This window comes from Phoenix dactylifera, chromosome 2 (genome assembly GCF_051530095.1).
Source record: "Phoenix dactylifera cultivar Ajwa chromosome 2, Ajwa_hap1_PhDact_Kaust_v1.1, whole genome shotgun sequence".
NCBI classification, from domain to species: domain Eukaryota; kingdom Viridiplantae; phylum Streptophyta; class Magnoliopsida; order Arecales; family Arecaceae; genus Phoenix; species Phoenix dactylifera.
In genome coordinates this window covers 25,120,013-25,192,101 of record NC_143191.1, presented here as the reverse complement: position 1 = coordinate 25,192,101, position 72,089 = coordinate 25,120,013, and the positions used below count along the sequence as shown (strand labels likewise).

At 38.7% G+C, this 72,089-nt stretch overlaps 2 protein-coding genes and 1 pseudogene across 14 annotated transcripts; 1 reads left to right on the top strand and 2 right to left on the bottom strand.

The window, feature by feature from the left end:
• Positions 1–32,344: 32,344 nt before the first annotated feature.
• LOC103718934 (aspartyl protease family protein At5g10770-like) lies at positions 32,345–35,678 on the bottom strand. Its single transcript, XM_008807947.5, has 2 exons — positions 35,467–35,678; positions 32,345–34,042 (listed from the first exon to the last, which is right to left on the bottom strand). Exons 1-2 carry the CDS (start codon positions 35,624–35,626, stop codon positions 32,811–32,813), a joined length of 1,392 nt encoding a protein of 463 aa, XP_008806169.3. The 5' UTR covers positions 35,627–35,678; the 3' UTR covers positions 32,345–32,810.
• An 11,469-nt stretch (positions 35,679–47,147) lies between these two features.
• Positions 47,148–65,920, top strand: LOC103718935 (MLO-like protein 13). Of its 13 annotated transcripts, XM_088715695.1 has the most exons (16): positions 47,169–47,373; positions 47,454–47,654; positions 47,919–48,827; positions 49,698–49,755; positions 52,372–52,598; positions 54,592–54,708; positions 54,786–54,846; positions 54,948–55,033; positions 55,818–55,892; positions 56,029–56,117; positions 56,198–56,247; positions 64,376–64,416; positions 64,621–64,830; positions 64,902–64,969; positions 65,261–65,321; positions 65,417–65,920. In XM_088715695.1, exons 5-16 carry the CDS (start codon positions 52,377–52,379, stop codon positions 65,711–65,713), a joined length of 1,377 nt encoding a protein of 458 aa, XP_088571821.1. In that variant the 5' UTR covers positions 47,169–47,373; positions 47,454–47,654; positions 47,919–48,827; positions 49,698–49,755; positions 52,372–52,376; the 3' UTR covers positions 65,714–65,920. The 13 variants fall into 13 exon arrangements, with proteins under 13 accessions (XP_038973652.1, XP_088571821.1, XP_088571814.1 ...); XM_039117724.2 differs by lacking the exon at positions 47,919–48,827 and having other exon boundaries at positions 47,148–47,373; XM_039117723.2 differs by lacking the exon at positions 47,919–48,827 and having other exon boundaries at positions 47,178–47,369.
• Positions 65,921–68,493: 2,573 nt separating this feature from the next.
• Positions 68,494–71,474, bottom strand: LOC148714625 (pentatricopeptide repeat-containing protein At5g48910-like; annotated as a pseudogene).
• Between the last annotated feature and the right edge of the window lie 615 nt (positions 71,475–72,089).

Sequence of the window (72,089 nt, the reverse complement as noted above, 5' to 3'; positions counted from 1 at the left end):
GATGTGGGCCTTATCGGGCCATGCCCATTATGGGCCAACTATGGGCCATGTTGGGCCGTGTCCAATAGTATTATTTTTAATTTTGCTTAACTTTGAAATTAACAAAAAAAATTAATTAAATTTAAACAAGTGAACCTGATTCGCTTATCTGAAATAAGAGTTAAGCGAGAAGAGATAAGTAACTTAATACTTCAAGTGTGATTTTCAAATTATTTAATAAATTGATTAAATTTTGACATATATTTTGTATTCAGTAAAATGGGTCTGGCATGTTAAATTTTTATTTAAAAATTTTATCATATGCTCTGAAATCCGTAAACTATGACTGGGCAATTTATGAAATCTGTTTATATATATATGCATTCTCAGCATGGCTATGATCTGTTCTGTTCTGTTCTGGCCTCGCCAATGGAAATTATTCGTTGGACCTGTCGACTTGTATCTGTGAGGAACCAGTTTCGACACCGTGCCACCGGTGATTAGAATAGTAGTATTTGGATATCGTACCACCGATGCTGAATAATAGTAATGTTTGGCACTTTGTGCAACCCATACCACTAGGTTACGTGGCCATAGCCTATTATGTTGGGATTCTGGTATCCGAGTTTTTTTTGTAAAAATAAAAATAAGTTTTGAAGAGAGAAAATTGATGTTATTTGTGATTTATTCCCAGTCATTATTTTATATTTTGATCTGATATGCTTTGACCCCACTCTGGGGTATTTTGTTGCTTACTGGGCTAGTGTAGCTCATTATCTTATTTTCTTTATTTTTAGATCCAGAGGCTTGATCGCACAGGATTGGGGAGTGTGCTAGACTTTTCGATTATTCCTTCAGTTATTAGTATTTTAGCTAGATTAGCTTGGACATTTGAATTATGTTGGCATATGCTATTTTGAAATTTTGTAAGACTGCTTTTGAACAACTTAAATAATTATGTCATCTTTGAACATCTGTGATTGCTTTGATATGATTTGCTGCCTTGCATGCCTGTGCGGCCCGCCGTGCGGGCGTGCGGCGTCTGCCGCGCTACGGGCTCGGGGCGTGACACATACTATCTTCATCATGGTGACAGTCCTGGAGCTGTGCTGGTATCCCAGGTGCTTACTGGTGATAACTATGCATCTTGAAGCCGATCCATGGAGATGGCACTCAATGCCAAGAACAAGATATGCTTCATCGATGGATCCGTAACCATACCAAGCCTAGAAAATCTGCTCTACTCAGCCCAGAAGAGATGTAATGACATGGTAAGCTCATGTGTTGCCCAGATAGACAACCCAAGAGGGGGGGGTGAATTGGGTTTTAAAATAATTATTGCAATTTAAAAGCTTTGTGAGTAACTAATTAAAACTTTTGCAAGTGGATTAATTAGTTGCTATATGCAGTGAATGAAAGGAAAGTAAGAGACAATAAAGCAATCACAAACACAAGAAAATTTATAGTGGTTCGGAGCTAACCCTTGCTCCTACGTCCACTCCCCAAGCCTCACTTGGAAATTTACTATAATCTCTCGGATTACAGCCGGTTGTTTTACAAGCTCACAACCTAACTTGTTGTTTTACGAGATCACAACGAACTCGGTCGGTTTTCTCAGGCTCACCGACTAGAACCATCCGATTGTTTTCCCGGGATCACAATCAAACCCTTACACCGTTGGTTTCAACCTAGGCTTACCAACAAACCTTTACACCCTTGATTCAATCCTCTGATTGAATCAAGTAAGGAACAAATGGTTTGAAAAAACAAACAGAAAAATAAAGCTTCTTAACAAGCAGATATTCAGCGATATAAATAATAGAGAAGTTAAGAGCCCTCAAACAAATTTATGAAGATGTAGAGGAGGGCTTCTCGAACTCGGGGTCTCCTCTTGAACGTCTCGAAGACTTGATGACTGACGGAGACTTCTTGAATGCTGGAAAGAGTTGGTTGGATGGAGTTTAATGCCCCTCTTCCCTCTTTTCGGTGTATTGCCTTTGAAATCCTTTGGTAGGTAGAGATTTCTTGTTTTCTTTGAAAGAAATGTCACTTCTCTACCTTGCTACAGTTCTCTGTGGCTATTTAAGCCATTCTCCACGGAAACTAGCCGTTAGACATAATATTGTAGCCGTTCTGCACATTCTGCAACTCCTGACAATGTTTCCATTGGGAACGGAGTCGACTCGCGCGATCTGGAGTCGACTCGCCTGTTGCAGGAGTCGACTCGTACTTTTCTGGAGACGGCTCGACAACTGTTCCGAATTTGAATTAAAGTGCTGTCTCGACTAGGAGTCGACTCGACTCAACCTGGAGTCGACTCGGCTCTCAGTATTCGAAAAACAGTCTTCTATCTTTTGGGGTCGCGCTGTCTTGGAGTCGACTCGAACTGTCTTGGAGTCGACTCGCCTCTTAGAGACGAAAATACCGTCTTCTGTCTTTGGGGTTACGCTGTCTTGGAGTCGACTCGGACTTTGCGGGGTCGACTCGGCTCACAGTGTCCGAAATTTGCTCTCTGACTTTTGCCTTATTTTTCTCTGGGAGTCGACTCTCGCTTCCTTAGGAGTCGACCTGCCAGCCATCGGAGTCGATTCGAGTTCTTCAGGAGTCAACTCGGCTCTCAGGGTCCAAAATAGCTTCTCTGTCTTTCTGTCTGTTACTCCCTGGAGTCGACTCGTTCTACTCTGGAGTCGACTCGGCAAGCATCGGAGTCGACTCGCGCTCTTCAGGAGTCGACTCGTTGACAGGTTCTGAGATGATTCTTTCTGTCCGTCTGTCTGTTCTCAGTCGGAGTCGACTCGTAATGTACAGGAGTCGACTCGAGCTCGTGCCAGTGCTTCTGATACGCTTGGAGTCGACTTGTAATTTTCCGGAGTCGACTCGAGTCTCAGACTTTGGTTCAAATTGAGTTCTTTACTTATCCAAAATGTATTGAACCAAATCTAGAGACACTTAACCATAAATTTATAAGTATTTGACTGCAACACTAGATTGAATTCATTAGTACAACATAAGATATACTCAAATGCTTTAAGCTCATCAAAATCAAATAGGGTTATAATCAATCACTCCACATCATGGATTTTGAATTCTATTTCTAAGGAGATAGCAGCAAGCGTACTTTGCATTGACAATGCACATGGAATATGGCTCGATCTCAAAGAGAGATTTTCTCAAACCAATGGCCCCCGAATTTTCAGTTGAAGAAAGCAATTTCATCCTTGAATCAGAACAATACTTTGGTTAGTTCCTATTTCACTAAACTCAAATCATTATGGGATGAATTAGGAAGTTACAGATCACTTCCTATCTGTTCATGTGGAGCCACAAATAACCTTGCACATTATGAGCAAGAAGAATATGTGATTCAGTTTCTTATGGGACTGAATGAATCATTCTCTCATATTAGAGGACAAATACTCCTGATTGATCCACTTCCATCAATTAATAAAGTGTTTTCATTGATTTTACAAGAAGAAAAGCTGAGAGAAGTTTCTGCTACCATTGCACAGAATTCGGATTTTGTTGCTATGCTTGGGAGAAGTTTGAATGCTTCCATACATTCAAACAATGTTTCTACAAGAAACTTTAATAGATCTGGTAATTACAAAAGAAGAGAAAGAACTCTTTGCAGTCATTATGCATTGTGGGACACACAATTGATAGATGCTATAAAGTTCATGGATATCCACTCGGTTACCAAGCAAAGTCAAAGAACTCTGCTTCAAGTGCAGCTAATCAAGTGCAGCTTCAGCATAACTAGCAAATCCATGGTTCTGATGTTTCACAGTACCTATGGACAGCTTCAAAGCGAGTTTTTGATGTCTCATAACATCTACGGATGGTTTCCACCTCAGCTAAAGGGTCTTATGATGCATCATAGTCTTCAAAATTTCCTTTTACTCGAGAACAGTATCAACAATTGCTTGCTTTGGTTCAAGCACAAGATGATAAGGTGCAGTATTCTGTTTTTCAGCTAGGTGGCACCTCAAATTTTAAAGATCAATCTCTAGCGAATTTGGTAGGTAAAAACTCTATGATCTGCAATATTTCTTTCAACCATGATGCATCTGTTTAGGTGTTAGATACTGGAGCCATACATCATGTGGTCTGTTCCATCTCCCTTCTTAGCAAAATTACTGCCACTGTTTCCAGATTTGTGAAGCTTCCAAATGGAAGTTCAGTTGTTGTTACTCATATAGGGGATGTTGATTTGTTTGAACATATCACCCTACAGAATATTCTTTGCGTGCCATCCTTCTCCTTCAACCTCATTAGTTAGTTCTCTACTGAAACATATGAATTGCTGCCTAATTTTTTCCCTTGGACTATGTTTTATTCAGGATCTGTGCTCATGTAGAACAATTGGACTTGCTAAAGAAAGAGGTGGACTATTTTACTTGATGATTGATTCAAATGGTTCCTCTAAACATCTAGTGAATAATGTCTTCAATACAATCTCAAACATTTGGCAATATAGATTACGGCATCCTTCATCTACCAAATTGCATTTTTTCCAGAATAATATACTTGAAATAAATGTGCATTATATACATCAATGTGATGTTTGTCCTCTTGCAAAACAACATAGATTACCTTTCAATTTCAGTACAATAAAGTCTACATCTCCATTTGATTTGATACATTGTGACTTATGGGGACCATTTAATGTTTCAGCACTTGATGGTTCTAAATATTTTTTAACTATAGTTGATGACTATAGTAGACCTACATGGGTTTATTTGCTGAGGTCCAAAGCACAAATGCATTCCACTATTATGTCCTTTTTAACTCTAGTTGAAACTCAATTTAATCGCAAAATTAAGAGTGTTAGATTTGATAATGGTTCAGAGTTTAACCTTAAGGAATTCTTTCTTTTGAAAGGGGTAATTCATCAGGTTGAAACTCTACAACATAATGGAATTGTGGAGAGGAAACATCAACATTTGTTAAATGTTGCTCGAGCCCTTAGATTTCAAGCAGGGTTACCTCTCAAATTTTGGGAAGAATGCATTCTTACTGCTACCTATGTTATAAATAGACTCCCGAGTCAATTACTTAATGGTAAAACACCTTTTGAACTTCTGTTTGCACAAGAACCAGCCTACAACTATATTAGAACCTTTGGTTGTTTGTGCTTTGCCTCTTCATTAAATCGAGCTAGATCTAAATTTGATTCAAGAGCTCACAAGTGAATCTTTATTGGCTATCCTTGTGCAATTAAGGCATGTAAGGTTTTTGATCTTGAAAACCATTCTGTGTTCATTAGTCGTGACATCGTTTTTCATGAAGATGTGTTTCCTTTTAAATCTGTTCATTTTGATGATACTGATGCTTTTGTTTTCCCACATCTTATTCCTGAAATAGTTTCTTCTTCTATCAATCATTCTTCTATTGATTCCCATCCTAATGTTACCGATACAGAACAAGCCATAGAAAAATCCATTTTTTCTTCTCCTATTCCTCCTCCTAGAAGGTCAACCAGGATACGAAAGAAACCTTCTTATCTTCAAAATTATCATTGTCAATTAGCCACCTCATCTTACAAGCCAGTCAATTCCAGCAGCACAATTCCCTATAATTTAGGTAATTCTCATGATATTTCTCAATATCTTGGATATGACAAACTTTCCCCTTCTCATTTTGCCTACACACTCAATCTTTCCAATATTGAGGAACCTATTTCTTTTGAACAAGCCGCTAAGAAACCTGAATGGTGTGAGACTATGGCTAAAGAAATTCAAGCTTTAGAGGAGAACAACACATGGACTCTCACTTCTTTAACACTGGGGAAACATTTCATAGACTGCATATGGGTTTACAAAATAAAACTTAAATTAGATGGTACTGTGGAAAGATTGAAGGCTCGTTTGGTTGCTAAAGGTTACACTCAAAAGGAAAGCTTTGATTAATTTGAAACTTTCTCTCCAGTAGCTAAACCTACCTCTGTCAGAACTTTGTTGGCAGTAGCTACAGCCCAAAATTGGCATTTGCAACAACTTGATGTTAATAATGCATTTTCACATGGTGACTTAAATGAAGAGATTATATAAAAATGCCTCCTGGATTTGGCAGCAAGGGGGAGTCTTCATCATCATAAGTAGTTTGTAAGCTGAAAAAATCCTTGTATAGTTTGAAGCAAGCATCACGGCAATGGTATGCTAAGTTCTCTAATTTCTTAATTCAGTAAGGTTTCAAGTAGTCTAAAGCAGATTACACATTGTTTACCAAATCAAAGGCTAATTCATTTATTGCTCTTTTAGTATATGTTGATGATATTATACTTGCTGGAAAATGATTTAAAACAAATCAATGCTCTCAAACTTGCACTTGATCATCAATTCAAAATTAAAGATTTAGGGGTTTTGAAATATTTCTTGGGCTTAGAAGTAGCCAGGTCTACAAAAGGAATATTAGTGTGTCAAAGAAAATTTGCATTGCAAATACTTGAGGATGTCGTTTTCACTAGTGCAAGAGCAGCCAAAACCCTAATGGAGCAAAACATGAAGCTTGACAGATCTTCTGGAGAATTGTTACAAGATCCAACAATATATAGACGATTAGTTGGCAGGTTACTTTATCTCACTATCACTAGACTTGACTTATCATTTGTTGTTCAAGCATTAAGTTAGTTTTTGGATCAACCAAGGCAGCCTCACTTGGATGTAGCTCACATAACTCTTAGATATATTAAAAGCACACCAGCACAAGGGATTTTCTTTCCAGCCTCCAATGATCTTCATCTAAAAGTATTCTCAGATTCAAATTGGGCAAGTTATCCAGATAGAAGAATGTCAATAATAGGGTATTGTGCATTTTTAGGAAATGCATTGGTGTCCTAGAATTCTAAAAAACAAAACACAGTATCAATGTCATCAGCCAAAACAAAATATAGAGCAATGGCCTCAGCTACTTGTGAAATTCAATGGTTGTTATACTTACTTGCAGATTTGGACGTAAAACATAATAAGCCAGCAATTTTGTTTTGTGATAATCAAGTCGCTCTATATATTGCTGCCAACTCAGTTTTTCATAAAAGAACAAAGTATATAGAGTTGGACTGCCATCTTGTCAGAGACAAAACTCGAGGAGTTATACATACTTTACATGTATCTTCTCAAAATCAGCTAGCTGACATTTTTACTAAAGTAGTTAGTGGTCCTTTGTTTCATTCATTACTATCCAAGATGAGTGTGCATAATATACACACTCCATCTTAAGGGGGAGTATTAAAATAGATGAAGCTCTTTCTCTTTCTGGCACAAACATCAATAATCTTTTCTCTTACTGGCATGCACAGAAACTCTCATACAGACAGTGGCTGACAAACAAAATCAAAAAAATTATATTATTTCTGTTAATGTGGATAAAAGAATTAGTTAAAGATTAATAGTTGGATTAGTTGTTATAATAGTTTTCAGTTAGTTAAACTGTAATTAGTTATTATAGTTAATCAGTTAAAATAGTTACTCCCGCTCTATTTAAATAAAGCAATGTACACGGAAGAGAATTGAATTAAATATGACTTTGTTCCTTCCCAAGCTCTTCCCCTTTCTTCTCCTGAACTTTCTCCTCTTCTTAGTCTTCATTCCTTTCATCTTTAACACCCCTCAACCAAACTGAAATTCTGTTACCACATTGAAAGGCATCAACATGAGGGTCTCCTAAGTAGAGAAGCCTTTGGAGATGGAGTTGTCGCCGTACTGGACCTCATAGACACGATTGGATGAGTCGCAGTAATATTCATCGCTGGCTAACAAGCAGTCGCCCGAGTTTCATGAAATGTTGGAGTACATCGAGGAATGGGACGGGTCGAAGAGTGGCTCTCTTTGAGGGTAGCACTCAGCTATGCATGGCTTGCATTGGATCCGGGAGAGGTTGCTTTTGGTGTAGAAGGTCATGGAGAAGTCTAGCTTGGGAGTGCCAAAGCGACGCCGGCATGGGCAAGATCTTTGTACCGGCGAGTAACAACAGAAAGGAGCGTCGTTAAAAGATAAACTGTGCCAAATTTTGCCGACGCACTAGCAAGTTGGAATGAATTTTTCTAACGCTTTTTGTTAAGCGTCGTTACATTATGATGCTTAAAAGTATCATCGGAAGCCAATAACAAGACGACTCCAATAAGTATCATCTTGTTATTGGCTTCCGACGATGTTTGTAAGCATCGGTAAGTTAAAACTGGTTTTACCACTACCTTCTGTTAAGCGTCGTTATTTTATGATCCTTAAAAGCATCATCGGGAGCCAATAAGAACCCATATTTTCCAAATCCCTAGTCTGACCCAACCCAGCCCTTTCCTCTCACCCCTACCACAGATCAAGCTCCTCCTCCTGTTCGATTGCCTCTACAGGTTTTCTCTCCTCTTCCTCCTCTCCGCCAGCCTCCTCCTTCATCAGCATCCTCCTTCTCCAACTCCACTCCACCACATACCTCTGACTTCCTCCTCGAACCTCTCCAACGGCCTTCACCTACCTTGCAGCTAGTCGCCCAGTCCTAACCCATTGCTGCCTCTGAGAAGCCCCTCCCTCCTAGTGCCTGTCGCTGGAAGGTGAGACGCCCTTTCCTCTAATTAATTAGGGTTTCCTCTTATCCCATGAACTATGAGATTTATGCCACCCCTTTCTGTGCAAGTTTTAAAATTTGATACAACCTTTCCATGAAAACAAATGGGAGAGGGGAAGTCAAAATTATAGATACATGCTAGAAAACATAGAAATGTTGAGATTGGATTGAATGAGATGCGATCAACTTAGAGGCAATATATAATAAAGGATGAGTTACTAATATAATGAGACAAATAAACTATAATTTGTGTTACAGGAGTACAACATTAGAAAAAATTTGTAAAATTGCTAGTATTTAAATTTCTGATGATAGCTTAAGCTAGAACAGGTGCAGGAAACAAGAATGAACTTAGTCAAAGTAGGCAAATTCCAACTCAGAATATTCAGAATCTGTAATAGGGTAGGATATTGAAAACTAAAATACTAAGCAGCAAATGGCCAATTAAAGTCATTTCTATCGATGTACATACAAAAGAAACTTAATGCAACTGATGGACGAATACTTGCAGAGTAGAATAAAAGTTGAGAAGTGGAGAAAAAACATTAAAAAAAAACAAAAAAAAAAAAACCACATTACAAGAAAAGTTAAATAAAACAACTCGTGAATATGTTTCTTAAGATTCACTAATTCATGGAGTGTACCACGGAAGGGACCATGTTTGCTTCTTGCTGCTGAGCAACATAACCTTCATGGTATTGCATTTGTTGCCGGAATGCCAACCATGCCATAGAAAATATTGTTTGGTTTGGAAAGACCACCACAATCCATGTTCCATAGAGTAAAGGCAACTAGTTCTTAAAATTTTTGTATGAGGCAACAATGAATTTGCTTTTTGTCAAGATACTTTCTCATGGTTATGAGATAATTTAATTTAATGTCATATCATATATAACATTCTTAACCAAAGATTTAATGATTGTGCAGAAAATTTTTGGTTGCTCAACGACAAGTCAACCATAACATTCGTTCTAACCCAAAGATTGAGCAATGATGGTTGGTTAAGTTATTTTTTGAATAGCTTTTCAAATAGATTAGATGTATCACACATTTTTTTTTTTTAATTTTAGTGGACATTAACATCAAATAATTAATCATCAGTTGTATTATATTTTTTAGGTACCAACGATGATAGAGAGAAATAGTTCCCATGAATTAATAGTCATTGCTCGAAGTTCGAACAATATTATCAATAGATATAATAGGTTCATCATCAATTGTTTTAAATTTCATACTAAAGAGTGTGAGAAATTTAGAAAAATCCAAAATAGTAGAGTTATGGTGCAAGCGAACAGAAAAACTTATTATAGTGCCCTTATAGATATTTATGAGTAAAATTATTATGAAAAAATTAAGAAAGTATTATTTCGTTGTGATTAGATGATATAAACTCACCTAGAGATCTGAGGCAAGACACAAATGGGTTCACACTTGTAAATTTTTGAAGGATGACCCATTCATTCTTTCATCCTAAGCTCGATAAGTATTTTTGATGAAAGACTCAAAAAATAAAGTATGGATTGTTATCATTAAGAACAAACCTAGGGACTTGTATGATATGGAGAAAGGGTTGGAATAAGAGGATGATGAAACTTATACTTAGTGTATGGCTTATAAAATTGTACCAACTGATGAACTAAATGCTATTACGAGTTTGGTTAGGATAGATGTTAAAGGAGAGAATAATTAATAACGCTTGATTCTTGTTAGTAAGAAATATTTACAATGTAATCATTGTATGAAACATTATCTTCTTTTATCATGTTCAGCTAATAAATACATTTCTTATTAGCAATTCATTTAGTATTGACTTTTATTTAACTGATATTTAATTTTATTTATGCATACTAAGCAACATCATGCGTTGAGAAAAACAATTCAGATATATGGAGTTTCAACACTTTCATGCAGGATCATTTTCTGATTAGTCCCTACAGTCTAGTAGCCCCAACAACCCCATGAGCCCTAGTAGCCCGATGAAACCCAGCAGCACGAGCCCTAGTTCCAGCACAGCCTCTTGCTGATTACCCAGGTGAGGAGGTTATTATGGGTGACTTCCAGATCCAGAATAATTTAATTAAAATATTATATTTTAATTCTAATTACGATTTAAATATTTTATTACATTTGACTTTATTTCATTTAATGCATATTTAATAGTTTTGAATATGGTTTTTCTTTTTATATATTTTTTGTAGATGTACAGGGAAGACTGAGAACGAGATAGGAACCCACTTGAGCAAGGGATGTATGGCAACTTCATAAGGGTGAGAGGATTGTCATCCAATGCAACGAAATGGGGCAACCCTCAAGAGGGATGGAAGCATATTAAAAAAAATTTTAAGATCGGTTACATAAAAAAGTCAGTTGTATCGCTCAACTATGCTAAGTGGAATGATATACTTTCTTCATATAAGGTTGAGCTTCTACGAGTTGTATAGGTAAAGAATTGAATTTGATATTATATATTAGTTTACTAACTATCATAATTATATAATTTGATTTAACATTTATAACATTCTTTATATTGATGTAGAGTAAGTTTGGGCTCCCTTCAAAGAGCCATAACTGGGTTCTAAAGCTTCTCAACCGCAAATGAAAAGAATTTAAGAGGAAGTTAAAGGAATACAAGAAAGAGGGCATGATGGAGACGGAAGTTGCTTGTAATTGTCCTCTTGATATATACCCTTATTAGTGGAGAGAGCTTGTTCACTACTGATTTTTTGAGAGAAGTCAGGTTATGTATACTCACTCAATACCTTATATTTTATTTATTATTAATATAGATTGCAAATATATACATCAAATATATTACATTGTTTACTTTTTTTGGCAGTCATATTTCGATATTGGTAGAGTTGCTCCAGCATCTCAGACAATTCCTCACATATCAGGCTCCAAGAGTTATGCGAGGCATAGAGATAAATTCGTATATTTCTTTAAAACTCTTTGTCATATTTCAAACTGTTGCCCAAGGAGACAACCCAAGAGGGGGGGTGAATTGGGTTTTAATTAATTATGACCAATTAGAAACAATGATAAGTAATTAACTAAATCTATTGCAAGCAAATTAGTTAATTTACTAGATGAAGTGAGTGTAGAGAGAAAAGGAGACAGCAGCCAATACAAACACAAACAAGTTTATAGTGGTTCGGAGCCAACTCTTGCTCCTACGTCCACTCCCCAAGCCGTACTTGGGTTTTCACTATAATCCCTCGGATTACAGCCGATTGTTTTACAAACTCACAACCTAACTTGTTGTTTTTCCGAGATTACAACGAACTCGGTCGGTTTTCACAGGCTCACCGACTAGAACCACCCAATTGTTTTTCTGGGTTTACAATCAAATCCAGTTGGTTTTTTCGGGTTCACCAACCAAAACCTTACACCGTTGGTTTTATATTTGGCTCACCAACAAATCTTACAACCCTTGATTCAATCCCCTGATTGAATCAAGTGAGAAAAAAATAGAGTTTGGGATTTCACAGAGAAAGTTTATAAACAAGCAGATGTGAAAACAATAAATGCAAAGTAAAGTTAGAAGCCCTCAAACAGATTTTGGATTGGGAAGTAGGGGCTTCTCGATTTCTGGATCTCCTCTGAAAGAGTTGAAGATTTGGGGACAGCAGGAGAGCCTTGAATGCGAAGAAAGTACTGGTCGAATTACCTTGAATAAACTTCTTCCTTCTTTTGCTTGTATTCTCTCTTGAGAAGTTCTTGGTAGGTGGAAATGTCTTTTTACTTGAATGGAATAGCTCACTTCTTGTCTGCTACTGTTCACTGTGGCTATTTAAGGGGTTTCTTTCGAAAACTAGCCATTAGGAACAGATTTGGAGCCGTTCTGTCCAGTCTGCACATCCTGACAATGTGTCCGTTGGGATCGAAGTCGACTCGTACGATCTGGAGTCGACTCGGCTGTTACTGGAGTCAACTCGCCCTTTTATAGGAGACGACTCGCCCACTGTTCAGAATTTGAATTAAAGTGCTTGTCCCATTCTGGAGTCGACTCGGACCAAACTGGAGTCGACTCGCCAACATCTGGAGATGACTCGGGCACTTAGGAGTCGGCTCGTTCTCAGGATTCCAGAAACCCATTTATCTGCTTTTCTCTCTTGAGTCGACTCGGGTTCTCTTGGAGTCGACTCGGCTGACTTGGGAGTCGACTCTAGAGCACTTGGAGTCGACTTATTCACAGGGTCTCCGAAGTTGGTTCGCTGCCTTTCAGACTCGCTTTCCTCTGGGAGTCGACTCGGACATAACTGAGAGTCGACTCGCCAAACTTCAGAGTCGACTCGTAACCTTCTGCAGTTGACCCGGTAACATGATCTAAAAAATATCATTCTGTCTTTCTTCTGTTACCCTTTGGAGTCGACTCGGAACCGACGGGAGTCGACTCGGCAAGCATCGGAGTCGACTCAAAATCTTCGAAGTCGACTCGATGACAGGGTCTGAAATTCATCTTTCTGTCCTTCTATCTGTTCTCAGTCGGAGTCGACTCATAGTGTACCGGAGTCGACTCGAGCTTATGCCAGAACCTCTGAAACACTTAGAGTCAACTCGAGCTTCAGACTATGGTTCAATTGAGTTCAACACTTAGCCAAATTACTTTGAACCAAGGCTTGACGCACTTAAACATAAATTCACATATATTTGCCTGAAACACTAGATTGAATTCATTAGTACAATATGAAATATACTCAAATGTTTTGAGCTCATCAAAATCAAATAGGGGTATAATCAATCACTCCACAATCTCTCCCTTTTTGATGATGACAAAAAATTGAGTATTTGTAAAGTGAATTGCTCAACCAAGAGGTGATTCATAGTAAAGTTTTGAAATGAATTCAAATATCTAGTTATTTAATTTATCCAAAATTAAAAGGTATGAAGCAGTAAATTCTGAAATTAAAGCTCCTCCTTTCATTTGGAATTATATAAGCCTTCAAGTCATGCAATCAATTGTTTGGCTTATATGTATTTAATGAATTTGCTTTCTTAAGATTTCAGATTCTCCCCCTCAACATGTGCATTCAATTTTGTTAAAATCTAGTTCAAGTTTTCTGAATTTTCTTTTAATGTTTTGAAACTTTTGAGCTTAAATTCTTACTTTCAAAAGGAAAATCTGACAATTTGTTTTTGAGTATGATTCAACTAATCTCCGAATATCCCTTGAATGGATTCTGTATATTACTCCTTAAAGAGCCCCAACAGAGGGATAATGAACCTCGAGGTATCGAATCCACTAAGAACAAATTACATTTTGCTTTAAGGATTTTTTTTTGTTTAGTGATTCCCTTTACATTCAATACATCATTATATTTTCTTCCTTTTTATCATCATAGCAAAAAACATATAACACAGAAAGAGATAACAAGTCAAATTGCATAGTTTTTTGAAAGAAAATCTCAATTCATTTGTATTAAGTTCAAGATTGAATACATTTCAGAAAGTACACAAAGGACTGTACATCATAAAAATAGAAGTACAACTAGGGTCGTCTAGTAGAGGAGGATGAGGCTCGCAAATTTAGTCGGCTAGATCGGAGGACCAGGCTCATCCCCTCAGATACATTTTCTAGTTGTGTGATGATCTCTGAGATTGCCTTAGCCTGTGTCTCCGCTAGTTGGGTCACACTTTCCTGGATGGTGCCAAGTTTGAAGATTACGACATTTGCAAGCCTTTCCGCACCTTTACTCTGCCTTCCCATCTCTTCTCTGATGCTGTCTCGCATCTGCTTCGTGTCTTCCTTTATGGTTGTAAGGCTCAAGTATTGACCCTGGACTAGGCTCCTCATGTTTGACATCTCCTCCCTAAGTTCTGCTATCATCATGGATACCGCTGCTGTGGAGGGAATGACGTCAGTGGAGGGTGCACTGTATGAACCTCTCAGCTCCCTCACTATCTCATCTCTCAGCTCCTGAAGCTGCTCAGTGCTAATCCTGACTTCTAGGGGCTGCTGAGGTGGTGGTACGATAGAGGGTCCAGCTGAAGTAGATGGCTCAGCAGGGACTGAAGGACCAGATGTGGATGGAAAGGTGGAAGGATCTGTGGAGTGGTCCTGTTCATGATCAGAGCTAGGTGAATGATGAGTAGTGGGGTCTGATGGTGTGGATGTGGATGTCCTTCTAACCCAGACACCCTCCACCTTGTGGAAACCCATTCGGTGGAGAGTCCCCTCACCCATGTGGTCAGTGTGTCTGAGGGAGAGAGAGGGTTCTCCCTCAGGGATAGAGACTTCTAACTTCCTAAAGATTAGTGTGAAAAGCATGCCATACGGGAGACTCAACCTAGGTTTGTCTAGGGGTTCACAGATATATCTATAGATGAGTTTGGGGAAGTTCAGGGGGATGTCATGTAGAATGTGGAACATCAAGCCTAGATCTCTCTCAGAAATGAAGTCAAACCTCCCGGTCTTAGAAAAGAGAGTCCTAGAGATGATACTTAGGAGGAGTCGTATTTCAGCTGAAAGCTGATTTGCAAACACCTCCTTTATGGGGGATTGAGGTGGGCTCCCTAAGATGGCCGTAAAGGCCTCAGTCCTATCAGATGGATGTGTGGGAGCAATCCCCTCTCGGGAGAGATGGAGAACTCGAGCAATGAAGTCCTCCGAAATAAAAATAGGGACACCTGCTACAGTCCCTTGGATACCATTGCCACCCCGTGTGACGGTCCCGTAAAATTTTCTAACTAACCTTGGGTATGTAGGGAGGTCAAGTGAACAAAAATACTCTAAGCCCTGGGCCCTAAGACGATGCCCTAAGGTGAACCCTTTCCGGGAGAGGAAGTCAAAGTTGACTTTCTTTCCGGTAGAGACAACCCTCCCGGCGCACGGACGCGAGGGAACCGGCCTAGGCGGAGAAGGAACCGGAGGTGTTGGCCTCACGGGTTCGTTCCGTGCCTTGGACCGTCTCTCGGCGCCGCTCACGGTAAGAGGTCTCTTTCGGCTCGGGACAACGGCTTTTCTAGGCATTTGGTCCTAAAACCGAGGGAAGGATTAAAAAATGGGAGAAAACACAAGAGAAAGGGCCAAAAATGGGTCGGGGACGATGTAGGAGACGAATCTAGGGCTTTTGAACAGTGGCGGCTAAAAATAGAAGTGGAGAAAAAAATATTTCGCTTAGGGTTAAAATTCGGATTTTCGACCTCGAGTCGACTCTTAAACATGCGCGAGTCGACTTTACCTCGAGTCGACTCCTAAACATGCGCGAGTCGACTCGCCCACGAGCCGATTCTAAAATCTATTCGAGTCGACTCGAACTCTGGCACATAACCAAAAACTCAGTTAATTCCGTGCCAAAGGAGAGGATATGGAAATCTTTAGAACTTAAGGAATGATTTGATGACCATAGATGAGAAATTCTATATCCAACATAAGCTAATCATCAAAATCAATGAATTATAGGAGAGTATCACAAAAATGGATCAATCACTCCTAACCCTCTTCTAAGGATACAAATCGATCTTCACTCAAGAATTTTGTGAAGATATCGGCTAGTTGATAATCAGTACAAACAAATTCAAGCATCACATCACCATTTAACACATGATCTCTTATGAAGTGATGTCTTATCTCAATATATTTAGTTCTTGAGTGTTGAATTGGATTTTTAGTTAGATTTATGGCACTTGTATTATCACAATTTATAGGAATCTTATTTTGTTTAATGCCATAATCTTCAAGTTGTTGCTTGATCTATAAAATTTGAGCACAACAACTTCCGGCAGCAACATATTCGGCTTCCGCCGTGGATAGTGCAACCGAGCTTTGTTTCTTGCTAAACCATGAGATTAAGTTCTTTTCTAAGAACTGACATAACCCGCTGGTATTTTTTCTATCAAGTTTACAACCAGCGAAGTCAGAATCCGTATACCCTATTAAGTTTATGCTTGATTCTTTAGAGTACCATAGACCTATGTTTTTTGTTCCTATTAGATATTTAAAAATTCTCTTAACTGCGATTAGATGTGATTTCTTAGGATTAGATTGATATCTAGCACACATGCATACACTAAACATGATATCAGGTCTACTTGCTGTAAGATATAATAATGATCCTATCATACCTCTATACAGCTTTTGATCTACTGATTTACCTGATTCATCTTAGTCTAGTTTGCATGATGAGCTCATGGGAGTGCTAATTGACTTGTTTCCATCCATATCAAACTTCTTTAGCATTTCTTTGATGTATTTAGCTTGATTGATGAAAATTTCTTCCTTAGATTGTTTGATTTGAAGTCCGAGAAAGTAGTTCAATTCTCCCATCATACTCATCTAGAATTCACTCGACATTAAATCAGCAAACTTTTTACAAAGACGATTGTTAGTAGCACCAAAAATAATATCATCTACATAAATCTGCATTACTAACAAATCTTTATTTTTCTTTTTCAAAAATAGGGTTGTATCAACATTTTCTCTAGAGAATTCATGGTCTAATAGAAATTTGTTAAGTCTTTCATACCATGCTCTAGGGGCTTGTTTTAGACCATAAAGTGCTTTATTTAGTTTATAAACATGATTGGGATATTGATGATTTTCAAAACCAGGAGGTTGTTCTACATAAACCTCCTCATTAATATACCCATTCAGGAAGGCACTTTTTACATCAATTTGAAATAATTTAAAATCTTTGAAACATGCATATGCTAGTAATAGTCTAATTGCTTCAAGTCTAGACACAGGAGCAAAGGTCTCATCAAAATCTATATCTTCTTCTTGATTATAACCCTTTGCTACTAGTCTAGCTTTGTTCCTAACCACAACTCCATTTTTATCTAGTTTATTTTTGTATATCCATTTAGTTCCAATTATTGAATATTCAGTGGGTCTCTCTACTAAGTTTCATAGTTTGTTTCTTGTAAATTGGTTTAGTTCATCTTGCATAGTATTAATCCAATTTACATAATTTTCAGCTTCTTCAATGTTTTTAGGTTCTAAATGTGAAACAAATGCTAGATGATTATTTAAGTTTCTAAGAGAGACTCTAGTTCTAATAGGTTGAGATGGATCATCTAAGATTAACTCTTTAGGGTGACCGTGAGTATACCTTCAAGCCTTTGTAAGCCCATGTTCAGCAATTACCTCTTAGCTTGTTGAAGTCTATTCAATTTGCTTCGGTTCATCCTCTTGTAAGGTCATATCATCCATCTTTTCCTCAAATATCCCTGTTTCATCATCGAAAGCTACTCTCTTGCTAGAAGAAGCATCATTAGTTTCATCAAAAACAACATGAATAGATTCTTCAATTATAAGAGTTCTTTTGTTGAAGACTCTATATGCCCTACTTGATGTAGAGTATCCCAAAAAGATACCCTCATCAGATTTGGAATCAAACCTTTCAAAGAAAAAGGTTGGTTGGGAGCGGGTTGATAATATAGATGACCAACAGAAGAGGGAAGGAGCCAAGCTCGACCATTTAGGTAGGCTACGGGGGAGATTTTTGAAAAGACAGGAAGCGCTATTGGACCTGGATCCTTGCCAATAGCACGCACTTGCAGCCTTGGTTGGTAGGAATCAGTGGAAAGCCTGATTGAGCATTTCGAGAGCCAGGAGTGAGGTCAAGACTTGGTCAGCAACAAGATCACCTCCCTGTAACACATGTTAAACATGGGCGATGGGTGGGGAAGAAAATCTGTACAAGAAGCAATTGCTTCTTAATCGTAAAATACTTGCGCAAATATCTATATCAAATAAGAATTGTCTTTACATGATTTCCATCTACTTTCCAAAAGGAAGAACATCGATTGCGCCTTTCTTTAAGGTAAGTTAGTATTCATTTTATAGTTAGTTCTTCGATGGTTCCTTTTGTCCACAAGCTATTACCACACGGAATCGGCGATGAAACCTGTATAGAAATACCATTCCGGCACAATATGAGGTGGGGTGGGCATCGGATTAGCAGGTATATAATTGTCGGGATGCCCCAAAACATTAGGAGCATAAAAAATCCAAATGGAAGAAAAGATAGCAGAAGCTACCCGACCTACTAGATCCTTTACATAAAAATAAGGGGTGGGTGCAGGGCGGACGATTTCCAAACGGACTCCTCATTCATTAGATAGAGAAGATCGCCAAGATTTCGTGATCCGCTGCCGAACCTTTTTTCTAAGTTATCTTTGCCATTATTATGAACAAAACACCTACAACCAAAAACATGAAAGTAGTTTACTTTGGGCTTTCTATCTCTCCAAAGTTCATAAGGTGTTTTCTTAATAATTGGTCTCAATAAAACTCTATTTAATATATAATATGATGTATGAATAGCTTCACCCCAAAAATACTTTGGAAGATTACTTTCACATAACATGGTCCTAGCCATTTTCTCTAGGATTCTATTCTTTCTTTCCACCACTCCATTTTGTTGTGGAGTCCTAGGTGCAGAAAAATTATGAGTTATCCCCTTTTTACTACAAAATTTTTCAAATAGATGATTTTCAAATTCTATTCCATGATCACTCCTAATAGCTATAACTGAAGCATTTCTTGAGTTAGTTACTTCCTTATGAAATTTCTTAAATACCGAAAATGCTTCATATTTATGAGCTAAAAACATGATCCATGTGTATCTAGAAAAATCATCTACAATGACAAGACCATACTTGTTTCCACCAAGACTTGTGGCTCTAGTTGGTCCAAAAAGATCCATGTGAAGTAGTTCAACGGTTCTAGTAGTAGAGACACAATTTATGGATTTAAAGGAACTTCTAGATTGTTTGCCATATTGACATGATTCACAAATTTTATTTTTCTCAAATTTTAGCTTTGGCAAACCAATCACAGAATCTCTTTTAACTAAATTTGATATTGTATCCATACTTGCATAACCTAATTTACGGTGCCATAACCAACTTGCATCATTGACTTTAGAATCACTAGCTACTAAGCAACAGCTATTTTTGGCGAGATCTTCAAGATCTACTACATAAACATTGCCACGTCTTATTCCTTTGAATACTAAGCTATTGTCCATTGAGTTGGTTATGATGCATACAGATGGCTTAAATAGAACATCAAAACCTCTATCACATAATTGACTAACGCTAAGTAAGTTATGCTTAAGAGGTGATTTGTATTTTACCTATACCAATGATGTGACCTTGGTTGTTGTCTCCAAAAGTCACCGCACCTCCCTTTTTAGGCTCAAGGGTAAAGAATTGCTCTTTGTCACCCGTCATGTGTCTTGAGCAGCCACTATCCAAGTACCAATAGTGTTTGTTGACCTTTGCTGCAAGACACTCCTACACAAGGAAATCATACAATTTTAGGTACTCAAGTTTTTTTGGGTCCTTTAAGGTTAGTAGTGTTGGTTTCTTTTGAAACTCAAATCTTTTTAATCTTTCTTTTAACTTCAGTTTTTTTGTGGTTACATACATTTGCTATATGTCCTACTTTACCACAACAAAAACAAGTTACATTTTTGGTTTTACTTTCTCCGGCTTTTACAAAAAAGTTTTTAAGAAATTTTTGCTTGTTGTTAGGCTTATACCCTAAATCGGCTTTATTAAATACAGCTCTTTGACTATTAAGAATCATTTCTAGTTTTTCAGAACTAAAGGTAAACTTCTCAACTATAGGTTTATATTTTTCAAGTTCTTTAGTTAAGTTCAGTTTTTCTGTTTTTAGTAAATTTAGATCTTTTGTAAAGTTATCTTTTAGAGTTCGGTTACTGTTTTTAAGTTCTGAAACTTCCTTAGTTATTCTTTAGTTATCTTTAATTAAAGTATTAGTTTTTTGAGTTAGCCATTGGTTGCTTGTTTTAAGTTCTAAGTTTTCTTTGATGATAAAGTCCTAATCCTTAATTAATTTATTGTACTTATGAGTGTAAGATTGATTAGTTAGTTTCAATTCTTTATTTTTAAGATTTACTGTCTTATTTTCATCCATTAGTTCATTAAAAGCATCATACAATTCATCAAAAGTAAAATCTAAATGTGTTTCAGATATTACCTCATTTTCGTTCGTCATAAAACAGAAGTTGGCCTTTTTCTCTTGTTCATCTTCCGATGATGATGATGATTTATCGGTGACAGTCCAAGTGGTGACAAGAGCTTTCTTCTTCTTGTATTTGTTGCTCTTTTACAACAAGGGACAGTCAGCTCTGAAATGGTCCGGCTTCTTGCATTCATAACATCCGATTCCCTCTTCTTCCCTTTTCTTACCTTTATCCTTGTTAAAGAAATTCGAGGGAACTCTTTTCTTATGGAGAGGATTCTTCCTGTTGATGAATCTTCTGAATTTCCTCACAAGAAGGGCTTCTTCATTATCTTCCTCATTGTCTTCTTCTTCTTCACTGCTGCTATTGCAAGAGGGATCCTTGTTAGAAAAAGTAGACTTAAGGATAATTATCTTTTTCTTGTGGGAGGACTCTTCTTCACTGTGTTGCTTCATTGTGAGCTCATATGTCATCAAAGATCTAAGGAGCTCCTCGAGTGGTAGCTTGTTCAAGTCTTTAGCTTCTTGGATCACCGTTATCTTGGCTTCCCATGATCTTGGTAAAGATCGAAGAATTTTTCTGACAAGGTCACTGTTAGTATAACTTTTGCCAAGACTTTTTAAGCCGTTGATAATATCAGTAAATCTAGTGAACATACAAGTGATGGTTTCATTAGATTCTATTTTAAACAGTTCATACTTATGAACTAGCATGTTTATTTTAGATTCCTTGACTTGATTCGTGCCCTTGTGGGTCACTTCAAGTCTATCACATATCTCTTTTGCAGAATTGCAAGTAGAGATTCTATTGAATTCATTATGGTCTAAGGCACAATAAAGTACATTCATTGCTTTGGCATTTAGTTGTGCCTTCCTTTTATCACTATCATCCCAATCTTTTTCAAGCTTGGGTATAGCAATGTTATCTACATAGATAGAAGGAATATATGGTCCATTAACTATGATGCTCCAAACATCATAGTCTTGGGCTTGGATAAATATCCTGATTCTAGCCTTCCAATAGGTGTAGTTAGTTCCATTGAAGAATAGAGGCCTATTGGTGGATTGCCCCTCACTAAGAGAAGATCCAAAAGAGGTTGTCATTTTAATCTTTTACTCTTTTAATTTAAGAGCATCTGCTCTGATACCACTTGTTGCCCAAGAAGACAACCCAAGAGGGGGGGTGAATTGGGTTTTAATTAATTATGACCAATTAGAAACTATGATAAGTAATTAACTAAATCTATTGCAAGCAAATTAGTTAATTTACTAGATGAAGTGAGTGTAGAGAGAAAAGGAGACAGCAGCCAATATAAACACAAACAAGTTTATAGTGGTTTGAAGCCAACTCTTGCTCCTATGTCCACTCCCCAAGCCGCACTTGGGTTTTCACTATAATCTCTAGGATTACAGCCGGTTGTTTTACAAGCTCACAACCTACTTGTTGTTTTTCCGAGATTACAACGAACTCGGTCGGTTTTCATAGGCTCACCGACTAGAACCACCCAATTGTTTTTCCGGATTCACAATCAAACACAGTTGGTTTTCCCCAGTTCACCAACCAAAATCTTACACCGTTGGTTTTATATTTGGCTCACCAACAAACCTTACAACCCTTGATTCAATCAGGGGATTGAATCAAGTGAGAAAAAAATAGAGTTTGGGATTTCACAGAGAAAGTTTATAAACAAGCAGATGTGAAAACAATAAATGCAAAGTAAAGTTAGAAGCCCTCAAACAGATTTTGGATTGGAAAGTAGGGGCTTCTCGATTTCTGGATCTCCTCTGAAAGAGTTGAAGATTTGGGGACAGCAGGAGAGCCTTGAATGCGAAGGAAGTACTGGTCGAATTGCCTTGAATGAACTTCTTCCTTCTTTTACTTGTATTCTCTCTTGAGAAGTTCTTGGTAGGTGGAAATGTCTTTTTACTTGAATGGAATAGCTCACTTCTTGTCTGCTACTGTTCACTGTGGCTATCCTTTCGAAAACTAGCCGTTAGGAACAGATTTGGAGCCGTTCTGTCCAGTCTGCACATCCTGACAATGTGTCCGTTGGGATCGGAGTCGACTCGTGCGATCTGGAGTCGACTCGGCTGTTACTGGAGTCGACTCGCCCTTTATAGGAGATGACTCGCCCACTGTTCAGGATTTGAATTAAAGTGCTTGTCCCGTTCTGGAGTCAACTCGGACCAAACTGGAGTCAACTCGCCAACATCTGAAGATGACTCGGGTACTTAGGAGTCGGCTCGTTCTCAGGGTTCCAGAAATCCATTTATCTGCTTTTCTCTCTCGAGTCGACTCGGGTTCTCTTGGAGTCGACTCGGTTGACTTGGGAGTCGACTCTGGAGCACTTGGAGTCGACTCGTTCACAGGGTCTCTGAAGTTGGTTCTCTGCCTTTCAGACTCGCTTTTCTCTGGAAGTCGACTCGCCAAACTTCAAAGTCGACTCGTAACCTTCTGGAGTCGACTCGGTAATAGGATCTAAAAAATATCGTTCTGTCTTTCTTCTGTTACCCTTTGGAGTCGACTCAGAATCGACGGGAGTCGACTCGGCAAGATTCGGAGTCGACTTGAAATCTTCAGAGTCGACTCGGTGACAGGGTCTGAAATTCATCTTTCTGTCTTTCTGTCTGTTCTCAGTCGGAGTTGACTCGTAGTGTACCGGAGTCGACTCGAGCTTGTGCCAGAACCTTTGAAACACTTAGAGTCGACTCGCAATCTTCCGGAGTCGACTCGAGCTTCAGACTATGGTTCAATTGAGTTCAACACTTAGCCAAATTACTTTGAACCAAGGCTCGACGTACTTAAACATAAATTCACATATATTTGCCTGAAACACTAGATTGAATTTATTAGTACAACATGAAATATACTCAAATGCTTTGAACTCATCATAATCAAATAGGGGTATAATCAATCACTCCACACAAACTCCTCAATAAAACACTTATATTAAAACTCTTCTTAGATGGTTACTATTTATTTTATATTGAAACACTTATGTTTCTTAATGGAACTATATATCGTGCACCATATACATAATACTTATGAGTCCTATTAAACCTCTTTGACTTCTTTTCTTCAAATTGAAACTTTAATCTTCATATTGAACCATGTATCATGTACGTGTATCATATCATATATATCATAAATTATATAATGTGTATCATGAACCGTGTATCTTTTATCATTTATCACGTATCATGAATGATGTATCATATAACATATACTTTTTGTTGTAGATGGAAGAGAATGGAAGGGAGTCTGGTGAGGTGGAGTTCTATACGATGACTCATACCCACCAAGATGGCAGCTTTATCTAGGAGGAGTCGAGAGAGACAGTCGTATGTATTGATAGTCCATTTGTGCAAAGATTTGTAGTTTTATTGTTTCAAGCATTAATATGTGACTTTTTTTTCTTAAATATAGGAGAGGGCTACATCGTTTATAGCAGAGTGTGTCAAAAACATGATCATCTGGAAAAATTAGTCACATCGAAGCTCAAGTATTGATTGAATTGATGGGACCAGAGCGTTATGGTTGAGTGAGGAGTTATGGCGTTGGAGTTACCATACTCAATTGTCTGCAGTGAGTAGATATACCTAAGATGCTAGATATATTTGTAGCACTACAGAGGTTCATAGGCTAGAGGCAAAGATGGAGGAGATGAGTGTGAGGCCCCGTGTGGGCGTGTGTTTAATCCCACATCGATTATTCTCTCGAAAGATCTTGGATACTTATACAAGATCAAGAAATCCAAATAATACATTTTGGCTAGTTATTTTGGATGATGTCCTAGGTTATTACAAATGGTATCAGAGGATATCTGATCTTTAACCTATGTGGACTAGGAGACATTGTGGCATAGATCTATTAGGGTTGACCACCAGCCGATCGTGATACTTGTGATTAAATTTGAATGAATTTGAATTCTTAACCTGATGAGGACATCAGAACTTAAACGAAGGGTGCATATGAGGACTCGTGTGAGCATGCATTTAATTCCATATCGTTATTTGCTAGGTAGATCTTGGGTACATATACAGGATCAAGAAATCCAAATCATACCTTCCGACTAGTAATTTTGGGTGAGGTCTTGAGTTGTTACAATGAGTTAGAGCCATCAGACAAAGATATAATCTTTGAGGGCTCAGCTTAACTAGATTGCAACCTTATTGCATAGGTTTATCCCTCCTTAGGTAAATAACTATATCTCTTTGAATATTTTATATAATTATCATATATATATTTTGTATGAGCTTAATGATTTATAACACTTTGTAATTTTTATATTTTCAACTTCTAAAGTTTCTATCTTTTCTTTATAGGTTTGTGATAATTTCAGAAGTCATAGAGATGATAATGATGATGCCATGGACCCCTAATAACCCTTAAACTATTTTTTAGGAGTTTTATGTGTATATTTTTATATTTTTCAAAGCACATTGAGTTGCAATAGACTTTCAATCATGTTTGACAATGTAATTGTAATCATATTTGACAATATATAGAATTGATATTTTTATATATGATTTATGTGTTATTATATGACTTATGTTATGTATATGTTTGGTGCATATATTTGTATACAGAGTTTTTAATTTTTTTTAAAAAATAATTTACACTTACGATACAATAAAGCGTCTCTATATTTTAAAGTTAACGATGCTTTAAAGCATTGTTAAAATATAAATAAACAATGCAAATAAGCATCGTTGGTTGAATATTAGCGACGCTAATTTGCGTCGTTAATTAGCTACACAAATAAGCATCACTAATATAGGATGCTTTAGTGCGGATGCTTAAGCATCGGGGATTAGCGACGCTTATAAACATCATTCGTTATAAATTCTGATGCGAACCAAAAACGTCATAAAATTATCTTCCCACGGTTGTATTGCCAACGCTTTTGCGACACTTTAAAAAGCACCGGGAAGCTGACATGCAATGCTTTTTCGCAATGATAAATGCATTAAAAAAGCGTCAGCAATGCCAAATGTCTATTTAGTGTAAGGTGCGTGGCTCGATTAGTTTGGATTCAGTATTGTTGATTCGTCGATGGAGAGCATGGACTCGGGATCGGTCTTGGCAGAGAATTTGGCCGGGGTTCAGGTCTTTCCATTGGCCAACGAGTGAACATGAGCTGTGGCGGCGAACGACCTTCAACCTATTGCTGTTGGATTCTACAAAATACCCGACAGGTTAATTGGAAGAAAGAGCCTGTTGCTTCTGCCTTGATATCACTACCGGCTACTCTTTTCTCAAACTTAATTTATCTAATTCGTTTGAAAGTGGAAGAAATGGGTGTCTACTTTCCATAATTTTCATTTAATCCCTCTTTTAACTTCTTTTATAATTTTGAAGTAATGAGAAATGGATATTGGGTTGAATAAATCAAGATAAGTTGATTTTATTTCATTTTATTCCCTAAACTGGTTGATGGTTCATATCTTCTTTGTGCTGCATCCAATATTAATGAGCCTACATGTACAAATAGGTTCGTGGTATGGCTTATTTGGTGAACACAGTTTTTGGAAATAAGTAAAGCCAATGTTAGTTAAGCAGACCTGCCTGTGCGGTTAATGTTGAGGAGCAAGGGGCACTTGGTAGCAAAGAGGTGATGCTAATTAGATGAAAGTTTTGTGATTCGTACCCATTAACGTGAGAAGCAATACAATAAAGGGGAAGAGATAGGAGAAGCCAGAAGAAGCTGGATTAAAGGGAACCCCTCGTTTTTTCTGGTATCGCCATATGCCGCAGACGGTACGTACCTAGGGGCTTTTCCTTGGCTGAGGAGCGGAGAACGATGTCGGAAGGATTAATTTGGTTAGCTTGTCAAGGGGCGGGCTGTGCAATAAGGCTTCACTTTGGGTTGCGGACTACATGTTTGTCGTCTGATCTCCTGTACTGGCGTCGATAATGGATTTTTTTTTTTTTGGGGGGGGGGGGGGGGGGGGAGAAAGTAAAAAAATACAAAGAAGCTTTGGGACGGTAGTAAGTATTCCTAGAAATAAATTGCTGATGATGACATATCTATGATTAGTGCATACACGACTTGCACAAAAATATAATATAAAAGAGGACAAGAACTTCAGATAGAGAACATGGAAGAGAAAGTTCTATTCAAAATCTAAGTTAACAAGGATAGAGAAAACAAAGATAACAGGGAAACTGGAGACGAACCCATTAGATTATCTGTTCCATGATAAGTGGCTAAATGAGAGGAGATACAGCTCGTCACGCCCAAAGCCATTAACACAAGCTGGGCGTTTTGATGAACGGCCATACATCCTGAGAAATCGAACCCCACAAGACATACAAAATATGTCAAATGATTTCATAATTCTAAAAGTAGCATTGTCCATGCCACAGTAAATAGGCAGTGGCATTTAGAGCATTTCTTCATTCTGTTATAAAAAAATTAAATAAGTCAATTTTGATGATTGAAAATTTATTTAAATAATATCTAGAAGTTTCCATTATCATAGTTTAAATATACTACATAAATTTGATCAAAAATTTATTTTAGCAAAGAGACTAGATCCTAATCTCTTGAACACACTCCCAACCTTGTCCACTACTGCTCCAGTATATGAAGGATAGAAAAAGAAAGTTGAGCTGACTGTTTAATGAGTTACCTCGACACTTCTAGTAGATCAAGTATATGATATTCAAAAGTAAGTTCAAATAGACCAATATATTATTATCATCATTTGCAAAAAAATAAAGTTTGCAATTTCAACATAAAAAACATGCTTGTGTGTGTATATAAACATAATGATTTACTTTCCAAAATTCTAGTATAAAAACCAGATTTGATATATCTTATTGAGAAAAATTCTTTTATTCATCACACAAAAAATTTTAACTAAATTTCTTGCTCTCTCTTAGCCTTTACAATTATGGCCACAATCAGCCTTGTGATAAGGCTTAAAATGGCTAGTTTCTGAATTTATCATATACCAACGATCGGTCTCTCAACTAGATTATTGCTATTTTATGCTCCACAATTTCTCTTTTGACTTTCTAGGACTTGTAACCTCAAGGCATACTCAACACTTGCATATCAACCTATTCTTCAATGATTCTTCCCAGCCATATGCCATGTCTTCGTGCATGGATCATATAACTATAAAAGTTTTGCTGACCAAGTCAAATTTGCTCGGAATTCGACAGGGAAGTTAATTTCTATGGACTTGTAGACCCTTTGTCATGTAAAAATGTTCTCACAAAGTGATTATTTTAAAAACCCTTCCATGATGCCCATTCTTTGATAATGATGTTGCACCTAACTTCATTTTCTCCGGTGACTAGACGCATAGAACAGCCAAAACATCGAAACTTGTAAGTGAGGACGAGCTCAAATGAAGATCCAATTTTTATCATGCCTGAAGGAGTAGAAGGGATAAAAGCAGAAAAAAAACCACAAAACAGAGGAAGAGAAACACACTTTGTATTGCTGGAAAACAAAATAAAGATAACTTTCATACATTAAACTAATAACAATTACCTATTTATAATAGGCAGAAAAAAAATTCCTATTCTCTAGCCACTATAGCCACTACAAACTAAAAACTAAAAATAAGGAAACATGGAAACGTGGCTATCAGTAGCCACAATAACAGGACACACAAACTCCACTAACTATGACTCATTCAAAAAACAATTAGCTTTAGAATCGGGATTAACTCCAACATCCCCACCTTAATCCTGATTCGGTAGAGCAGATATTCCCATCATACCCTTTAACTTGACAAAAGCTTCATACTTCAAAGGTTTAGTGAGTATATCAGCAACCTGGTTTTCGGACTTGCAGTACTTTAACTCAATCACCCTTTTGTCAATTAAATCTCGCAAATAATGAAATCGTATGTCAATATGCTTGCTCCTTCCGTGTTGGACTGGGTTCTTTGCCAAGTTAATAGCTGAAATATTATCAACTAAAATCTTCATAGGTTCTTCAATTTGAATACGAACTTGATTCTTCAAGCTTTGCAACCATATTGCCTGACATGCACTTGACGCAGCCGCCACATACTCTGCTTCACAAGTTGAAAGTGCAACAATTGACTGCTTTTTTGATGACCATGAACAAGCTGTACTACCAAAATTAAAGCAATAACCAGTAGTGCTTTTACGATCATCGAAGTCTCCACCCCAGTCACTGTCAGAATAACCTACAAGAGCACAATTGCTAGATGAGGAGTAAAATAGACCATGATCAAAAGTGCCCTTTAGGTACCTCATAATTCTCTTGGCAACTTGCAAATGAGATTGACGAGGAGACTCCATGAACTTGCTAATCAATCCAACACCATAGGAGATGTCAGGTCTTGTGCATGTGAGATACCTCAAACTCCCAACAAGTTGCTTGAAGAAAGTGGGATTAACACGTGCTTCATCACCCTCCTTGAACAGTTTAGTTCCAACCTCCACAGGAGTTCTTGCTGGATTGCAATTATGCATATGAAACTTCTTCAACAGTTCAGAAGTATATCTCTTTTGACAGATAAAAATCCCATCTTCTCTTTGCATCACTTCTATACCCAGAAAGTAGGACATTAAACCAAGATCTGTCATCTCGAACTCATGCATCATAGACCTCTTGAAGTCTTCAATCATTCTAGTGTTGTTGCCTGTAAATATTAGATCATCAACATAAAGGCAAAGTATCAAAATATCACCAGATCCATTGAGCTTTACATATAAAGCATGTTCAGAAGGACATTTCTTGAATCCAGCCTTGACAAAGAATGAATCAATGCGCTTGTTCCATGCTCGTGGTGCTTGCTTCAAGCCATAAAGCGCTTTCTTCAATCTGTACACTTTATCTTCACTTCCTTCTTTCATGAATCCTGGTGGTTGCTTGACAAAAACTTCTTCTTCAAGAGGACCATTCAAGAACGCTGACTTCACATCCATTTGATTAATCTTCCATTGATTTTGTGCAGCCCAAGCTATAATGAATCTAATGGTCTCCATTCGAGCTACTGGAGAGAACACCTCCTGATAATCATGGCCAGGACGCTGTTCAAACCCTCTTGCAACCAATCTTGCCTTATGCCTTTCAATCTCGCCATTGGACTTCATCTTTGTCTTGAAAACCCATTTAACATCAATTGCCTTTTGACCCTGTGGTAAGTCAGTAAGCTCCCATGTGTTGTTCTTCTCAATTGCCTTCATCTCCTCAAGCATAGCAGTCACCCATTTAGGATCTTGAATGGCTTCTTCAAAGAACACAGGTTCTAAATCTGCAAACATGGCAAAATGCACCAGATTTCCATCATCATCAATAGCATCATCAGATGTTACCTCATAATCCCGTAAAGTAACTGGTGGTTGTCTTTGTCTCCTCAATCTTCCAGTTTCAGCAAGAGAATATGTCATGGGAATTTCTGGGGTAGTAGAACCTGATGCAACAGCTTCTTCATTAGTATTGGTTGCTGAAATCTGAGAATCTTCTTCAAGAATAGTGACAGAACGCCTTTGGGAGTCATTGTTTGTATCCAAATCCCACCTCCAAGCTTCATCTTCTACGAAAGTCACATCCCTACTGACAATCACCCTTTTAGTCACAGGATTGAACAACTTGTATCCACCACGAATATACCCAACAAAGATGGTCTTCTCTCCACGGTCATCTAGCTTTGTCCTTGTTTGTGCTGGCACATGAGCAAATGCAATAGAGCCAAACACCTTAAGATGCTTCACACTTGGCTTGAAACCACTCCATGCTTCTACAGGAGTAATATTTTGAAGACTTCTTGTTGGAGACCTGTTTAACAAATAAACAGAACAGGAAACAGCTTCACCCCAAAAAGAATTTGGCATTCCCTTGGCCTTTAAGATGCTTCTCGTCATGTCCATTATGGTTCTGTTCTTCCTCTCAGCAACTCCATTGTGCTGTGGAGTGTATGGACATGTAACTTGATGTTGTATTCCCTGTTCTCCACAATGCTCATGAAATTCATTAGAGGTATATTCACCCCCACCATCAGTTCGTAAAGTTTGGATACGATGCCCACTTTGTCTTTCAACATGAGCCTTAAACTTCTTAAAACAACTCAGAACTTCAGACTTATTTTGGAGAAGATAAACCCAAATTTTTCTAGTAAAATCATCAATGAAGGTAAGAAAATACCTATTGTTACCAGTTGATGCAACACTCATTGGGCCACAGACATCAGAATGAACAAGCTCCAATGGCCTTTTTGCATGCCAATTCTTTCCAGCTACAAATGGTGACCTGTTGTGTTTCCCAAGAGTACAAGCTTCACACAATTGCTCTGGATGATTTATGCTAGGCAAGCCCTTCACCATATTCTCTTGAGCAAGCAACTTTAGACTACGAAAGTTCAGATGACCAAAACGAAGATGCCATAACCAAGAATCATCTTTTAAAATAGCACTAAGACAAGTGTAAACCTCACTGGCAATGTCAACTCGAAACATACGATTCTTTGATAGGGGAGACTTAAGAATAAGTGTACCTTTTCCATCAAAAATGAAGAGTTGATTATCACGTAGGAGCATATTGTAACCTTTTTCCAGCAACTGACCCAGACTGAGTAGATTGCTCTTCATATCCGGCACATAGAACACATCTGAAATATAATTATGATCTCCATTCTTCAGCTTGATGAGAATCCTCCCCTTTCCCATCACTGGTACAGTGCTTTCATCTGCAAATTTGACTTTAGATCGATACGACTCATCGAGATCAACAAAGAACTCCTTCTTCCCACACATATGATTAGTGCATCCAGTGTCAAGAAACCATGTGTGATAGTTCGAAGCCTCATTTGTTGATGTAACCATCAAAAGAGCATGATCTCCACTGTCATCTTGCTCTTGCACATAATGAGCCTTCTGATCATTCTCCTTGGATCTGCACTCACTTGAATAATGCCCACGTTTATGACAAGAATAACACTCAACATGAGATTTGTCATACCTTCCTCTACTACGTCCACGGCCTCGACCACGACCTCTTGTATTCTGCCGATAGCCGAAGTTTGATTTTGCTTGGTCATCACCACCTACTCCAAAGTTGTTGTAATGATCACCACGACCTTTGTTGAAGTAGAAACCACGTCCTCGTCCTCGACCATGAGAACCACCATGCTTTTGACTTGTTTCACCACCTTGATTACCTTTGATAGACACTTGGCTTTGGAAGGCTTGCTCAATCGGTTTCTCTGTTTGCTTCTCATTCATTCTTTGCTCATGTGCTTCTAATGAGCCTGATAACTCATCAATAGTCATCTGGGACAAATCATGGGCTTCTTCTATTGCTGCCACAATGTGCTCAAACTTTGGTGTGAGTGTCCGCAAAATTTTCTCCACTTTAGCCTGCTCTTTGTACTCCTCGCCATATATTTTGCTTTTGTTTGTCAAAGCAAGAACTCGACTGATATAAGTGGCAATAGTCTCAGAAGACTCCATTTGTAGGAGCTCATATTGACGTCTTAAGGTTTGGAGTTTCACCTTCTTAACTTTCTCTGCACCTTTGTATGCTATCATCAGGATATCCCATGCTTGCTTTGATGTAGTTGCATCTGCAATCTTCTCAAACACTTCATCATTCACCCCTTGATGGATGAAATATAATGCCTTCTTGTCCTTTTTCTTACTCTCACGGTGGGCTAGCTTTTGGGCATCATTGGCATTTTCTGCAATTTCAGCTACTCCATTCTCCACGACACTTAGCAATTCGTGGTAATCAAAAAGTACCCTCATTTGCACACACCATCGGTTGTAATTTTTGCCATCCAAAACAGGAACCGAAATCTGAACAGGACCATTCATTGAACCTGCTCTGATACCAATTGAAGGAGTAGAAGGGATAAAAGCAGAAAAAAAACCACAAAACAGAGGAAGAGAAACACACTTTGTATTGCTGGAAAACAAAATAAAGATAACTTTCATACATTAAACTAATAACAATTACCTATTTATAATAGGTAGAAAAAAAAATTCCTATTCTCTAGCCACTATAGCCACTACAAACTAAAAACTAAAAATAAGGAAACATGGAAACGTGGCTATCAGTAGCCACAATAACAGGACACACAAACTCCACTAACTATGACTCATTCAAAAAACAATTAGCTTTAGAATCGGGATTAACTCCAACAATGCCAAACATAAATTAGCACGACTATAATCATGCTATTTTTTTCTTGAATAATTAAGTAGAGGGACTATTTCGTCCTACACTAGGCCGGTTCTCTTTTTGTTCTGTTTTCTTACGATGAACTCTTAATTTCTTTTTCTTCTCTCCTGGTTGCTTGATCAATCAGTTAATCTATCATGCTCCCAACCATTGTGTTCGACCAATTAATTACAACCGTTGGCGCCAAACCCAATTCTTCTATTTGCGATGTCATAAACCACATTAAACCGCTTCTGCTGCGCGTTGCCGATGATGCCAAAGTCCTTGGCATCGCCATTGGGGGCGAACGCCAGGCACGCCTGCGAAACGTTGGGCACGTATAGTATGCCGGAGAAGTCGACGTTAAGGGTAGTCCCGCCTCCAAACATCAGCGCCACCGTCGGCACCGACACCGTGTCATAGCCTGTGAAATTATAGCATGTGTCCAGTATCGACAGAGCCGGCACCATCTTGTACCTGGTCATCTGCTTACGGAATGCCGACTGAAGGGCGGCATAGGCCGATGGAGGCAATCTGCTGATCACTGTGCCGGAATCAAGCACCGTCCCGGCAGTAGAGAACACCTTCGAAGATATTGGAAGCTGCTTACCGCCGACTTTGATTGCCACGAGATCAAGGAAGTAGAATGAAGGCAAATTGGAGAATGTCCGCAACGGCGTGAACTGGACGTTCGACAGTCGACGACTGCCTAGTGTCAGATAGCCTGGCTTGCTCGATGTGGATGGAATGCAGTAAGAGAAGACACCGCCATACTTCGGCGACGACTGCGATACTAGCGATACTGGTCTACGCCCTAAACCGAGCAGACCGGCAGCCCTACCGAAGAGCCCCTTGCTCTGATCGCCGCAGCCGAACAAGAAATTCGGCAGCACGTCGGAGGGCGTCAGTGTGAGGGTGTCGCTGCCGAAGAAGCCCATCGACTGGGAGTTATCGCCGTATTCGACTTCATAGCGGCACCTGCCGGCCGAGCAGTCGGGAGAGTCGAGCTTCATACAACTGGGGGAGCTGCAGGAGATGTTGGAATAGGTAGAGGATTGAGATGGGTCGAAGAGTGGCTGCTGTTGGGAGTAGCAGTTACCATCACTGCACGGCTGGCACTGGATCCATGTGATGTCGCTGCCGGTGTCGAAGATCACCGTGAAGTCCTTCTTAGGAGTGCCGAAACCGACGCTGACGACGTAATTGCCGGTCCCGATCGAGCCGCCGGAGTTGGCGGGGATAGTTGTGGCGAGCGAGGCACGAGTGCCGTTGGAGGCGATGGAGATCTGGCGTTGGAGCCAGTTGACTCGAGCTTGGTCCTGGTTGAGGAGTTTGATGTTGGCTGGCTTCCGGCCGGGGGTCAGCGGCGAGCATGGGCCGTGCCGGTGGACTACTTTCATCATGGACGGGTTTGAATCTGTGGAATTATAATTGTCCGTAGATTTAGCAAAGAGACAATGTCATAGGCTACTGGAGCTTCCAATTACATGCTACATTTATTTCAAAAAATCTCGACATACTGCACCTTCTCATTAAAATGCCATGCAGCAGCCCCCCAAAAAAACAGAAACAAAAATAAAATTAAAAGCAGCATGATATGCACTGAAACTTTCATGAAGAACCGGCGCCGGTTGCCTATCCTTGCATATAGTTTATATTTTGTTTGTGTATCTTTTGGTAAATTTCTGAGTAATTAATGTAAGATATCCATTTGGTTACGGAGATAATTTGAAGAATATGTTTAATTTATTGCTTAACTTTCTGGCCAGCATATTGCCTACAAAAGCTTTCCAAATCCTTGCATCATATACCTAGCTACCGTGACATGAAGATCCTCTATATACATTTATATATAGGATTTTTTGCATGTATAGTCTCCAAATATATAAAATTATATGAATACTCTCGTAAAAATTGCCATTTGCATAGATATTCTAATAAAATATTTTTTTTGCATGTATACTTTATTTTACTTTATTTTTTTATATATGTACCCATACCATCTAATGCCATTATCAAATAAACGATTTAAAATTTAAATGATTGAAGTATTCTTACAAATAGATATGCAAAAGGAAAACTTTATATGGATATAAATGTAAATAGCAACTTTACGATGGTATTCATGTAATTACATATAGTTAGGAGGATACACTTAAAAAAAAATCAATAAAAAATGATCAAAATCCAGTAAAGATAATTTATTAATAAAAAAAGATAACAAAAAAGATTAAATCATATTAATATCAATTTTTATAGAATAAATTATGTTGCTTTTTATATCCTAACATCATCTACCTACCGTGACATGAAGATCTTTTATATACATTTATATATACCATATGCATTCTGAAAAATGGGACTGAGTGGCTTTGACTTGGTTGACCAGGAACCACACAATCTCGTATACCCTCCCATTCCCAAGAAAGCAAATTAGGCATCAAGACCAGCGAAACTGACATGTCCTTTCCGTCTTTTATCTAAGTATTTCAGAACATCAATTCTTTGTCGAGGAACTCTTTTGAGAAATTTTGAAACACAAAATGTGTATTAGTGTGCGTAACCTGAAAATTATGTCTAAAGTGCTTAATTTGAGCTAAAAGAATGTGCAACCTCTTTATTTATTATGTTTTCCGAAGGAGGTGGCAGAACTGAATTTTCAACTAAAACTTTTGAGCAATTTTCAAAGGTCAGCCAGAATTCACCACGCCAATATCTTTGTCATGCATCAACGACACATTAATATATTCTCCCCAGTCTTTTTGGGAAGAATGTTCTACGCAATCTTTCTCTTTAACAAGGAAAGCCAAGTGTAAATGATTAGATATATTTTACACCAACCTCTCGGTGAGGAGCAAACTGAGCTCGGCAGCAAAGAGCGAACACCAACCACGTATCGGCTTTCCGTCTCCCTTCCATAGACTCGCGGAGCCTGGAGAAGAGTAAAAGCTAGAAGAAAAAGGGCACAACAAGAGCAGAGTGAGGAATGGAGAAGAGCCATGACGGAGAGTTTATACTCTCTAAATTTGCTGCGCACTTGGAAGGAAGGATAGGACTGATTTATATAGACACAGATGCCCCACTTTGCGCGTTAATTAACGCGTCACTCTTACGACCACACAAGTCCTTCGTTTAGAGGATTTGGTACACTTCCACTCTAGAGAACAGAAGAAGGGTTGGCCACTTCGGCTCCACAAAATGGTGGAAAGTAGATGTTCTACGTCCTGGAACGCACTAGTTGGACGTGTAGATGACGTACGAAATCAGTGGCGTTGACTGCAAGTCAAAATATAATAATCCTTTGGGGAAGACAAGTTATTACCGTATTATATAATGGATTCGGTCGCCAATCCTTGCAGAAATCTTAGCTTTGAATGGAAACATTTTCTCAATTTAGACAACTTTAACGGTGAGAAATTTGCTGAATAGAAAAAGAACTAACTCTTCTATATTTTAGCATGATGAGTAGAAAGTATAGAATTGACTCTTTGAAGAAGACTTCCATAGACTAATGGATGCTATTTTCGGAAAGTCTAGACATATGCCTGCCGAGAAAATTTCCGCAGCCTTGCTATCGGTGGTTTAGTTAAAATCTTGAAAAGGTCGAAAAAACCTAAAAAAATTGAGAAGCATATATGGCCATAAAAATCTCATGGTTTCAATTAATTAACATCAATGTTACCATGTTGTCAGCAATCTTACGAGGTGTTTGGCATGGGGTGATCCACCTAGGATCAAGGGTGATCTAGACAAATATGATAAGATTACCGTGTTTGGTTATACTCTAGTGATCCTATGTGGTAGTGATCCCAAATCATCCCCAATTTGGAAATCACTGCCCAACTCGGTTCTAGAAAACCCTTCCTTGGGTATGGGAATCCAAAAGCACCCTCAGTGGTGATCTTGGGATAAAATTTTAGGATAATTTTGCTTCTCGATCCAATAGTTGAGTATTGGCCAAATCTCTACGCGTTGCATGTGAGAGATTTCAAGAAAGTACCGTTCGGAAAAAAGAGCCATTCAAGAAAGAGCATCTCCGAGGAAGTGCCTAAGGGGAATTTGCATTCCCATCTTGTTTTCTTCCTTTTCTTTGTTTTTTTGCCCACAGTGATTTCTTGATGTTGTGAGGCATTATTTTTTTTATTTTTTTATTTCTTGGTATTTTGCTTTTTTGATTTTTTATGTTTGATTGAGTTCTCTTGTTTTCTTGAAAGTTGATATCCATGCGGAAAATCATGTTTTCTTTCATCCCATATGTCTGCCTATATATCTGCAATGCATTGATTTTTTAATAAGATTTTTGAGATGCAAAGATTTTTTTCTTCTATAGCTCTGTCATGTAGATTTGCTTTGAGATATTTGATCAAAATTTATTGTGCACAAATTTTTTGGAGCGGTGTCCATGCACTAGACGTTGAGTTCATCCTTGTTTTCTTTTTGAAATGGCAAGCTGTACATATTCAGACCAGCCATATGTTCATAAAGGGTAATGAGCCAACAAACCGGTTGGCTAAAAGGGCCATTAATACCAAAGAGTATCAGCTTTGGGTGGCTGATTTCCCTTGTGACCTCACCGATTCCCATAAACCCCCTCCTCCCCCAAATACGGTAGAGAATAGCTTCAAGGATAAGGAAGAGCAATTAATGGTGCCTTAGTTCAGTCTATGCATATGTCATGTCTCTTTATAATATATAAAGCAATCAAAATATTTTCCCTCTGCCCAATGTGAAATGTATTTTCTTCCATTCCTTTTTTGGATGGAATTTTCTTTCCCATTCTTCTACTGACAATGGAATAACAAGAAACCTGTGTACCTAAAGGGGAAATATGCTGTGAATTTACGTGGAATAACTACTTAAGAAAAATTTCTGGCTTCCATCTGCTAATTATCCTTGATTTATCCTAACATATTTGCTCTCCATTTTGTGAAAATACTAGCAATAGAATAGATGGTTAAATCTATGATACAAGTTCATCTATAAATTAAGGAACAAAAAAAAAGTTGAAAGGCTTTCTTTCTCTTTTTCTGTTTTAACAATGAAGACTTTATCTTTGACGAGCTGACGATGACTTTGCATCACAAAGTGGTGATTTGCTTGCCTGCTTTATTTGTTTTGAATACAACCACTATGAAAAATAGTATATTTGCTTATATTCTTAATTCATGAGAACCGAGAATACATAAAAAATCCTCATGGCATACGTCAAGGGTATTTTTGGTATTATATAACAAGTGATCTTGGATTTCTATGGCATAATAAATAAGTTATTGGTGGATACTCTAGGGTCTTTAATCACTGAGTCATGGTATACCGAGCATGCTGATTTTAGATCACTGAGGATTAGATTATCTCAAGATAAGAATCATAGAAATCTTAGGTCACTATGGTGATCCTATTTGGGTGACCAAACACCCCGTTTTAATATATATAGAGTTCGCCAAGCTAAATATCTATAGGACTGATAAATTTTCTAACAAAATGCTCTTCAAAACCCTCTTGCAACAACCACACACTCTCACGGCCTTCAAAAAAGCATGAAGATCCTTCTGCCCATTGTCCAACCTAAAGAAATTGTATAAGTTTTGTTATTATAAAACCTACTATGTCTTGTACAAGTTTCTAAATGACACGTAAGTTTGAGTTCAGGAGAAGAAACCATTCTTCTACAATAATCAATTCAATTATTAGATAGGACTAATTAAACAATAAGATTTATTCAAAATAAAAGTAGATTAAACAAATTTAATTCCTCTAGTACATGCTCTATTGGCCTACCGGCAATGTATAAAAAAGTAATCTTGCAAGGGGGTAGTGCCTGATAATCTCTCTCATAAGAATGGAAAATATACACAAATTAAGAGATGACGCATAACAAATGCACCACAATCATACTATCACCCTTTTACTAGCAAATGGGGCCACCCATGAGTAAGGTGCAATCCATGCATAGTTAAGCATAATGGTGAATATACTAATTGGTTTTTAAGATTATGGGTCTTAATAGAGTGTTACTAGCCAATTTCAAGACTAAAATCACATTATTCCTTCCTGATTATTATATGACAAGCAATTTGGTTGGTCAATTTGAAGCACTTTTTTTTTTTGAATGTGATTGGAAACAGCGTGGAAGGTGTGCGGCAGGTTGGCCGGCGCCAATCGTGGCAAAGCAAGCCATGCCTCCCCCCGTGACTATCGCATGTCTTCTTGTGCGCTCTCTGTCCGTTTTCATACTGGTTTTTGGCGACGAGTGGTTCCATGACTTGACCATCGCCGGTGCTCCGAAGTTGTGAGCTGGCCTTCAGGGTTCGGTAAGGAATGTGGGGGTTTGAAAGGTACAGACCAACGCCAGTCTGCAATGTTTTCGATCGATCAATTTAGATAGGATTATGATTTACGATTTTGCTACAGTGATCGGTGCGTTTCATTACCGAGGCGAGGCCTGATGACCAACCACAGCTCGCACAAAGAGTCGGCCATTTATTTTCCGCCACAATGTCTTTAAACAGGTAATCAAAGTTCGCCGTATGGCAAGCAAGTTTAGAAGTGGGGAAAAACTCCTTCAATTTGAAAAAACACTTATAATTGATACCTGTCGGCCATAATTCAGAGCAGTCTCTGAAATTGCACTCGTAAAACAGGTAGAGCATGTTCCACGTGTGAAATACTCGCATCTGATTCTCGGAACGTGCGGAGGCCTGCTAATCTAAACCGAATCAAGTGTTTGAATTTTTCCGCCGATAGGTGCACGCCTCGCCTATACAATTCGGAAACCTTCTAGGTAAGTGGTCCGGTACTCGGACCACTTAGAACCTTCTCTATTTTTTAAGTATCATCCTGATTTAAGCATTGGAGGGTTCTCCGTCGAACACACTCTGACAAGAAGACTTTTTCGTCTTTACTATTTTAGACCAGAGCTCAGTTACAAATCAGAACTTTGGACATAACTCTCCGCTCCAAATTGTAGTCTGGCACGATCCAAGCAACTCTCCACCAAGCCCTTCAGCATATTTTCCGCTCGGCACCATGGCCTGACCGGTCCTTGGTGGCAACAAGGCCTAAGGCTAAGAGCTAAGTTAGATCCATTTACAAGTATACTACAATCCACTCACTTTAGAATCAACAAATCTCAATTGAATTTGTCACGCTTCTGCCTATTCTACAATAAAATGGGCATACCCCGTGTATTCAGTAAGTTGTTATTTTCCTTTTTTTAGAAAAAGGATGAGAGAATTCCAACCATTTTATCAGGAGAAATTAAGAATAGAGAGACTCCAACGAGGGGCTAGGAGAGAAGGGGAGTTCGAAAAAAAGGATGCAAATTAGAAACAGGGGAGGTACAATCGAATTTACGAAGAACCACTGTTTTTTTTTAATTTATTCAGAATGTTTGGCAAGGTAGCCCACTGTTCATCCAATTGGGTCCCATCACGTATTCTTAGGGGCGGTGAGGTGCGATTAATTCAACAAATGCGTGTACTCTAATCTGTGTTCTATATTGTTACATGGTCTACTAGTGACAAGTTTGATCCCCAGAAGAAACCATAGGCCTGTTTTAACTGGATCCAGATAGAAGAGAAGCTTCTTGGATCAGTTGGTGTACACGACAAGAAAGTTGATGCTGATGCGGTCCTAAAAGATGACTTTGGAGACCGTTGGGAGCTAAGGAAAATTGAAGGAAATTTTTTTACGAATTGAGATGTTGTGTGGAAGGCCTGCACCATGTAATGCTGCCCCCAGAAAAATGAAGTCTCCGAGGTGTGGGCTGAGTTTGATGCTCAAGTTTTCAATAAAAAATAAATTTGGCCAGGAAAGCCGCAGATCTAGCTAGAACTGCTAGAAGTTCATGACATATTAGCCTGCCCATTGGAAAGTCGGGTTAATTTGTCCACAATGAGGTCGATGCAGTTGTCATCTTGCTGACTCTCTTGAAAGATGTAGTGGAGATCAATTCATAAAGAGATTGGTTGTGCAGAGGGACTATGCCTGCAAGGCATATGTATGTAGTTAGTGAATAGGAATATCTGACAAACCACACAAAAAGCCAGAAGGGGCTGTCATTAAGACAAGAGATCTGTTTTAGTTTTTGTGAGTAACCTACTTTATACTTCATCAAAAGAACAAAAAAAGTCTCTCAATGGCATTATTATGTTTATCCACACATTTGTCTATCTACATGTTTTATGATGATTGCTTGACATCAAATTAAAATAAATAGGCATTTCATAATATATATATATATATATATATATATATATAGCTAAGTTCAGCTCTCTCTCTCTCTCTCTCTCTCTCTCTCTCTCTCTCTCTCTCTCTCTCTCTCTATATATATATATATATATATATATATATATATATATATATATATATATATATATATATATAGAATGGCTACATTCGAGTGGATCTCCATTCAGAGCCGGTCAGGTTTGAATTGAATAATAGGAGTCTCATATCGATAATTCAAGTCATTGAATGTAATATAGTTTCTTTAGATTGTTTATATACCAAAATTTATATGATTTGGAGATGCCTAGCCTATGCATCAAGTAGTCCAAAAATGAATAGTCTAAATAACACTAGATTATAACTATTTTATGATCACTTAATATATAGGTTAGGAGCCTCCGAATCACATAATTTTAAGTATGTAAACAATTTAAAGATTGTAGATCACATCCAACTGATTGATATATGATCTCTATTGTTCAATGTAAATCTAACTAAATCTAAATGGAGATCTATTCATCCATCCATCTATCCATGTTTCCTCTTATATCCATTGTATGTCTAAAACTGTTGTATTGACATGCAACCTGCAAGGGTGAGACAGCTTGACAGTTTGCCCAGCGATTGGCCCATTTGCAAGATCAAGGCATGGCATGGAAGACCGAACGGCATCTAAATGGAGCCATATGGATTGGGCCCAAGTGCGAAGGCATTATGAGGCCTTGCATCCACAGTAGGTTGCGACCGTTGGGCCTTCGTATCTAGCCTCTTGTTCTTATTTGCACGCTCAAACATTTACAAAAAGGAAACTATCGATGGCTTGGCTACCAGCAGTTGTTTCATTGTCCAAAATTATCCACATGTTTCAATATATGGAAATATTTTTGCCGTATTCTCCATGGATGTAACTTGGACTGGGTTGATGTAGTTGAGTCCCCTTCTCGTCTCTCTCAAAACCTATATGGGCCAAATATAAAGATGGGCCAGGCTTGGATCAAAAAGTGTCGCTTGGTTCATCTGATTCTTAAGCAATCTTCTCAAATTTGATTCCAATTTTATTTAGTAATTATTAGTCTTCCAACCCAAACTTTACGGTCCCACAAGCTTACATCGATTTGAGCATAATTCTCTCTCCCCCTTCTCCCCTTTCCCATATCATTCACAAACCACATCTGGTTGGTTTAGGGTGAAGCAATAGCCTAAATTTATAGCTATCTATTGTACTCAAATGTAGATTTTAAACATCATTAAATATCTAAGCCATGCAAGGCTGTAAATCCCGACTTGAGAGTTGCTTGGAAAGGAATAAAAAAGGAATGAAACCGATAGCTGAGCTGGGCTGTGGGTCGGCGAGGAGAAGAGCCATCAAATGGAGCACCTTATTCTTATCATCTTCATTATGATTCCATGTTCCTTGTGGTGCATCTTTTTCATCAAAGAGAGCAGAGTATGTAAAAATCACTACCATATCACCCATCTTGGGATGGGTGCAGGAGTATCTTATTCTTATCATCTTCATTATGATTCCATGTTCCTTGTGGTGCATCTTTTTCATCAAAGAGAGCAGAGTATGAAAAAATCACTACCATATCACCCATCTTGGGATGGGTGCAGGAGTGTGTTTTATCCTATATCAACTAGGTACTGGGTAGATTTTAGGTATTTATACAGGATCGAGGAACTCAAATTACACCTTCCAACTAGCCTTTTTGAATGATGTCCTGACCCACCCCTCCTTCATATTACACCTCAAACTACCTGTTTTACCTCCTTTTGTGTGCGTGCTTGGGGATAGGTGTCATCCTCAGATTGGCGATTTGCCACCCGAATTTCACCTAAGATATAGCCCATAACCAAAAATTAATGGTTCAACTGAATGTTTTTGTAGTCAGATTAGACCTTGGTTGGAAATAGTCAAATTGAATTGGACTTATATTTTATGGAGATTGGTTTTGCCTGGGTCCTCATCCTAATCTAAATATGACTAACTCCCACTCTGCTCACCCTTAGTTCTTTCCCATAAGGTGATTAGTCTAACTTATGAAATTGGTCCTGAATAGGTGGTTGTTTGAAAATTAAGTCATTGTATCCATACTAATAAGCCCAAAAAACTATTACTTCATTATATAAATTATTTTTTAAAAATAATTTACTATTCACATGAGCATATTTTTTATAAATAATAGACTATAGTCCTCTGATGAAGAGAAAATATCTATTGCTCTTGGTTCCAAATCAATAATAGGATATCCAAATTAAAGATTCAAACTGTTAATTGTGATCTATACCTCTAAAAATATCTATAGCCTAAAAATTATATATTTTGATAATCTATAATTTATACATAATATTGATAAAAGAATAGACTATTTTTATTATGCTAGAATATTAAAATATATAAGAAAATCTTTAAATTGAGAATTCATCTTATCGATCATCATCTATATAAGATAAATATATATATATTGAAAATTATCATATTTTAATACTTGGATATAGTGAAACACGGTATCATATTATTCTAACGATTTATTCTTTCCGCCCACTTGATAAATATACCAGAGATCACAAGAACTTTTGTTTTCTTATAATTTTTAGATATTTTAAGAGCAATAGATATCTTTTATCTCGTGAGGAGCCAAATTCATCTTTTTTACGGCTATATATTATTATTTTTACATTTTTAAAGTAAGGTTCATACCTGATATTGAGCGAAATGGCTACTATAATAAACAATTTTTTTTTTAAACTTGCAGGAAAGTGATTTCTGAACAACTTGTTAAACTTTCCTTGGAAAATTTATTGAGAATGTTTGATTCTAATTTCCTCACTGTAGTGGGGGAGGGGGAGCGGAAGGGGAGGTACCACAGTATTCCAACAGTAAACCCTCATCATAAGCAGTCCTCGCTGTCGCCCGCCTCCAATCAGCTTTCGTTGCTATTTACTACGTCCGTCCATCGTTGTTCATGGGGGGGACAACAAGGGGGGATGAAAAGTACAACCTCTGCCCCATCATCACTTATGGACGGCGAAAGGATAAAGGTGCAGTCAGTATTCTGCCGCTTTCTTCTTCTTCTTCTTCTTCTTCTTCTTCTTCTTCTTCTTCTTTCTTCTTTCTTTTTTTTTTTTTTATTAATGATAATTTATATAACTCTAAAATGAGTGCATCCTGCTAAGTCAGAAAAAAATAAAAAGTACAATGGGGACGGAAGCTCTACTGTGGACGTCCACAGTAACATCCCGAAATATCGTGCAACATAGAAGGCGACCCAGTCTGCTGCCTGATTTGCCTCCCAAAAAACATGTGCTACCTGGTGCTCATCCAGCTCTACAACCAGCCTGCATGTCTCACGAATAAGTGGATGGCCATCTCCATACCTATTCGTACCCCGTATCCACTCGATCACCATAGATGAGTCCCCCTCGATGTACATCCGCTCGGCACCGAGCACTCGCCTTGCATATGATATACCCTCCCAGGCAGCCTGAAGCTCTACCCCAACTACAGTAAGACCTGGCGTGCGACGACCCCCTGCTGCGACCAAACGACCGCAATGGTCTCTGATCATAAATCCAACACCTCCAAACCTCCCATCTATCGCCACGCTGCCGTCAAAGTTCATCTTGAAAAAACCAGAGGGTGGGGGCACCCAAGAAACAAAAGCAAACCTGGGTGCTGTAACAGCGAAGCGAGTACCCCAGATATCCCTGGCCATTCCAAGAGAACACATAGCAGCGCATGAGGTCACCTCCCCGGCCTAAAGCACTGCTCTAATTACCGCCATCCTCAGAGAAGACCTCCTACCCTTAAACAAGCCTGCATTCCTGTCCAACCAAATGTGGTAGGCCAGATATGCTCTAAGTATCCCTACCTCAACAGATCTAGGGCTCCGAAAGGAGTTTCTCAGCAGCTGTAGCAGATCCTGTACCAACACCACCGACCGAGGAAGAGGGGCAGGTGACCTCCTCCATATCTCCCTGGCCCTGGGACACTGCAAAAGAGCATGCCCAATGGTCTCCTCAGAGTCCGTGCATACCTCGCAGCACAGAGAGATCCGCATGCCCCGCCTCACTAGGACGCTCCTAGTAGGTAGGTAACCCTAGGCCACCTTCTAAAAGAAGAGCGCCACCTGCGGATGAATCTGCATTTTCCAAATCCATCCTCCCTCAATCTGCCGAGCTGGCTCCCCACTGAATAGAACCTGTAGATCCCTCGCACGCACCTGTGATCGCCCCGTCGGTGCCCACACTAACCTATCAGGCTCCCCCCGAAAAGGCACCGAGAGAGCCAAAACCATCTCTGCCAAATGCTCCCCAAAAACCTCCCGAATCAACCCCTTCCTCCATCGGCCCTCCTCTGACACCATCAAATCACTAACCATGTGGCCCGCCAATCGCCCAGAATCCACCATGGTCGGCAGACGACTAAGCGGCTGCGCAGTCACCCAACAATCCTCCAGAACATCGATGGATCTATCGTCACCAATAGCCCATCTAATCTCTGGGAGGACCAGCATAGTTCTGGCATACATCTCCCTCTACATTGGTGAGCGATGGCGAGCAGCTCTCGCTCCAGGCAGCAACACACTATACTTCGCCCTCATCAACGAGGACCACATACTGTCCGGCTCCAGAACAAATCTAGCGACGTGCCGAGCCGCTAATACCTCCCGCCTCTCCAACAAGGACTGCACCCTCAAACCTCCAAACCTAGTAGGCTGACACACCACCTCCCATGCTAACATATGGATACCACCACTGCCTCCATGCCTCCCCCATATGAAGTTTCTAAATAGTTGCTCAAGAGTCCTCAAAACCGACACTAGGATGAAGGAATTGGAGAGTAAGTAAATAAGGATCGAAGAGAGAACTAATCGGGCCATGGTGATCCTGCCCATCATAGACAATGAATGCATCTGCCAGCCCTCTAGCCTCTGCTTGATGCTGAGCTCAAGGGAAGAGCAATCCCTGCCACGCAACCGTCGACCTGAAATCGGGACTCCCAGGTATCTCATAGTGCCATCCTGCTCGCCCACCCCCAAGATCTCCAGAATAGAATGCCTCACCGCCTGTCTGGTCTTTGGACTGAAACAAATAGCTGACTTTGAAAAATTGACCCGTTGTCCTGACGCTGCACAATAGTATTGAAGAATCCTACCAATGACTCGAGCGTCCTGCCGCGATGACCAGACTAGCAATAAATAGTCATCAGCAAAAAACAAATGAGAAATCAAGTAGCTCCCACCACTAGCTTATAAGCCTCCAACTCCTGAGTGATCACAGCATGACTCAAAGCTCTAGATAGTACATCTGCGCAAATAATAAACAGCAAGAGTGATAGGAAATATCCCTGGCGCAATCCTCCCGAGGACTCGAAGAAACAAAATGGCGTACCATTCACCAGGATGGCGAACGAAGGAGCCCTAACACAACCCATGATCCACCAAGTCCATGTCTCCTCAAAGCCAAACCCACCAACTGTCACCCCTCCCTGTTTGCCAGCCATTGCTAGCTCAAACACTAGAATAAGATAGACGAAAAGCTAAGCCGTTGTCAGGGAAAGTTGCTTTTTTATCCTTTTTTTATAAATAAAAATATAAAATCCAATTCAGAAAATATATTAGGTTATTTTATTTTTATTTTTTATTTTTAAATAATTTTTATTATTTTTGGAAAAAAAATAAAAATAAAAAATTTCTACTTTCATTTTTTTAAAGTTGATTCTCGTACGTCCCTTCACCCAACCTCCCAATCTTGAAGCCGCCCTCCAGCCTTACATATTATAATATATATTATATATTATATTATGATATAATATAATATAATATATTATATATACTATAATAATATATTATATAAATATTATAATATTATAATATATATAATAAATTATATTATATATTATTATAAATAATATAATATAATATTAGGTTGGAGGTATTTTAGGAAGAAAATAAAAAGATTATTTTACGGACTCATGGAAAAATGACTTATCCACCTCCCATATTATTTTTTTTTAAAAAAGCAAACCAACATATTATCTATTGCAAAAAATTTGAAAAATAAAAATAGATTTTTTTTTTTGTTTCTAGTTAAAAAAAAGTAAATGCAGCCTAGACATCATACCTTCTTTTTAAATAAGATATGGAAAAATTTTTGTACACCTCTTTTAATTTCATCATTTAAAGAAAAGACATTTGCCTTAAATAAGAGTGCTCTGTTTATAAAGATCCACATTGGATGGAGAAACCCGCTTATGTTTTAAACCTGACCTCTATGTATGAGCTTGTGCGTGCCTGTTTGGCTCTCGCATCCCTTTCACCGACGTTTATCTTTGGCTCCCTCGCTCCGGCCTCCGCTCTCCACCTCTCCTCCTCTCATCGCTGTCACCATCTTTTCCTCCACGAAAGCCTAATCAACAATCTTCATCAGCCCAGAGCACGCTTTCTCCAGACCACATGGCTGCAAGGCGTAAAGTAGAAAGGAACAAAACTCCCCACAATGTCCCGTGCTATGTCAGTATGTCACAATCTCATTCCTTCTAACCATTCCCACCATTCCCTTTATTTATCCTCCTCAATCTCTCATTTCCCATATAGAGCTCTAACGAGAGACGAAGAAATGGCCCTCCAGTGTTAGGCTCTGAGAGAGGGAGGGAAGGCATGGCGGCTTCTTCTTCTTCTTCTTCGGAGCCTGCGGAGACTCTGGAGTACACGCCCACATGGGTCGTGGCTGCCGTCTGCACCGTTATCGTCGTCATTTCTCTCCTAGCCGAGCGGTTCCTTCACTACCTCGGAAAGGTACGCTCAAAGCTACCATTTTTCTTCTTTTCGTTGCTTCTTTTCAGTGTTTGTTATCTTTTTGGTGAATTGCGGAGTTGAAATGGACTGAAGTTGAACTAGGTTCTTGAAGTTTTGATGTTTTCGCTACGAAAGTTTTCATTTTTCTTCTCTCGGAAGCAAAAAGTTGTCATTTTTTTTAAGTTGGCAGGACTAATCTATTAGATATGCTGAGTTGAGAAGGAACTTGTGGTTCCTTATAATTCTGTTGGACACCTGATGCAGGACAGAGAATCAGCATCAATGAAGATGGAAGCGATAGGGATGAGGACGCTGATCCAGGGGGTTGATTATGATTGAAACCCAACCGTGGAGTGCTGGATTAAGAGTCCTTTTTGCATTTGAGTTCTGGTTTAGCCAAGTCAAGAGTCTTTCTTATGTTTTGTTCCTGAATTAAGTCAGGATTAGCATTTTTGTTTGATTAAGTCTCTGAGTTACGAGTCCTTGTTGGTTTATCCTTAAGATTTAGTTTTTCTTTGAGTCCGTTTGCTATGAGTTAGGGTGTGTGCGATCCTATATAAGGAATCGCAAGGAGGGCTCGTTCCTTCTTCTTCTTGGTTAATATTTTTTCAGCCGCCATGGTTAATGGAAAACTACGTTGAAAACACAGCGTGAATCCTCTGTTTTGTTCCCTGTTCTTTGGTTGAAACAGAGACTTACTTGTTGGATTTGCAGCGTCTTCTTCATTCCGAGTTCCGTCTCAGGTCTGCAGTGCTGCGAATCTGATTTTCCCTACGCTTCCCCGCATCAACACCAGTTGGGATTTTTAGGCTCTCTGTTGTACTTCCCGGTTCTGAGTATTGGGTTTTGATGGTGCGCATAATGGATGACGCGAAGATTCTCGGACAAATGAACAGTGGTGGTGGGAGTGGGCCCACACCGCCACTAATTGCTATTTTTGGTGCCCGATAAAAATGCCAATTTAGTGGGAGGAGGGTGGACCATGAGAGCGCCATGGACTTAGAACCTGAGACGATTCCTCCTATAGTCCTATACGATAACCAAACCATGATCTATATAGGCATGCATCATCATGTCTATTTAAGTTTGTACCTACACTGTGCTAGTGTGGCACCATATGGGGTCCGGTACCAAGACGGCGAATCTTGATTTCAACTATTTCTTTGATCAAAGGTTCGATCTTTTCTCGACGCATATTTTTGTAAATCATACTTTACAATTTCAATATCTTTTAGGTCTTCATCTTCTCATTTCCTTCGCACTTCAAATAAATTTGAGACCCTTTCCTTAGTGGAGCCAATCATATCTTAATCTCTGATTGATGCAACTCCTCTGCCTCATCTTTATGAACTTTTAAATTTTTCCTTGCTGATTTAATTGTGAATTCTCAATAACATTGCATTGTATCATTATTAACCAAAAGATATGCATACTGAATGCAATTTTAGTATGGATGTATGTGCATGTTCTTACTGAAGCCAGAGGCCCCAAAGATTTATAATGGCATGTACATCCATGATTTTGTAGTGAAGCAGAGCAGTGGATGAGTACAGAAGCTAAAATGCTTTAATTTATTGGTAGGTTATTTATTGGTAAACTCTAAAATAACATGAATGGACAATTGTGGATGTTAGAATAACAAGGTCGGCAGAAAATTAAAAGGAATTGATTGGAAGTGGAAAGAAAGGATCCAGTGAACCTTCTCACAATTGTTTATCTTTATTTGGGTTTGTTTGGTAGAACCTGATCCATAATGAAGATGCCAATTTGGATGACAAATCTTTCTGATATGGCTGTTTTCTGTCCACACACATCCTTGACAAACTACAGAAATGTTCATCACAAAGTTTGATGGTGATCAGGTCATGTTGTATGTTTCATATCAGATTGGAGTGCATGAGAAGTATGAAGTCATCATGTATTTAAATGACGTAAAAAATCTTTTTACCATGTGTTTGTAGTCCTTATCTGTTAATTTTCTCCTGGCATTTTTTGGCATCTTCTAGCACTTCTTTAATTATTTTGTTTCACATTACCTTTCAGTTTTTGAAACACAACCAACAAGATGCACTTTTTGAAGCCTTACAGAAGCTAAAGGAAGGTTAGTTGTAATGGGGACAATCTACCCCCACCCCCTTTCTCTTAAACAGTGCTCTTGCCTTGTGGCTAATTCTGATGGAGTATTACTATCATGGTTACAGATAGTTAGCAGGGTAGCCTGATGTTATGCATTTTTTATTACAAGATATCTATGCTTACATAATATTAATGTAATCTTCTATTGTTTTTATGTATCTGTATATGGTCTGTATATATAGAGTCTGCAGATATGTGCACTCTATTGTAGATACATAAAGTCCTAGTTCAGTGGAAAATGCTTATGGAACTGTAGCTGTCTATATTACTACATACTGCCCAAAACATTTTCATTGACTCCAATGCTTGTTCCTCGAGTTTCATTGTATCAAATCATGGAATTGTATTGATGGGACTTTGCATGCCATCCGTGAAAAATTTAACCATTTGGTCTGTTTTGATGTAATAAAACCCTCTTATCTCCCTCTCTTCCATTTTGCCGAATGATGATTTACATCAAATTTGAGCCCAGCACTTGTCACTTTTCTTACCTTTTTTACAATTAGCAAACATTTTCGGTTCTAATACGAAAAAAACATCTGACCCCTTTCTGATAAAAATTACTGTTCGTTTAATAAATAAATCCCGACTACATGTACACCTTGTTTTTCCTTCTGGAATTTTAGCATTGATCCACCATTTTTCATGGAACAGAAACCACCTTTAAAGCCCATGATTCTCTTAGCCAATATAATATGCACTCTTTCCCATCATTGGCTTATTGCAGTGCATTCTGTCCTCATGCATGAACTGTTTCTCTGATGCTTAACCATCTTCATTGCGGTTTATATGTTCCTCTGGACCTTGTATTTTTCTCATAACAGTCAATCTCCTATCACTAGTTTTGAGGTCCTAACTTTCTCTTCCTGCTCACAACATTCACAAAGCTAGAATAGTGATTCACATGTTGGTCCCTGGTCTTGCATTTTCGCTATTGCAAAACTCATTTCTTCATTACTTGTGGTCCACTACCTTTTGGGCTCTAAGAATTCTTGAGCTTCTCTTTATTAACAATCTTATTTCTAGACCCTGTCTCTTGTTGTTTAATTATTGCCTGCACACATCTTGCTTATTGTATTTGTGACTTAAATCTCTGTTTCTGGGACTTCACTACCTCTATCCATTGTTTATGTTAAGGCCTGATATATTGTAGACCCTTTTTCTAACAGCTTATAGCTTTCTGGATCTAGTGGTTAGTTAATGTGGTATCAAAAAGGTCATGGATTCAGATCCCCTTTCAGGCCAATTTTGCCTGTTTATTTTCTCGAGTCTTTTCTTCTCTTGACTTGTTCCTAGTTGAGTTGTTCTTGAATTTTTCTTATGTCGAGTCATTCTTGCCCTCTAACAGCTTAAGCTTTTGGGTTGTAATGGTTAGTTAACAATTTTTGCCCTCAACTAATCGTTTCTTTTATTGTCTCATACTGGTCTTCCTTTTATTTTTCATTCTCTTAATTCATCTATAGCTAAGAAAACAGGAACCTAAGTAAATCTCCAGATATGATTACCATCTATATCATACTAGATCAACAACATGAGCATTATCAACCTATTAGTTTCCCATGGAACTCTTACAGATCAGGTCCTGGGAAAATTTGCTGAATCATCTTCTGGAATGTTGATTTGTTGTTTAATTGTACTTTGTCCTCTAAACTACCTTCCTTGTATCATCCTTTTTGGTTGGATCATATAGCTCTTTTCGTGGTGGGTCTATTGTTCATGCAGGTGGCTGTTTCATGTTTCATTTGTTGGAGTCCACATGTGCCCTCCTCAATTTGGGGGTGATTGGAGGTACTAGCATATTGATTTATGCTAGAGCTTTGCCATGTGCAATATATGTAGATAACTCTCGAAGATCAGTATTTGATGGCAATTTCGATCCAATAATTGAATAAATAATTGATTCAATTGGGATAAGAAAAGAAAGATAAACTTTAAAAAGAAAAAACTACAGACAGCTGTTATCTTATAAAGAAACAAAATTGAATGAGTTTATTGGGGTGTACCAAAAAAAATGATTTTATTGGGAGATTCAAAGCCTCAAGGAATCTCTCTCACATTCTTGGGACTTCCATACTCTCCTGATTCCTGAGTTCCAAAGAAAATGGAAAGAGATTAAGGGTGCTTTCTCTTCTCCTTCCTCAATGTTTAAGATTGCAGATCTTCTTGGGATTCTGTTATGTTGATTGGCTTGCATGCTTGATCTAATTCTAAATGCAGGAATCTGATCCAAGGCAGCCAAATCTTCAATCCGTATTGTTATATTTTATTCAAGTCAAATTCAGATTGGAATAATTTAACTCTTGTTTCCTTATGTTGGATCACTTTTCTTTATCTGCTATTTATTCTAGATCAACTTCTGAGGCATGTAATGATTTCAACTTCTAGGCAACACAATGAAGATTGTCCTTACAGAACTAAGCTTACTGGTGGATAATCGGTCAACTATCTTGCAAGTCTTGTTATATTAGTAACCAATGCTCCAGCATAGTAATTGAGTTCATGGTGCATAACTTCCTTTGTGCCAATAATATGTTAAGGACCATCACTGACAAAATACTTGTTTATGCTTGTATGGATGCAGAGTTAATGCTTCTTGGTTTTATATCCCTCCTGTTAACTGTCTTTCAACATACAATCAGCCACATATGCATCCCAGCAAGTATTTCAATGTACATGCTTCCTTGCAAGAAGGAAGGCTTTGCCCCTGAGCATGAGCTCCATCATGGTAAGGCTTTGTCACATGGACTAAGAAGGCATAGCCGGAGACTTTTGTCGGAGAGTTCTGATTCTGAATTTTGCAAAAGACAGGTACATTTGAAAACTTGCTTGTTCGTGGATTCCTGTGAAAGGAATAAAATTATTTGGAAGGATTTCTGAACAAATGTTTAAGTGAATCAATTTCTATTGTGGACCATATAAATATAAGTATTTATCATAGGTTATATAGTAAATAACTGGTCTATCTGCACGAAACGGTTAAAAGAAAATATGTGTCAGATGTAGCATATTATATGTGCATATCAATGAGGCAACTAGTATGCTATGGAAAGGTAAGATGCTTTAGCAAATGAGGTGCATTGCATCCAAGCTTGTATTATCAAGATACTTCAGAAGTTGGGTTTAAACTTTAAAGAGTGTTAATGATATTAGATATTGCAATACTTCATGATAGGATGAAACACTTCTAGACAATTATGTTCTATGTGAAATGATTTACACATAGTTTTTATATTTATATTTACTTCAATTGTAGTTTTAATCAATTCGACTTTAAATATCAGAAGTTGTATGTTTTATAACATTTTCTTGTATCTATGAGGTTCTTGTTCCCAGATCAAGGATGAATGCAGCTAGCGATGGTATCCAAGCCTATTTTACCATGAAATGTCAGAATTTGCATTATACAGATAACTAGCAATAATTTTGAGAGAAGTGAACTAGCAATATTAAATAATGTGATACTTCATGATAAGACAAGATACTTCAGGAAACTTTCTTGTTTGTACGCCATGAAACAATTCTTAGAAGTAACAACAGATAAGTTGACATAAATTAAATCATGGCATACAAAAATAAAGTTTTTAATTTAGTTTTGGCAATTCAAGATTGAAATATCAAGATGTTTAAAATTTTAATGTCTTCTTTGTGTCAACGATTTTATGCTCCTTTGTCAAGGATGGATGAAGATGGTAGATTGATTTAAACAAAAGGTAAGAGTTGAAATTAATTTCTTTGTTTTTTCACTTTACATAAAGGAAGTTCTCTTTGTGATAATTAGTGCTAAAAGTTGAGCTGATTGGAAATTGTCTGATGATGTTGCTTTGCGCTAGTTACTTGGTTATTGAACATGTCAGTAGTTCTCTTTGTGTGTGTAAACCCCAATTATTTTGTAACATCTTGAGATAAATTACATAGAATGGTTTATTTTTTGGTCCATCAAATGCACAAAGATTGCTTTCTCCTGAATATTGTCTGATATATGTTATCTATTTAAAGAATAATTAGTTAACATGGGAACTTAAAATGTTTTATATGAGGTGATGTTTCAATGCTTTGACAAGAGTATTATAATCCACATGCATATGTATCTATCTGTTTGCCTTTGCATGGTGAATTTATGGGTATTTTGGTATGCATATGCATTTAGCTGGGAGCAAGGTACACTGTCTCGGTACTGGCTCCGTATCGGTGCCACCCTGCTACTGTGTTAGTATGCCTGGTATGGGGGCTGATTCGGCGTACCCAGTGTTGGCACACCCCTCATACTATGTATCGGCTTGGTACTGGTATGGTACGGCACGCTTCGTACTGCTCAGTTCAGTAACGGTATGGCGTATCTTGGCTGGAAGTTTACCTTTCCCTCATCACTTAAGAATATCTGAATATGCAGCACTCATGTCAATTCTTTTGTACCAATTTTTTTGACAATAGATTTTTGTCAAACTATTAAATCAAACATAACAACGATGCTGTTTCTAGAAGAAATTGATTTGTATTTGCTTGTTAGATGCATAAAAGCACTTTAAAAAAACAGGTCTATATGTTTCTGCTTTGTTGCATAGATTTGTAGTACCTGTGTATTATATCATTTTTCTTTATCATATATATAGTAACTAAGTATGAGAGGATCGTTAAAATCACCTAATAAGTCAAGCGTTCCATATCAATAAAAGAGAGGAATGTCCTACACTGATGTTGACTGTGTTTATTAACGTTACCATGTTTTTATATTATAATCTCTACAGAACCGATAAGTATGAGTAGTGACTAATTTTAGTGATCCTCCATGATTTGATCTCAGGGCAAAGTTCCATTGCTGTCTCTTGAAGCATTGCATCAACTGCATATCTTTATCTTTGTCCTTGCAGTCGTCCATGTTGTGTTTTGTGCCACTACCATGGTTCTAGGAGGAGTAAAGGTAGTGGGGGGTTGACATGTACATACATCTCCTTCCATTCTATATGAATTGACTCAATTCTTTGGTCACTTCTGTAGATCAGAAAATGGAAGCATTGGGAGGACAAAATCAGGAAAGAGAATTCAAAGAGAGAAAGATGTAATGTCTTTTATGTATTGTTTGTGACCCTTAAATTTTATATAGACAATTACTGATGAGTGGCTGTTTTATATGTGATGCCTGATGACATCATTTTGTAGCATCAAGCCATGCTCATTCTCACACTAAGTTTATTATGGAGCGTGCTGTCGGAGTTTGGACAAAGTCAGTGGTCATAAGCTGGACAGTGAGTTGCTATACTCATCTTGCATGATAATTGATTATGTACACATGGGAGTGCTAATCTTTTTATTTAATTGAAGTATTTGTTGAATCGTTACACCAAAAGGTCACCGCTTAGCTATAATAGTTTATAAATAAAATTTTATATGAAAAGAGACCATACAATATTGCTTGTTCATCGAATCACTTTGTGTTAACCTAGGGGAACAAGAATTTTCTTCTTCTTATATTTTAGTTTATGGAGGTGGGTCATCTTATGATCCATGTCTTATTTTCCTCAATAGTTTTTTTCTTTTGGGTAACTTTTTTCTTTTGGGTAGTCCATGCGTCGAAATCAATACCTTGTAATCTTGAGATGAGTTGTTTAACAACAGTAGAAGATTGGGAGCATCCTTTTAGATGATAGCCCATGCATCCATAGGAATCCTTTAAATTTTCCCAATAGATTTTCTGGGTTTTAGTAAATATGTCCGGATTCGCTTGAGTCTTTTCCTTTCATATATTATTTGGGCCTTCTTAAAGACTTAATATATTTATATTGTTTTATTATTAATTTGCTAATAACTTTGTATACGTGGAATGATGAAACAGAACCATGGTATTGTACCATAGCGTAGCTAATGACCCTTCCCTCTTATTTTCTTTTGATTGGCAGTTATATTTTTCTTAGGCAACATTTTAGTATGATACTTAACTGACTGAGGATAAATAGTTCTCGTAAAATATAAATTTGTCTTGAATAATTTGATTCTGAGAAATGGTTCTCTTAATTTCATATTTCATTGTAGATGTCATTCATCAAGCAGTTTTATGCCTCTGTTACCAAAGCAGATTATAGAGCACTACGATCAGGGTTTATCATGGTAAGCCTTGATTATTGGAATGGTGATTATTGGTTTTATATTTTTTTTCCCCTCATTTTGTTGCCAGTGCTGATTCTATGCTCATTTAGTTTTTTCTTTTAGACAATGAACTCTATATATATTGCTTGAAATCCAGAGACACTGCAGTTCAAACACGAACTTTGATTTTTACAAGTACATGATGCTCACACTTGAAGATGATTTTAAGATAGTCGTTGGTATAAGGTAGTAGTCCATAAGAAAGAATTCTGTTTCTAACCCTTATTTAACAATCTTCACTAAATCTAAACTTTTTCTGCATGCAGCTGGTATCTGTGGCTCTTTGTCATCATTTTCCTTTTGCTGAATGTGAATGGTATGCTGAAAGCGATGAGCTGTAGCTTCTATTATTTTAACATCATATAGTTTGTCAATATCTCTATTGTAAGATTTCAAATGATGCACAATTTTCTCATCTTTGCTTTCTACAATTTTCTTCTGGAAGTGGTGTTCTGACCCAGCACAGTTCTATAGATTAAAAGGGCAATTATTAGAACAATATTTATCTAACTGCTTGGTTATAAAATTCACTGATAATTTACCATATCTACAAGTAAATAGTTCTTTGTATGCTTGATGGATAATAATTAGAGTTCTTCATTACTGTTCTAATATAATGTAGTTATTAAAGTGTCCATATTTGTATAATTATACTGTTATTTTTTTGTAGTTTAGATACCAAAATTGGTAAAATGATTGGATATATATATCTTTTATTTGCTATTATATTTATTTTTTTGTAAGGTTCACCGAACTGGTACCATGACCTGTACCAGTTGGCTACTGGTACAGTACGGTATAGGTCCGCAAAGTGCCATGCTGGAGCATACTGCAATAAAGAGAAGGAAGGGGAGAGGGAGAAAAAGATGGAGGAAGAGAGAGAGAGAGAGGGAGGGAGAGGGAGAGTGGAAGGAGAGAGAAGCCAAGGCCGCCGGGAGGGTGGAGATGTGAGCTCCTGCTGCCAGGAAGATGGCTAGGGATGCAGCAATTGCGAAGGCAGATGAACAGATGCGCTCAAGAAGGAGATGGCAGTGTTGACGGAAGGGGAGAGAGAGAGAAAGGGAGGGAGGGGGAAGAGAGAGAAGGGGAGGAGAGAGGCATAGCTGGGATGATCATGTCGATCGGTGAGGGTGAGACGAGCGCAAGCGAATGGGAGAGATCGAGAGACGAACGAAAATTCTCAAACGAACCTGAAGAAGCCCTTGTTAGCCTAGATGCACAAATATATTGATAAATCAATAATTAAATGTTTCTAATATTCAAAAATAGTAAATAAGAAGAATAAACTAGCAAATAATTAACTTGACAATATAATAATAAAATAAAGAAATGAAAGAAGATGGCCTGTGGATCGAAGCACGCTGACGCATTATCCCAATACAGAACCACGTCTTCCCCGTCAGTGCGCCTCCAGGAAAGAAAGAAGAGCATGTTCATGCTTGCAGATAGCTCAAAAGAAACTCAGAAAAATAATTAAAATTATAAGAAGAAGAGAATTTTTTTCTCTCCAATGATCCCTAGAGCCCTTTTTATATAGGCTCTTGGAATAGGGAGAAGAAAAATTTTTCATTGTCTTGAAATGATCCCTAGAGCCCTTTATATAGGCTCAGACGCGTCAAAAGAAGCAAAATGTTCTCCCGCGGATTGATGACATGTCTTCTTGTGCTCCTTTGATCTTGTAGCCTGTTGCATCTTGGCCGCCCATGCTTCCTTCTTTGGGGGTCATTCCATGCTTGCTCTTGCGCGTGGATGCATGACACTTGTCTTGGTCTGCTTTCTTTGGGGATCTTTTCATGTTTGCTCTCTTGCTTGCGCGTGGATGCTTGACACTTGGCCGTTGACCAAATCAAAGCAGACGCAGGCCAAAAGAAGCAGAAAGCCCGTTGCCGCGGAATTTGAATTCAAATTTTGAATTTGAATTCCAATTTTGAATTTGGAGGAAAGGTTTGAAATATTTAATTTAATTCAACAATCCCCACATAAATTAAATATTTAAATGATTTAAAAATCAAAAAAAAGTGCTGAGTATCTTATATTATGTAATAGGTATAGGTACCTTTCGGTTTGAACATTCACTTAGTGACAATTGATTACCTCTGTGGATCCAAGGTGGACTATGCCTTGAACCTTGGTCCATAGCTCAGATTTCATCAACAGCACACATAATATAGCGTGAACAATGCTCGAAGCGGGTTGCGCCTTACGGCCATGCGCAGGTATCTCTTCATGTGTGTTATTAGGGAATAGCCCACTTTCCACAGTCGCGGCCTCATGACTACACATATAGGTTAATCCTTAAAAGGGTACGAGCAAGTAGGTACCCTGCCTCATGGGTCTCGGATTCATTAAGAGTAAAAACTCAACCTAACCCTTGCTTTTTATGAGCATTGTTGCCTTAGGGATGGGAAAACAAATAGTGCTCCTCATTAGTCACTTATCTGGCTTGTTTCTACCCATTGAACCTTTTCAGGTTGGGTTATCACCGTGGTGACTTTACTTATGGGCTTAGCCCCATCTTCCTCGACAACTCTAGAATTACTGTTCTAGACAATCCTTTGGTAAGTTGATCAACTAGATTCTTTTTGGATCTTACAAAATTTAGTACAATCAAGTTATTCTTTAATTTGTATCTCAATGATTTATGGTGCACTTTCAAGTGCCTATTCATTTTCACATTTGCATTTTCTTGATTTCATTTATCTATAGCAGATCTGCAATCACAATGAATAGATATAGAAGGTAATGGTGAAGTCACAAGAGATAAGTCTACCAATAGATCATTTATCTAAGCCACTCAGCCTCAATGCTAGTGGTATCTAGGGCAATTATTTCAGATTCCATGGTGCTCCTAGCCACTACAGTTTGTTTGGTATACTTCTATGATACAACTGCACCTCCTAAAAGGAAGACAAAATCAGTGGTGGATTTGGTGTCAACCGTATCACTGATTCAGTTGGCATTATTATAGCCTTCCAGAACAGCAGGATAACCACAATAGTATAATCCCAGAGATATGGTACCCTTAAGGTACCGGAGAATTCTTTCTAGAGCGGTCCAATGATCATTATTAAGGTTGTGAGTATATCTACTCAGTCAGTTCACAGAGTATGCAATATCAGGTCTGGTATAATTTGCAAAAAATCCTAGAGAACCAATGATCTGGGCATACAAGCTTTGATTGACTGGATCACCTAAGTTCTTCTTTAGATGAAGAGATGGATTATAGGGATTTGATACAGGATGACAATCAAAGTAGTGAAACTTTTTAAGAATCTTCTCCACATAGTGGCTTTGGGACAAAGTTATTCCATCTTCATTCCTTATGATTTTAGTATTTAGGATTAGGTTTGCTTCTCCTAAATCTTTCATATTAAATTTTAGAGATAAAGATTGTTTTACTTCATTAATAATTTCTAAGTCTGTTCCAAAAATTAGGATATCATCTACATATAGACATAAGATTATAATTTTGTTATTCTTTTTTTTATAATATACACATTCATCTGTGTTATTAATTTTAAATCCATTAGTTAAGATTAATTCATCAAATTTAAGGTGCCATTGTTTGGGGGCTTGTTTTAGACCATAAAGAGATCTAATCAACCTACATACCTTTTTCTCTTGACTTGGGACAATGAAACCTTCGTATTGGTCCATGTAGATCTCTTCATCTAGGTTTTCATTCAAGAAAGCAGTTTTAACATCCATTTGATGTATAACCAGCTTATGAATGGAAGCTAAGGCAATAAGGATCCTAATGGTAGTGATTCTAGCTAGAAGGGCATAAACATCAAAGAAGTTAATCCCAGATTTTTGAGTAAAACCTTTGGCTACTAACCTAGCCTTGTATTTATCTACAGTTCCATCTGGCCTAAGTTTCTTCTTAAAGATCCATTTACACCCTATGGGTTTACTTCCTAGGGGTAGGTCTGCCAATTCCCAAGTGTGGTTTTGAACTATGAATTGTATTTCATTATCTATTGCTTCTTTTCAGAAAGGGGCATCTAAAGATTTGATGGCATCCTCTAAAGAAGTAGGGGAGTCTTCTATTAGGAATGTGTAGTAGTCTTCTTCAAAGTTATTTTCAATTTTAGTTCTTTTACTTCTCCTAGGTTCAGTTTCTTCTTCTTCCTCTCTAAATCTGGTTCTGCTTGAACCAATCCCTAAATTATTATTGGTATTTATTTGATCATTTATCCTTGTTTTAAAGAAAAATATACTTTCAAAGTAGATTGCATCTCTTGCTTTCATTATGGTGTTGTTATTAATTTCATTTTTTTTGAGAGTTAAACACTAAAAATCTATTAGCATTACTCTCAATTGCATATCCTATAAATATTGCATCTACTGTTTTGGGTCCAATTTTCTTTCTTTTATTTTCTAAAATTTTTACTTTAACTAAGCACCCCCACACTTTTAAGTATTTTAAGTTAGGTCTTCTATGTTTTTAGATTTCATATGGGGTTTTATCATTATGTTTGAATGGAATTCTATTCAAGATATAAGATGCAGTTACTAGTGCCTCCCTCCAAAGATTTTCTAGTGCACCTGAACTAATTAGCATAGAGTTAACCATATCCATTAAGGTTCTACTTTCAGCTACTCCATTAGATTGGGGTGAATAGGGAGCTGTCACTTCATAAATTATCCCATGTTCTTCACAGAACTGGGTCAGCTCAAATAAGATATATTCACCTCCTCTATCAGACCTTAAGGTTTTAATCTTTTTATCTAGTTAGTTTTCAGCCTCTGCTTTATAGACTTTGAAGTTATTTAATATCTCCTTTTTAGCTTTAATAAGATAAAGGTGACAGTATCTAGAAAGGTCATCTAAACTTCAGGTATGAAGGAAACAGACCTGATAGCAGTCCCAGAGGAGTCAGCCCCACAGGTCACCATGTTGGCCTGGGCGCCAGAAGTGGCAAGACCCTTACTTCTAGGTTGACGAGGAGTAGGATTTTTCCCTAAGGCGATGTTGTTCTTCAATCCTAATAGAATTTAAGACTTGAGTTAGAGACATAGCTCTTTGGGTGTGGCTCAAAGTCTTGGTAAAGTCTGACCAGGTAGAGAAAAGTTTGTCTATGATACAGGCAACTTGGAAAGACTCATCTAGGTGGGTTCCATTTGCCTAGAGTTGAAGAATCAGGATTTCATATTCATGGATTTGATCATTCATAGGTTTGGAATCAACAAATTTAAACTTGCTAAAGACAGAGGCTTTGAATCTCTTTTACCCGGCATCATTAAGTCCATATTTATTTTCTAGGGTATCCGAGAGATTCTTGGCACTCTTAGCTATATAATAAATATCATAAAGCCTACCAGAAAGGGCTCCTAGGTTTCTATGAAGATAGTGGTAGTTGGTTTCTTCTGGAGTCATAGTGGAGGAGGTAAAGGAAGCAGCAGCAGCAGTTTGGGAAGAGGAAGGAGCAGGGTTTGGGTTGCGGCGAGTAGCAGGTCGTGAAGCAGATGGGTTAGATCCATTACTGACTTCAGTAGTGCTCTCACCAATGGCTGAGATCGAGCCTAGGGTGGTGAGCTAGAACCACATTTGATTCTGCCACCTTCTAAAGTTTTGACCATCAAACTTTTTAGGTTTAGCACTAAGGTTTTTAGATGTGTGGGAAGCCATTGATTTGTAGCTTAACACAGTTTTGACACCCGTGAAAAATGAGAAGGTATATATCAAATTATTCCACTGATATCTATTTTGAACTTTGGATATCTAGTTGAAAAGTCCAAAGAATAATAGCCAGATCAGCTTCAGATCGGTGGTGGAGCACTTGGCTCACTTAAGTACCAACCTTTCTTAGGCACGTAGGCCTTTTTGACAAGCTTTTCTTAGACACCATTATTCAATAGATAATTTCACTAGATATCGTTCAATTTCATCCTAAGTGCAATATTAAGCTAGCTCCTATTAATTAACCAATTTTTGAATTTCCGTTTGAATGAAATCTGGAAATTACTCCGTAAGGAGTCCAAATGGAGGTATTAATAAATCTCTTGGAGGTTAGGCAATCTAATATTTTGCTTGAAAAATTAAGCACTACAGTGAAGCTAGCAAAAATGTGTAATAGCTAAAATATACTAAATTCTATGATTTGATACAAATACTAATTTTGAATATGATAATGAGATTCAATGATTTTTGGAGATTGATCTGTGATATCATACCAAGATTGTGCATGCAATATGTGGCAGTTATGATATCATACCAAGATTGTGCATGCAATATATGACAATTGTGATATCATACCAAGATTGTGCATGCAATATGTGGTAATTGTGATATCATACCAAGATTATGCATGCAATATGTGGTAAAATGTATAATAAATGTTGCAATTTAAAATCTAGTACTAATAGTACATAAACTTTTCTGGATTGTTAACCTAGATGCACAAATATAATTGATAAATTAATAATTAAATATTTCTAATATTCAAAAAAATTAAATAAGAAGAATAAACTAGCAAATAATTAACTTGACAATAGAATAATAAATGAAGAAATGAAATAAGATGGTCTGTGGATCGAAGCACGCTGACGCGTTGTCCCAGGAAAGTTAGAGATATGACGATTCAGTACAGAACCACGTCTTTTCCTTCAATGCGCCTCTAAGAAAGAAAGAAGAGCATGTTCACACTTGCAGATAGCTCAAAAGAAACTCAGAAAAATAATTAAAATTATGAGGAGAAGAGAATTTTTTTTCTCCCCAATGATCCCTAGAGCCCTTTTTATATAGGCTCTTGGAATAGGGAGAAGAGAAATTTTTTATTATCTTGAAATGATCCCTAGAGCCCTTTATATAGGCTCAAGCGCGTCAAAATAAGCAAAATCTTCTCCCGTGGATTGATGACATGTCTTCTTGTGCTTCTTTGATCCTGTAGCCTGTTGCATCTTGGCCGCCCATGCTTCCTTCCTTCTTGGGGGGCCATTTCATGCTTGCTCTTGCGCGTGGATGCATGACACTTGTTTTGGCCTGCTTTCTTTGGGGATCTTTCCATGTTTGCTCCCTTGCTTGCGCGCGGATGCTTGACACTTGGCCGTTGACCAAGTCAAAGCAGACGCAGGCCAAAAGAAACAGAAAGCCCGTTGACGCGGAATTTGAATTCAAATTTTGAATTTGAATTCCAATTTTGAATTTGGAGGAAAGGCTCGTTGACGCGGAATTTGAACTCAAATTTTGAATTTGAATTCCAATTTTGAATTTGGAGGAAAGGTTTAAAATATTTAATTTAATTCAACAGCCTTTTCTCAAATATATATGTTGAGCCATGCCAATAACCGACTAGTCCGATTCAGTACGCCTCAAATCAGCCGATTCGGCACAGTTCAGTAATTCTTACTTTTTTATGTATTTGTGTGTGCGAGAGAGAGAGAGAACCAATGGAAGTGCCACCTATCCCAAATTTGTGAAGCTTTTAACTTTGAATCCCTTCCTGGCACATGCATTGAGGATAGGAGTGCCAATCATCAGACCTCAAGTCCCAATGACTAATAATCGTTAATCATTTATCATCACTTTATGGCTTAATAAAATGACATAAATGCTCCTCCCTCTCTCTTTGTATCTAAGCTCTTGTTTCAATTAGAGGTGATCCAAGTTCCATTTTCACTAAGTTCTAACAATTATTGTCTAGAAGTGGGCTCAGGCTGGCCCGAGGCTTATCAAGCCAGGCTGACTTCGGGTTGGGCTATGGGCTAGGGCTCAAAAGAGTTCGGATCAGGTTTGGGTTTAAATCTAGAGCCCATATATATTTTGGGTCGGGCTCAGGTATATCCTTAGCCCGGCCTCGGCCCGGCTCGTGCTCAAGCCCAAGCCTAGACAAGGCTCGAAACTAAGCCCAAACTTAGGCCCAAAGCCCAAAATCATTTCCAAAACAGTTATTGTCACCTGCAAAGAGAAAAGGAAAAATGGTAGTTTTAATCAAGTTTGTACCATTTATTAGGAACAAATAAAACCTTCCATTAAGCACTGGCAATTCCTTATAGTGCACTTGTTCTACTCCAAGAGGGCACCATTAAAGTATGAAAACTTGGCATGTTGATTGATTACTAACTGTGACTGGATTGCTTGGACTGATTCCAGTCTAAGATTTGACTGCTTGAGGAAGGCAGCTTAGTTATAGTTGATTTTCCGTCATCCATTTCGAAGTAGAAAATTATCAAAGCTGCAGTTCATCTGCAGTAAAATTGAAAAGAGGATATTGATAAGCTCCTGTACAATATGAAAGTAGATCATTAAATTCTGTGATCCAAGGCAACATTTTATTTGCTCTTGTTTAACCTGTGATTGATATTTTCTTTCCATTTTGATGAAAGCTATGCAGGTTTCTGTATATTATCACAAGTGAATTTACTTTTTCATTCCTAAATTCGTACTTTATGTTTCCTATACTGATGTCCATTTGATTATTTGAATATTTAATGTTTCCCAGGGTGGCACTCATATTTCTGGTTATCTTTCTTGCCACTAATAGTAAGTACAATGAACCATTGTAATTAGCACCAGTTGTCTATGAATAGCTCTTCTCAGGCTGAATGTGCACTAGTTCACTTCGGGTTGCAACCTGGAGTGCTTAACTAAGCTTCTGGGTTCTGACTGAATTGTGTGCATAAGCTGTTAGATTAACTTCAATGATGTTAAGAGTACCATGCTAATCAATGATGTGGGAAATTTCAGCTTCTTCTTGCTGTGGGTACAAAGCTGGAGCACATTATTACTCGTTTGTCTCAAGAGGCTGCAGAGAAACCTGCTGATGAGCAGGAAGCACCAAGAGTGAAGCCATCTGATCACCTTTTCTGGTTTCATCGGCCTGGCATCGTCCTTTACTTAATCCATTTCATCTTATTTCAGAATTCCTTTGAGATTGCATTCTTCTTCTGGATCTGGGTAAGTAAATTTGAGACAAAAGTGTAAACATCAAATGCCATTTTTGGTCACTAATTTATCTTGGTATGCAGAGCACCTATGGCTTTGACTCCTGCATCATGGAAAAAATTGGTTATATCATTCCCAGACTCATTATAGGGTAATAACTGCGTCATCTACTTCTCTATTTCATTCTAGTTTCTCATGAATGTTAGATTTAGGATATAGTATTGGTTGGCTCCATTCTGAGTGCTCTTCTCTCTCTCTTTTTTTTTAAAAAAAAAAAAAAAGAGCAATATAGAGGCAAGCCACCTCAGAGTCCTCTCTATTTTTACCTATCATTGCTATTCAGTATAATGCATAGATGCTGCTAATTCCCTGATTGAACATACTATTTCCAAGTCCCCCACACTGTTGTTTTAACTGATGATGAGATTGATCGCTTCAACAGTGTGATGGTTCAAGTGCTTTGCAGCTATAGCACTCTTCCTCTGTATGCTATTGTCACCCAGGTAAGATCTTGCATCCCTTTCTTTTCCAGACTTTCCTATACTCAGTGCCTCCATCCATGTACTTATTCATGGTTGTATATATTTGAATGATGAAGATGGGTGACATGTTTAAAAAAGCTATATTTGATGTGCACTTGAGATTGACCCTGCATGGTTGGGCCGAGGGTGCAAGGAAAAGAAAGAGGCCGGGTATTTCTTCATTTCTAAATAAGTTTAGCTCCAAAAGCAAGAGACAAGACAAGTCTGGCAATGAGGTCCAGATGCAGAAGATGGCCTCTGAAGCCTCTGCAGGTTTTCAAAATGCCCAACCAGGAATTGTTGCATCACCAGTTGAGCATTCAGAAAACACAAGCAGTCTAGAAATGACATCAATTGTGGAAGAGAGCTTGTAGCATCATTTGTCACTTAATATCAGGGAAGTTAGCAGTCGCGTGATATTTTTTTTCCTTTAATGTTATATATGTTAAAATAAGTTACTAGTAGAGCCATGACATTGCCAGTGGGATTTCCGTGTTGTTCTTATAAAAATCAGTCTTTCTAATTGGATCTTGAGATGACAACTGGTCAGTTGAGCGACTATATTATTAAGTTTTCACCAATCCAGGCTTCCAGCAGTCATCTTTCCTTGCTTTCTATTGTTCTGAATATGCATCACGGGGAACTCCCCGACTAAATATTGATATTTGTGATTCGGCTTGTTGCCGAACTACAAAAGCTTCAGGGATGCACAGGATCTCCTCTTGTGATTTGGAGCCACCAAACTCAGCTTCTGAATCTCCGCTTTATTAGGCGGCAGTGCCAGTTGTTGGCAATCACATATTGCATTCAAGGGTGTGACGAAGCACTTGCAATGTAAATCAGATATGCTGAATTGTGAAATATGTGCATAAAAATGGAAGGCTTTATGGCGGACAGATACCAAACAATTGCATTGTCACTACCATTCTTCTTTTACCTTGTAGGTAGAGAAAGTTCATTCAGATGATAAGAAGATACAAGAGAGGAAACAAATACTAGACCAAGGTTTATTATGCCGGTATATACTACCCATCCGGCGTATAGTACCATACCATTGCTGAAGGTAGACTCAATACAGGAGGCAAAATTTTGGTACGCTGAACCGACCCCGAACCGATCAATACTGCATAATGTACCATAATGGTACCGGTATGAGATTCGATGGTGTGCTTTGTATTAAACAGTATCGAAACTTAAATTTTATCATCTGAATGTAATATATAGCAAAATTTGCTATCTCAACCTAATTATGGGCAAAGCCATCATTTTAAGATGCTTGATCGAGCAAAGTTAGGGAATTTTCATGAATGTTACCAAGTCACATTTGTTGAATCTCCCTCCGTCATAATTCATATGGAATGCTCGACATTGACACGTGGATTTTTTTTTTTTTTGCTAAACCGGGCGATCTATACAACACGTGTACGGATACACCCAATAAAATCGGAAAACAAGACATCCCGGAGCTCCCGAGGCAGCTCCCCGTCCCCAGCCCATAAGGTGCTCCCGGCATGGTTGGCCACATACGTGGCCACCCAATCCGCAGCCCCATTAGCTTCTCGAAACACATGCTTCGCCTGGACCACCCCTCCGTCCCTCGTCATCAACCCGATATCGCGAACCAAGGGATGGTCGGCAGCACCGGCTCTCAGACCCCCCTGGATCCAACTAATGACCGTAGCCGAGTCACCCTCCAAGATGACAGATCTAGCTGAGAGCACATGCTGAGCGTGTCGAAGACCCGCCCAGGCAGCTCTCAGCTCCGCTCCAGGGACCGTACAGTCAAATACCTGACAGCCTCCTGCCGCCACAACCCTGGAGGTAGGGTCCCGAATAACAAAACCTGCTCCACCTATCGTGCCACCATCCAGCACGGACCCATCAAAATTGACTTTGAGGAAGCTTGGGGGTGGGGGCTCCCAGGTGAAAAACACCATGTGAGAAGCTGCCGAGGCAGAAGGGGAGCCCCAGATATTCCGAGCTATCAAAAGTCCGTCTAAGGAGACAGCACAACTAAACTCTGCCGCCTGCGCCCGGGCGCTCTCCGCCACGAGCCTTGGCGACTTGCTCTGCTCACCAAAGGTTCGAGCATTCCTAGCCAGCCATATCTGGTATGCTGTGCAGGTCGCTCTAACCGCCTCTTGGCGAGTCAATGGGTTACCCAACCACCCGCGAATAGTTCGTAAGAACTGGTCCCCATGGGTCCAACCATCCCATGGCAGCCCCGCCGCACACCACGCCGCCCTCGCCCATATGCACTGAAACAGTACATGGTCCACCGACTCCTCAGCTCCGCATGCCCCGCACTCTGAGGGCAACCTCAAACCCCGTTCGCTCAATACTGCTCTTGTCGGAAGCCGAACCCAAGCAACCTTCCATAAGAACAGTGCGACCCTCGGATGGAGGCCTAGGCGCCAGACCCAGGCACAATCCGGCCCTGGCTCATGCTCTGGCCGGAGCACACGGGAGAGGTCCCCCACCCTCACTCCGGTCCTGCACGACGTGCTCCACACCCGGGTATCCGGACCCACATGCCCCGGGATCGGAAGGGACCTAACCCTCTCAGCTAAGTGTGCCCCAAACATGTAACCCACCCTATCCTCATCCCAGGCAACCCCGCCCGGGACAAGGAGGTCACAGACCCGCAGTCCCTCCACTGCCTCGATGTCAACCGTAGTCGGCCAACGTCTCAAGGGTAGGGCACCCACCCATGGGTCACCAACCACATCAATACTCTGCCCATTTCCTATCAACCATCTAGTGTTCTCCTCGACCATGGGAAGGTATCTGGCAATCTCTCGCCACATGAATGAACAGCGACGCCCACTGCGGACCGCCCCTGCAGTGCCAGTACGGCCATATCTGGTAGCCATAGTCTGACTCCAGAATCCCTGTGGCTCCAGCGTGAATCGAGCTGCATGTCGGGCAATCAGCGCCTCACGTCGCTCCACCAGAGACGAGACCCCGAGGCCACCCTCACTCACTGGTAGGCAGACGCTCTCCCATGCCACTAGATGCACCCCGTGACCCCCTCCATACGACCCCCACAGGAAGCTCCGAAGTAGCCGCTCAATCCTCATTAGCACTGTTCTCGGAACTACTGTGTTGGCCATGAGGTGGACAGGCATGGAAGCTAGCACTGACCTAATCAGCAACAAGAAAAGCAGCCTTCCTGAACTTGAGAAATTGCATTCTTCTAACTGCCCTAAATATCAAGCCTCAAAATCTAGTTGTCCTAGGGATACTTGTCAAGATTTATATTTCTGCTTTTGGTCAAGATTCTGCATTTGTCAAGATTTGTATTATTGCTTTTGATAGAGATGCATCATCTCTTTGCAGCTTCAAAAACTTCTAGGAATAGTTTGTCTTTTGCTGACTTTTAAACAGCAAAGCAGACCTCATTGTGCTACTAAACACGTGGTGCCTTTTGTTTGGAATGGTTCAAACTTCCTCCCAACTCTAGTAAAAATCTGCCTAGCCACTTGCATATTTATTAACAAGAGATCAAGTAAAGCCACCAAAAAGAAAAAAAAATTGTACTGGAGTGGCTTATCACCATTATTCCATATCAACATCCACGATGGATGGGAGGTGACCAAACATGAGGTAGAATATTATCATTTCCCCCGCAAAATATGAGCAACTGACGCACTCTCCTTGAGACCTCATTGCTCACCATGTTCTCAGGAACCATAGATCTCTCTAAGGCATCTTAAAGATGCCGACAGCTTTCTTGAGATGAGGTACCGAGTAAAATCCTTCAGCTGTTCAAGCTGATCATCTGATTGTAGTAAACTATTTGATGAAAGATCAGCAGAAGCTATTGAATTCATTGCATTTTGGTAAGGTTCCTTCTGCTGGCTAAAAGAGCATCTTAAACTTCAAGCACAATGCAGTCATCTAGCAGCAGTTGGCGCCACCAAATACAATCTTTGAAATTTATTGCAACCCATGTGAGAAAATATGGGTTTCAGCAATGCTTTAATATCACCAATAATCCTTGAATGAACAAAGGCCACCCTTGAAATGGTGAAAATGGATCTTCATCTGATATCTCACAAGAATTTGTTGTGCATGTAATTTTGACACATGCTTTATAAATAAATGGCAGTCACAATCCCCACATAACTGTAGGTTCCTCACAATTCTTATTGTTGACAGAAGTACAGCCCTTAGCAAGGCAAATGCTAAAGCAAGCTTCTTGTTGTGCCTCAAAAGCCAAGTCTCTTTATCTTCCTCGCCTAAATCTAACAGAACATCTTCAGTCACTGGGAAAATCCTTCATGTCTTAGCTTTCTCCCGATTTCATCTAGCTAGGAATATATCATGCTGGCCTCTGGATGGGAACAATCTCCTGCAACAAACTCATAAGCAACTCCATCTAATTCAACCCAACTAGACTCTGGTTCAATCCTGATGTCACTATGCTTCAATAAAATCCTCATATTTTGAGGCATCATCCCATCTACTGGCAGCAGCACAGATATTAGATAGTACAACACAGTAACCAGATTGCTGATGCTCTAGTTTGAGAACTTGACTCCTCACTTCATCTACAATTCCGATCTCTATGTGAATCCTACAAGTACCAAGAAGGCACCCAATACCATCACATCTGGCTCCATTGTCATGCTTCTCACGATCCCTTCTGCCTCTTCCAACAACCATGCCCGAATCAACAAATCAACTATGCAACCATAATGCTTCATCTCAGGCTGAACCCCATAAACTTTTGACATATTCACAAAGTACCTGCACCCTTCATCCGCCAACCCACTGTGAGTATATGCAGTTAACATCCCCACAAAGGTTATGTCATTGGGCTTTGTCCCTGATCACTACATCAACTCAAAGGCTACAAGAGACTCACAAGCTGCCATATTAATCACTAACCCTATGATCGGAGCATTCCACCTAGAAATATTCTTTCTAGACAGTGCATGGAAGAGTTTAACAGCTGTCTCGATGCTTCCACACTTGGCATTCATATGAATCAATACCCTAGACTATAGTCATTATCCTAAGTCATCTGGTTCTTGTTGATGTAAGCACGGACCCACATCCCCCGATCCAAGGCTGCAGGATGTGGACAAGCTGAGAGCATATTGACCATTGTAACTTCAATGGGCTTTGCACTCTTCTCCAGTTACATCTTTTTAAAGAGGTGCAGTGCCTTCATGATTACTCTGCATAGCCCGAAATCATGCAGCTCCAAGAAACCACACCTCTTTCCGGCATTAGATCAAATAACTCCCTCACCAAATCCATATACCCATTCAAAGCATACACTGAAACCATCGAATTCCATGACATCACATTCCTAATTGGCATCTTGTCAAACAGCTTCCTTGCCAACAGCAACAACTCACGCCTTGCGAACGCGGACGCCATTGAATTCCAAGTCATGATGTTCCTCCCAACTGGCATTTTATCAAATAAGGATTGAGGTACGTCCAGCTCACCCTTCCCGGAATAATCCGAAATGATCGCTCTCCAAGATACCTCATTTTTCACCGGCATTTCATCAAAAAGCCGCCTGGCGACCTACATTCCCCCGGATTTCACGTACCCATCGACAATCGTGTTCCAAGAGACGATATCAAATGCTTCGGAGCCGAATCAAAGAGCTTCTGAGCCGAATCCATGACCTGACAAGAACAATACAAGCGGAGAAGAGTATTTACAGCATAGACATCGGATTAAAACCCGTGTTTCAGGGCCTGGGAGTGGGTCTGCTGGCCTTCTAAGACGAGACGGAGATTGGAGCTGGTTTGGCGAGAATAGGGAAGGAGAAGCGGTCGGGGAGGGAGCCACCGCCATGGTTGAGGAGGAAGGAGAAGGCGGTGAGGTACTCGCAGGGGCGGCGGCCCCTACGGGAGAAGGCGTGGATGAGGAGGCTGTAGAGGAAGGCGGGAGAGGATGGGGGCAGCGGGGTGGCCTGCGGCGAGGGCGAGGGGGTTGGAGGCCGACGCCGGCGACGACGAGGCGGACGAGGAGGGGGCGGAGGTGGTGGGCGGCGCGGCAGGAGCGGAGGAGGGTCCGGACGAGGCGGGGTCGGGGGGCAGCGCTTTTGGAACTTTGGTTTGGCGGCAGGAGGTTGGATTGCTTTTGAGTTAACATCCAGTAAACCCATCATGTAAGGATCCGATAACTTATGCGGTCAGGTTTGGGTAATTTTAAGATCCGAAACTGACAAAAAGAAAGACGGTTTGTTATTAAATTTTTTTGCATAAATATTTTTCTAAAAATTAAAACTTACATAAATATTCTTTTAAAACTTATATTTATTTCAGTACTTTTATAAAATACTATTTTTACATAAATGCTCCTAATATAACAATTCTTCTAACACCATTAATAAAAACCATATTTATTTTAATTAAAAATAAATAAAATTTTGAAATTAATTTTTTGTCTTCCATCACGATCGCCTTATAAATTTTTTTTCTTCACATCTACCCATTAAAGATATTTTAGGCATTTTAATTTGAAATCGTTACTTTTTTTAACAGCGTTAGATGTCGTAGGTACATATGCAAAAAATAAAGATGAAAAATGAATAATAGCAAAACAAATGTTTGACGAGGGTATATATGCAAATATCAATTTTGGAACAATATTCATGTAAAATTCGATATTTAAGAGATTCATGCAAAAAAAAAAATTATTATTTTAGCTCATTACAAATAATAGTTGCTGTATGATGGCTTGGATAATGTTAGGTGGTTTTTTTCAAAAAAGAATGTGTAC

Bases quoted from the DNA above. Each gene is read 5' to 3' on its own strand.
- LOC103718934 (XM_008807947.5), bottom strand. From the start codon at position 35,626: ATGGCTCTTCTCCATTCCTCACTCTGCTCTTGTTGTGCCCTTTTTCTT. The intron at 34,043-35,466 runs GTTGGTGTAAAA...ATAATTCCACAG, and splicing joins AGTTTGCTCCTCACCGAGAG to ATTCAAACCCGTCCATGATG.
- LOC103718935 (XM_039117723.2), top strand. From the start codon at position 47,313: ATGGCTGCAAGGCGTAAAGTAGAAAGGAACAAAACTCCCCACAATGTC. The intron at 54,847-54,947 runs GTAATGTCTTTT...ATCATTTTGTAG, and splicing joins GAATTCAAAGAGAGAAAGAT to CATCAAGCCATGCTCATTCT. The intron at 56,118-56,197 runs GTAGTAGTCCAT...TTCTGCATGCAG, and splicing joins AAGATAGTCGTTGGTATAAG to CTGGTATCTGTGGCTCTTTG.